Consider the following 71171-nt stretch of genomic DNA (forward strand, 5'->3'; position numbering starts at 1 on the left):
GGATTTAGGCTGAGCTTTTCTGGTACAATTAACCTGATGCAGTGACTAGCTGCCCCTCAGAGATGCTCACAAGGCTCTCAGCTTTGTCTTGTGGCACATATTTTCTAACCCATTCCCTCTCCTCCAATTGGCAATGCCCTGTCCACCACGGGAGCCAGGAATAAAAACATGACTGAGCCCATTTGATAGCTCAGTGCTGCTAACACAGGACAGCCTTCTGCCCAAGGTTTCCTCCAACTTCTTTCCCCTATTTTTGTGTACCTGAGGGTCACCTGGCAGCAAGCCAGTCTGGTTCAGTTCATTGGCCCTGGAAACAAACCAAACACGAGATATTGTGCTAAATCAGTTTTCTGCCCACTGGGTGTGCTCAGCTGGCTCGCCATGTGGTCACCCTCATTCCAAGAAAGGCGGAGAAAGAAGCATGGGACCACCATCCCTCTGTGGGGGTGTGCTGCTAATTCAAGATGTACAGTAAATTAAGCAGTATTGGGAAATAAGATCTTGTGTAGGAAGGTAAACCCCACACAAGCTTATTTTTGCATGGTATACACTTCATGCCAGCAAATGAAAGTCCAACAAATGACGATGCTGGTAACAGCGAAAGGTGGGACCATATGGCAGGGGCTCGCTGGCTCTTTGGCAGCAGCCATACCAAGCCCGCTCTTCCAGTGCCGAGCCATAACCAGACACAGGTCTTTGGAGAACAAGAACTTGCCTCATCCTGCTTGTTCAAACTGCTCTATATTGCATGTAATAACTTACAGTAGGTATTAATGTTTAAATACATCAATATTTGCTGGGTCACCGAGAGACTGAGCAAACACCAAGCTGTGGCCATGCTGAACCTCTCTCCTTCTCTCTGGCCTAATGAATGTTTAATTATGCTACAGCAAGTGAAATAGCTTTTGGCATGAAGGCCTGGGTTGGTCTCCCTCAGCTTCCCTAGAACACACCAGAGACTGGTGATCAGAGAAATGAGCTTGTTTTCTGGGGCAGAAGAGGGCACTCAGCCCTGCTGGGTGATGATCCCCATGCCATTGTACAACAGGCGGGTGCTTCCTTGCAGATGCTTCGTCACTTTTCTTCCAGCCCTGTCTTGGTGGAGCCAGGTCAGCTCTGCCCACAGGATGGTGCCCCTTAAATGGCATGGGTAGACAACGTTGAATCAACACACCATGGTGGGATGGGTATGGAGCTACCCAGAAAGAGCTGAGCCCTTTGTGGACATGTTCGGTGACAGAATCTTAGGTGGGAAGCAACCCTAGTCTTGAGTGCTGGTGGCTTTGGTTCATGAGAGGGACAGGCTGACATACAAGTGACTGATAAGGTTACAGTTCTGAGGCATGCACAGTGACTGTGCTGTCCCCAGCCAGCCCCAGCCCAACGAAATCAAACCAATTTAACTTGGCATGTGGGGCTGCGTATAGAAAGCTGCAGCAGCTCAGGGATATTTCAAGTATCTGCAGTGAGGACAGGAGAGACAACTGGGGTGCTAGTCTTGTTAGCCAGTCTGATATAAATTGCCTCTTCTCATGAAGTGAGGCTGTCAGGCACCAATGGGACGTGAGAGCCTCCAGAGTTAGACAGCTGCTCAGTGAGGAGAAACAGAGCATCACGATTTTGGATTTCAAACTTTAAATTTGAGAAAGATTTTAGAAATAGAATGCAGGTACCAAGTCATTTTTGTGGATCTAGTCTCTGGAGCATATGTTAGACCATTGGCCTGTTATTTTTCCAAACAGAGTTGATGACATTTTCATCCTGAAAATTACAGTTAAGGGACTCGTTATGAATTGACCATGGGGTTGTGTGTCAGTTAGTATCTAATAATTCCTAAGATGTAAGCCCTGATCTGTCATTGGTTTGTTCAATGACTCTGAAAGGAGTTTGTAAAAATAGTACCATGGAGCTCTGTATATATTGGAATTCAATATTTCAGTCTGGCAGCCTTGGACCTGAGAGCGAGGCTTTGTTCTTTTAGCCAGTACACAGTCATCAGCTGTAATGAAGTCGCTTTGGGGTCAGTGATAGGAAATGGGAACATATTCAATAATTCAGGTGATGACCTGGCACTCCTATGGTAGAGTACTGGCTTAGCATTACAAGGAGAAAGTGTTATTGAAATCAGTGGGATTATTTGCATGAATAAGAACAAATAAGAACTAGTGTTGCCATCCTGCTGGTGGAGTTTTCAACACATAAGTAATCAGAAGAGGGTACTATTAGTTTGTTTTCTTCCAGTCCTCACTCTGTAGTCTAAATATATCCTTTTCAAATTATCATGTTATACATGATACAACACAATGACAGTACATGAGACAAACTATGAAACTTAAGGTCAGGTTTGTGCTACTTTCTCTGAGCGCTGCTAGGTGGCAATATGTTCCCTGGAAAACCACGAGCTTCCAACCACCACCACCCTCCTCTGCTTAGGACAGCTAGGACAACGCCTGGACATTGCTTCAACAGAAGAGGACAAGGCTTTGGAGCAGGACATGCTGAAAGCTGCTTCACTCACACAGATTTCTGACTTGGGACTGAGGTTTTACAGAAATAAATACAGGACTGAATCCTGCTGGAAAAATCTCTCCTCTGCAAATGAGAGAAAAAAGTCTTTACACTGAAATAAGAGGCAAGCTCACCTCTTGTGATATTTCTGTGAATACTGGGAATGTCATAATAAGGAAAAATGAAACTGTCTGTTCTATGAAGATATTGCCATCTGAGACCAGAATATTTCATATTCTTACAGGATCTCTTAACAATAGAAAATTAGAAATATCTGTTCAGAGTGCAAAGATTTTGTTTTTCCAAATGTGTGATTAATTGAAATCCTTTGCATATTCAATCATAATATTTAATCAACTAGACCAACTTGATGCCATTTGTATTGACAGTTGCATTGAAAAACAGTTTTAATAAAGGTGGGGAAGTATTTCCAAGCATATTTTTCATCCAGGCTACAAATACTTAAAAGTGAGTCATCTTACATATGTATATTAACAAAGACATAGCAATAAAGAGCAGCAGGCATTTGCATATTGCTTTGAATACACAAAGCAGTTGTGTATTCAAAGTGATCTGCATTGAAACAAGCATTTATTTTCCTCAGTCTGGTTCCTGGTGAGCCAGCACGCATCCTTCCAGGAGGGGAAACCAATGGCCAGGGGCAGGACAGGGCAGGCAGGGCTGTATATAACAGTGTCATTTCATGCCAGCTCTAAGTTTACATCAAATCTTCAGGATGAATTACTTTCCATGCAGGGACAGCTTGCAGAGTGCTGGTGCCAGTGAGTGGTACCTGATGCTGGGGAGGCAGAGGCCAGGAGCCCTCCTTTCGGTAGCTGTTCACACCTAGAACAACACATAAACCAGACGTGTGTTAGCACAGAGAGTGGGCATTGCTCCTTACGATGGCAGCGCAGGGCCTGTGGCAATAAGCTGCATGGGTGTGGTGGGCAGGCCTGGCGTGGGCAGGGGCCGTGGCCAGAGGGGTTGGGGCATCCAAATAAATTGACTTACATTAAGCCTGGCTGCGGGCAGGGCTTTGGGGGCGGAAGCACGTGTTGCGGTGCAAGGTGTCATCCTAGATGGATGGGGACAGGGACATTAATTTCATGAATCACAGAATCATTAAGGTTGGAAAAGACCTTCAGGGTCATCTGGTCCAACCATCCCCCTACCACCAGTGTCACCCACTAAACCATGTCCCTAAGCACCACGTCCAACCTTTCCTTGAACACCCCCAGGGATGGTGACTCCAGTGACTCCACCACCTGTCAACCCGTTCCAATGCTCTTTCTGAAAGAAATGTCTCCTAATTTCCAATCAAAACCTACCCTGGTGCAACTTGAGGCCATTCCCTCTAATCCTATTGCTTGTTATCTGCAAGAAGAGGCCGACCCCCAGCTCCCCACACCTTCCTTTTGGGTAGTTGTAGAGAGCAATGAGGTCTCCCCCGAGCCTCCTCTTCTCCAGACTAAACAACCCCAGTTCCCTCAGCCGCTTCTCACAGGACTTGTGTTCCAGGCCCTGCACCAGCTTTGTTGCCCTTCTCTGGACACACTCCAGCACCTCGATGTCCTTCTGGTAGTGAGGGGCCCAAAGCTGATCACAGCACTCGAGGTGCGGCCTCACCAGAGCAGAGCACAGGGGGACCATCACCTCCTGCTCCTGTTGGCTACACTATTCCTGATACAGGCCAGGATGCCTTTGGCCTTCTTGGCCACCTGGGCACACTGCTGGCTCATGTTCATGATCATCAACCAGCACCCCCAGATCCTTTTCCTCTGCACAGCTTTCCAGCCACTCTGCCCCAAGCCTGTAGCACTGCATGGTTTTTATTGTGCAGGCACTTAGCCATGCTGAACCTCACCCCATGGGCCTCTGCCCGTCACACCGGCTTGGGCAGAAACTCGTTGTTTCCTAGCTGAAAACCCAGCAATGCAGACTAGTGGAGGAGACAAAACCGAACTGCCATGGCAGCAGCGGCCCCCGGCAGCGCGGCGGCGGTTCCCGGCGGGGCCGCTTTCCCCGCAGCACCGCCCGGCCGGGGGAAGGGGAGCGGCGGGGCCGGGCTGGGCCGGGCCGCGGGCAGGTCGGTGCCTGCCTACCCCGGCGGGCCGGGGCCGGGGCGAGCGGGGCCGCGGCGGGGCTTTGGGGCGCACGGGGAGTGCCGGGGCTCAGGGCGGCGGTGGGCGACACGGGGCCGGGTGCCCGTGCCGGGGCTGTCAGCGCGTGGCGGGGCGTCGCTGCCTCCAAATGGTGCTGGTGGGGCTGCGGGTCCTGACATCTGCCCAGCATCAGCCCGCAGACCTCGGGGCTTGCTCCGTGAGCAGCTGCCGCCCCCTTCGGCTGTCCGCGGCGCACGCTTGACCCCTTGGCTGCTGGTTTTAGAGGGAAAAGCAAATGTCCGTGCCAAAAACGCCCGCCTAGATCAGGTGAAGGGCTGCAGCGCGCTCCCGCATGGCGGGCGGCAGGAAGGCTCTGCTGGGGAAGGCGTTTCACCCCCTGGAGCCTGCCTTTCTCACCACGCAGGACGGCTGCTGTCTGAAATGTGTGTGCGTCCTGCCCCGGGGCTGCTGTCCTGGTAGTGCCCCGAGTCACTGCAGGGGGCTGGGGGTGACCCCGCTGCTGCGCCTCCTCCGGCCCTCAGGTGCGGTTTTGCTGGCTGTGGCGGTGGTGACCAGGGCGATGCCGAGGAACATGAGCTACCTGGTACGAAGAGCTACAAAACTTCTTGTGACTTTCACGGCCTATGGGGAAAGAGTCACAAGAGCTGACAGCCAGAATGCATTCACCGCTTTGCGTTTTATGGGTCAGGATTTGGTGACCGAAAGGCAAGCGGTGAGCTGGTTGTGGTCGTTCCCGATCCCGTGAGGTGGTGCATCTGTTCCCCATAAAGGTGTCCAAAATACACCTAACAGACAATGAGCTTTACATGAACTTAAAATGAGCTTTCTCTCACTGCTACACAAACAGACCTCTCTAGATCAATGCATTAGCAATGAGGTGTCTGTGTGCTTTGTGCAGAAGGTAACAGGTTCTTGCTCTCACCCTCTGCTGTGAAACTCAGTTCTTGTGCTTGCCATTGGACTAGAACCAAGTGTTATTAGGTACTGTCATGTGTATTTATGGAAGGACTTCTGTCCGCTGTTTTGCATCCTTGAAGGCTGTTATTTTTCACTGGATTTGAGTAACTTTCTTTGTTATTTGTTTACTAAATCTTAAAAATAATTGAAGCATGTTTAAAAGGGAATATAATTGGTTAGGAACAGAGAGAGACAATTTAAATCTAAAACTTAATATGCAGGACTAAGCAGAGAACAATTTGGAAACCACACACCATTCCCCAAATTGATCTGTTCAGAAAAAAAAAAAAAAAAAAAAAAGGAAAAAAGGAAAAAAGGAGAGGTAGAAGCTGAAAAGAGAAAAAACATAAAAGCAAGTGTAAAAGAAAAGAGGTGTAAGGGGTAAACCATATTAAAACTAAAATCACCAGCAATGTTTTTTGTAACTTGCAATGTTAAAAATCTTTTCCCAAAACTTATTTCATGGTATGTGATTTGAAGCATTTAAGTTAGTTTATTTGGATGTCTCACATCTTGTTCTCAGTTCTGGACAGGTAAACATCATTTCTAATGCTGACAAGTGGAAACTAGGAGGCCCAAACTGCTTGTTCTCTGAATGTATTGTAATGGCTAAAAAAAAGTCCTCTCTCATTCTAGGTACTTCTAAAGTCTGCTTTTAGAGGAATTGCAAAGCTCTTTAAGGACCTTCACACTGAACTGCAGGGATTATTGATCCTGCCTAATTTGTCTACGATGTAGGTACCAACAACAATGTACTAAAAATTTGAACAAGGTTTGGCACATTTGAGAGCAAGTTCTCAGGTGTCTTGAGAAAAGCATGAGCCTTAGGCAGCTGTTGTTGAACTTGGGAGTTCCTGCTTTGTCTAGAGATGCCATAGACGAGGTGTATTTTCCTTCTTGGGGCAGCAGAATTTCCCAAGCTTTGTTTCTGTGTCTGTATGTTATGTTTTGTTGGTAGGTTTTGTGCTTCTGATCCCTCGGCCTGCTTAAGATCTACTCACTGCTTTCTTCCAGCTGAAGTAAAGCCAGCCAGAGAGGTGTCTGCCCTCAGCTTGCCTCAGCTGGTAGTTGTTGGAATGGGAAGATCCTGCCAGGCAAGGTAAGTTTGCCTGGCATTGCATCACTGAAGGAAACAGGAGTGATGCATAAGCAGATGAGATAGGTAGATGGAGGGCCCTGTAACCTTCAGGTGAGGGGTGCTGACAAGCAGCTGGTATCAGCAGTCTGTTCAGCCAGTGCTGGAGTGATACCTCCTGCCTTCACCTTCCTTGTGTTGGAAGCCAGGGTGTGGGGACTCCTCTTCACTGTGAGGCCCATGCCCTTGTCTTGGTTTTTCATCCAAGCTGGCCCTCTTTGCAGTTTCTGAATTCCACCCCCACCTCCAACACCAGATTTTCTTCTTTTTCTTTTCCTCTGACACTCACCAGCCTGCTGTCCCGGGTTTCAGTCAGTTGGTGTTAATGATTATCGCTCACTTTCAACCTCCCTTTTTTGTACAGATGGACTATTTTCATGCTTTGGTTTTATTTCCCCTTCCCTCCGCTCTTTAGTCTGCTTTCACACTGTTGAGGCAGTTGTGCTGGTCCTCAGCACTGGCTCGCCACTTGCCTTCCATTCGGTAGTCAGTCACTGAGGGAACCCAGTGCAGCTCCCATCAGTCACCCTCGCTGTTCCCTAGCACAGATGGATGCCTTTGACAGTGACTGGTAACACGCACGCACGGTTAAGCCGTGAATCATCTCATGTTCATCATCAGTTTACATTTTCTTTCCCTTTCCCTACGCCCTGCCTTCACACTTCTGTGCTTGTCACTGAAATTACAGCTGCTGGAGGTCCTTGTCAGGTCAAGTTCTCCTGTGCTTCTTGACCTGTCAGCTGCCTTTAACACGTTTGGCAGTGTTGTGTATTTTTCTTTCTAATTGTTCCTTTGTTATGCGATTCAAATGTTTTCTTCTCCCTGATATTTTTTTAAGGACATTATAAATTTTATCCCCCCCACCTTTTTTTTCCTGCTACACTTTATCTCAGGATATCTTCATCCAAAACCAGAAACTCAGCTGATGTCTCTTTGCAGGTGATGCACAGGTCCGTGTCTTCACACCTGACACTTCCTGACCCAAAGGAAAGGGCATCCTTATTTCTCTGATATATCACGGCCAGTCATCGTAAGCTGCTTGGTGACAGCACATCCCTGCATCCTTTCTCCCCCCCTTTTTTTTCCCTGATTTGTGTAGTAATTCAGACACTATCTTGGAGTTTTCCCTGCTTGTGTATTTTAACTTGTAGATTGTTTCTGTGTAGCTGCTCTATAGTGCAGCTTTTCCTGTTTGAGCATGCAGCTCAAATGCTCGCCTGGGTTCCCAGCAGCCAGTTCTCTGGTTTATCTTTGTTTTGCCCATCCAGGAGGTTGCTGTGTGTATCCTTTAACCATTGCTCTGGCCAGCCATCTTTATGCTCTCTAGCAATTGCAGCTGGCAGTACTGACTAAGGTCGCTGTTTGATACAGCATGTTTTAAAAGAAAAATTGGGGTTGCAATAGAATAGTGGGTTTTGGCAAGGACAGATACGCTCGGTTGAGAGTTGGGGTTTATTACTTTCCCAAGGAGAAGGAATATCGATGCTGATATTTTTTCTATTTTATTTTTTATATTAATTTGAGAACTGAATTCTAACTAGGCAGTTACCAAAAGTGTTCAGATGGCCTCTGATACAGATACAAACAAAGAAAATGTATAACTCTCTACATATACATGTGTATATGGCACCTTCACATCGTGTATCATTCATTCGATACTGAGTTGTTGACTTCCAACATGTGTTTGTGTTAACCCATGATCTTCTAGCTCATGTGTAAGTGTATTAAGAAAAATCATTTGAGTACCATATGGGATTTAAACTGTTGCTATACGTAAGAGGTGCAAAACCTGTTTACTGATGTAACTAAAGACTGTGGGATGTACAACTCTTGATATCCATACTATCAGCTTATCTGTTCCTTGTTACCAGCGATACATTAAAGCTCTATCAGTTTTCAAAATTTGAAAGATGCAGATTGTCCATATTGCTCATTATTCCAGTGCTGTCAGAAATCTGGTCGTTATAAAAGCCATGCATAAACTGTGTGTGCTACCACCGTTAATGGATATAGCATGTTAGACTAAGGCTTGATTTCTGTGAATGTATTTAAATAGGCAATTATTTTGTTATTTTCGTACAACATCTCTTGGCTTGTCCTACAACACTGCGCTGGTTACTACAACAGCTTTCTCTTGCATTCCTTTCACTTGGAGTACAAAAACTCAATCTCGGTCATGCTGTGGGTTGCTCCGTACTTACTGAAATTTTGAGTGTTGTTTGTCAGAGATCAGCAAAAATTCCTTTAGTCTGAGAACACTGAAGCTTAAACCTCACGCTTTTCCTGAGTGGTTAGCTTTCTCTAACTGAGCTGTTAAAATAATCCTGTATTTATTAAAAAAGTGGTAGGTACTGACCGGCACTGTAAGAGATGGATTTTAAAAAGTAATTCAATGATAATACCTTGCATGAGTCATTAATCACGAGTCACGATCAGCAGGCAATGATGTCCAATTTGTTTTCTAATCCAGCACTTGCTGATGCTCTTTATTGCCATAGTGATAATATTAAAGAGCTGTTAATGCATATAACCACGCAGTTAAAAATGACAGACTCTTTTTTTGGTGGAACGAAATTTCCATATCTTAAAGCTGTTTTGCTCTGTACATTTTTTGACAAGTAAAACCTAGGTAGTGTAAAAATGATCAAACAAGTATAATTTGGCAAGGGGTTAGGTTAAGAAAATACTTTTCTTTCTTTCTTTCTTTTTTTTTTTTTTTTTCAAGCCAATCATTGTGGTCTCCTTAAGAATTAAGTCTCATCTGTCTTCTTATGGGGATTGGGGAGGCTTTGTATTCATTAAAAATTGGAAACTAATTGCTCTGTGTTGAATCAAGCACAGCATAAGCTGCGTTTTGCAGTAAGAGCCTGCACCTATCCATGCTTTTAGCGTTTGTTCTCTCTTGACCAAAAATTAGTAGCTGGGTGGGAGGTTTTATTGCATGAATTTATGTTGGGGAATAAAGATTTAGAGCAACAGCTTGCTTTCAGTGCTTTGTGCGGATTGCCGTAAGTCAAAGTTGAGTGAATTAAATAAATTTGTCACTTTATTCCCTTATGCTCTTTTATTTATTTAGTGTTCTGGCACATTGCTGTACTAGATGATATGAGAAAATGGAAGACTATTTCTCTTCTCAGAGCCTGAATATCAAAAGAAGAATTTGGCTAAGAATTTGCCTTTGGAAATATGTTTCCACTGTTTAAAAAAAAAAAAAAAAAAAAAAAAAAAAAAGAGAAGCAATTAAGCAATTTTAAAAGCTTTGAAGGATGATAGCTGAGATGTTGCAGATATTTGACTATGCATAGATCCAGAGCAGTAGGTTGATGTTATATATGAACTAATTGATCTTGTTTTCAATCAGATTTTAACTTTATTAAATTTTAATTTTAAAAGATAAATAATAATATTTTGTAATGACTTCCTTGTTATGTCCTGGTGTACACGGTTACTTTGTAGAGGGGAAATAGTGCAGGAATGAGCGATGGAAGTAGACTACCAATATTATGTAGCTCTGTCGAAAACAAGGGCAATGCTTAATTTATAATACTGCTCTACACTTTTCCTCCTTTGGATAGGTTCTGCATAGGTTCTGGTGCTCTGCGTCCAAGTGAGATCAGTTCCAAGTGGAACAAGAGATACTGGGATGACTGGGAAAACATATGGATGGCTTCCAGGGGCTAGACAACCTAACTAGTTTTAAGATGGAAGATGACAAATAGGTTAATAGAATTAGATGACAGGGAATTGACCTGAAAGTGGGAAAGGTCTTTGAGTTATTCAATATTTCTCCCAGGAAGGTATTATTGTAATGGTTGCTTACAGAAAAACAGCAAGTCCTCTTCCTGAAAACTGGAGGTTTCGGTAGGATTTCTTCTCCAACACAGATGTGTTTTTTTTTGTGCATGTTTTGTTTGTTTGTTTTGGAAGGGAAGAGGGTTGGAAGATTAGTACAGAGTGTATAGGTCTACTGGAATATGCAAGTATTTTACTACATTTCTTGAGCCTCTTTCATGTTCTGTACTCAAATACTTTGGGGTAATTTTTACAAGAAAAGATTTTAAAAGATGGTAAGTTCTGTCTTAACTGCTAAAATCACTGCATAAAACTCAAGCTGTTAACTTTGTGAGAGTAGCTTCAAACAAAGAATTTTGTGAATACTGGCTATAATGAGCAAATTTTTGTAGACTTCTGTGATGCCATCATCTTGATATTAATCTCTGCTGTCCTGCTTCTCTTTCTGTCAGAAAGAAAACTGAGCTGGATCTCAAAGCAAAATTTCCATTTTTTTCCCCAGAAATGGCAGTTTCTCTATGGAAAAAAATATTTCGAACTACAAAGGAAAGGATACTACAGCAGAGAAGGGTATCACTGTATAATGTTGTTCATGGCTATGAGGAAGAATTGATAAAGAAGAAACTTCAGCAGTTTGCTGGTGGATCCATCAACCTTTCCAAAGAAGATAATGGCATTGGAATACTTACCTTGAACAACCCACAGCTAATGAATGCCTTCACAGGTATTAATTAGTTAACGGAGATGAGATGCTGTTTTTTGTTTGTTTGTTTTTGATCCCCCCACCCCCCTTCAGTTAGCTCTTCTAGGCCTTTGCATAAACAAAGTGAAAAGCTGTGCCTTACCATTCCTTAACTAAAAGAAGAAATGTTTGATTTTTAACCAGAGGTGTAGTGAATGTCCTCTCTTCTTCACGGTACTTTTGCCCTAAACATCATAAATGCACTAAGTTCCTAATGACATAAAGAATGTCTCGCAGAACGTACCTCTCCTCTTTTTTTTTTTTTTTCCACTGAGGACCATTCTGCTACTGTGCTCTTTCTTATTTCTCCTTTCATTTTGCCTCTACTGCTCTGGAAACATACGGTATTTTCATGGGGATGGGGAGATATGATCTTTGTTTTGTAGATGGTGTAGAAAGGGCCAGTTCATTATGTTGTTTTTTACCTAAAATCTTCCCTCTAACTTAAGATTCTGCTTCTGGTATTTCCTAGTTTCCCAAACTGGCTTCCATTTCTTCTTCATTTGTCTTGTACCTTAGATACTGATGTTTATGAAAGATCTGATGAGTTGGGTATTCTCAGGTGTTGCAGATGAGGAATCTTCTTAATTATAAGCTTTTACACTGGACAATACTTATCAAAACCAAGTGCTATATTTTACTAGTCTTGTACAATGAGAAGCTTTTGATCTCCAAGGTAGGTGTATTTGCTGTCTCTCTTTAACTGTCTAGGAATATTCCAATTTATTCAATTCTCTTCAGACATATGTGGCACACATTCAGGGTATGCATGTGCCTGAACTTGAGCTGTTTGTAAGCCTGGAAGAATGTCTTTATCTCTTAATATTTTGAAATGGATACATTTGTCATCTTGCTGATTTCTTTTTTGCCTTTCTCTTTTCCTGCCCAGTTCTCACTGTTCCTTTGCTGTCAGCAAATAAGTTTGCAACACACTTGCAGAGCATAGAGCTGTTTACATGGAGAATGTCCACAAACGATTGTTAGCTGAAAGGAAGAAAACCTAACAGAACAACAGAATTTGTGGCAATTCACCCAGATGTCTCTGCAGTTGCTCTTTTGTTTCTTCTTAAAAGCTCGTGTAAAATCATCGCCTAACTTGAGAAGTTGTAGTTAAAAGACATTAGCATGGAGATTATCTTTCTGAATACCTCCCTGTCAGCATAGAAGTTATTATAAAATCATAATTACACTGTTGTTTGCTTTTTTTCTACAGGTTGTTTTTTCTTTTTTTTCTGACTTAAAATAGAGCTGTGCAAACTAGAGTTTGTGGGCTGGGTGCTTGTAGCTTTTTTGTTGTTTTATTTGGTAGAGTCATGAGAAGTGAGCAATAATAGCAGAAAGAGAATGGGCAGATAAAGCCCAGCCTGCTATGGGGATCAGATGCAATGTAAGTCAAGTTGCTGAAACTAAACCTAGAGCAGAGCAGGCTGAGGGGAGGCCTCATGGCGGCCTGCAGCTTCCTCGAGGGGAGCGGAGGGGCAGGCGCTGAGCTCTGCTCTCTGGGGACAGCGACAGGACCCGAGGGAACGGCATGGAGCTGGGACAGGGGAGGGTCAGGCTGGGGGTTAGGGAAAGGTTCTGCACCCAGAGGGTGGTCAGGCTCCCAGGCTCCCCAAGGAAGTGGTCACGGCCCCAGGCCTGCTGGAGTTCAAGCAGCACTTGGACAACGCTCTCAGACACATGGTCTGATTTTTGGGTGGTCCTGTGTGGAGCCAGGAGTTGGACTCAGTGACTGTTGTGGGACCCTTCCAACTCAGGATATTCTGTGATTTTATGATTCTGAACTTTGGCCTTACAACCGTGTTCCTTGTTTTCTGGGTGCTTGAAGGGAGGGTCTCAGAACTGATTTCCAGAAGTGCTGAGCAGTCACAACTGCTGTTTAGGCCACTGGTAGCTGTGCTTTGACTATACTGAGTGCTATACAACATTAATGTTCTGAAATCATATCAGACCTCTCAAACTGAACACTCAAAATTAGCAGGTATTTTCTCTCTGGCTTAGTTGGTGGTCTGTAATGTTATAAGACTGCTGTGAAAATAAATTATTAGTGAATGTCAATGACTTAAATGTTCTAGTAGCAAACAGAAGCTACAAAAGACTAAGAGGAAATGAATAGTTGTGTCTTTGTTGCAGACCCTGATTAGCATACAGCAAATGATCCATGGGACCAGACAGTTCTGTTTTATAGTAGTGTGTAGAGCCCTCTAGAGAGCAGTACTCCATTTTGCTAGGTAATAGCCACAGAAATTTGCTCTGGAAAATCTTTCAGTGGCAGTTTAGGAGATAACTGCACCTCTGCTAGAGTTTTCTTTGTTGTTGTAGCAAGGAGAGTAGAAGCAGAGTCATGTTGGCCCCTTGGCCAAAACAAGTGATGGTATGGTATCTTAATTTATACTGCTCTTCACTTCAGTTTAATGTCTGTAAACCATAGGTGCTGAGGAACTAGCAAGCACTTGATTTTTTTCCATTTGTTGTGTATTGAATAATACCCTTCAGGGGAAGTGTGGAAAGGAATAGGATGTACAGCCCTTAAATTGCTCCGGCAAGACCTGGTTAACTTCATTTGCCAGAGCCTGTAAAATACCCTACCTCAAAGAAATTCTGTTAATGTTGTGTCTCAGAGCTTCTTGCGAGTGGCAGATATGAATTTATATGTACATATATGCTTCCTTTAGAAAGCTGCAAAACATCATTAAACTGCTGAGAGAAATTCTATTTGCCAGGCATTTACTTTGCACAGCAGCTTTTTATCTCAAAGGAATTATGTTTGTTCAAAGCTTGAGCAACTCGTGGAACTGAAAGCAGAACAAAATTGTTGGCAAATTGCTAATGGGCAATGTGGAAGTTGTTATGCCTTTTTTCTCTTCTTAATTGGAATCTGATAGCCACCTGTTTGAAATGGTCTCTTTGGAAACAAATGCTAATAACGTCAGTTTAAGCCTGGTGGAACCAATTTCAGCAACCCAACCTCTTGCTGAACTAAAGTTGAACTTTATTTAAAAGAGAAGGAAGCCAGCCTGCAAGAACTAGAAGGTAATGATGATAAACTTATTTTCTAGAATTATATTCTGGATTCTAGAATATTTCTAAATATTCTATTATTATTTCTAAATAAGGTATTTAAGATGAAAGCAAATGAATTATTGCAAGTACATTTAGTGCTGTGAGGAGCATGAACTTACTGGTATCATATGCTGATGGACCAAGACTGGCAGAACAAGGATTTGCTTTACTGTTGCGTCCTCATCATTGCATCAGACATCCTGGGATGTGTCTGTTGGTGAAATAATAATTTGGTGATGTCAGTGTACACAGTAATGGAGCGAATCCTCTGCCAGGGAGAGGGGACAGGTGCTCACCTCCTTCTCTTGTCCCACCTGCTATTGCACGCAGCTGGCTCATACAGTTCCTTTTTGTAAGCTCAGTTTTTTGGTTACCTAGATTTCTGGTTCATAATACTCTGTGGAAAGACTCTTCCCTGCCTCACTGCTTTTGTTATTAAAAGCACCACGAACAATGGCTGTGCTATGTCTTGGCACTGGCAAAGTTTTGATGCCAGTCCAAATACCTTTTCTTTTAAGAAAACTTGAGAAATACACAAAAAGAAAAATCCATGGTGTTGGAGCACACCTATTTAAAGAACAGTGTTTTCAGGAAAGACATTGAATATGCTATCAGGCTGGGAAAGCATTGCAAGTGAAGATCTGTGGAAGCCTCATCTAGCCTAGTCCTGCTCAGTATTTTCATTCTTACCTTGGGTGATGAATAGAAAGTGAACTGCTGAAATTATCAGAAGACCCTGTATTGGAAGAACTTGCAAGAAGGTTATTTGGAGCAGGAGAATGGAATTCAAAGTAATCTTGCTTAAGTGCTGCAAAGAGCTCAAGATCAAAAAGGTGAAATTCAATGAAAACAGATGTAATGTGCAATACACAAAAAGCCTGAGCAAATTATAAAAGCGAATGGAAAGGAACTGGTAAAAGTGCAGTTCTGGAGTGTAGTATGTCATAAAAACCCAGAATCATTCTGGTATATAATATTTAATGTCCACTTACTTTTTGCTTCCCTCAGGAACATGGTCTCAGCTATTTCAGTGGCTGAGACCAAGACAGAGGTCCTTTACAAAGTGTTTGTTCTTGACCTGGTGCTGGGATGCATACTTCATAAGGAATTGCTATCACAGAATCACAGAATAGCCTAGGTTGGAAGAGACCTCCAAGACCACCGAGTCCAACCTCTGACGTAACGCTAACAAATCTTCTACTAAACCATATCCCTAAGCTCTACATCTAAATGTCTTTTAAAGACCTCCAGGGATGGTGACTCAACCACTTCCCTGGGCAGCCTATTCCAGTGACTAACAACCCTTTCAGGAAAGAAATTTTTCCTAATATCCAACCTAAATTTAAACCTAATATCCAACAAGTAGAAAGAAAAAAAATCTCAGGATGTTAGGATGGCTGCTAACAGGCAATTTTAGGACAGGAAATGATCAGAGTGTAAAGGTGTAGGGTCAAAAAAAAAATGAGAGACTTGGAAAAAAATGAAAAATTCCTTGAGATATTAACCTAAAGCTCATTTACATTTGAAGAAGGTAGGTCTGTCCATGTATGTCCTCATCTAAGGAGGGTGGAGCTGAAAGTATCATCAGCCTATAGGTATGCTGCATTTTTAAAATTGCTTTCTATAAATATTTTTCTCTTAAGAACATATGAGAGTCATTCAGACTGGAAAAGAGCTTTAAGTTAATGTGGGTATGCTCAGTTGGTGTGGAAGATAGGACAAGGAGTAATGGCTTTAAATTAAAGGAGGGTAGATTTAGGTTAAATATAAGGAAGAAATTCTTCACTCAGCGGGTGGTGAGGCACTGGCACAGGTTGCCCAGAGAAGCTTCAAGAAGTGTTTTGACAAGCTCTCAGATACATGGTCTGATTTATATATATATATATATATATTATATATATATTTTATATATATTTTTTGGGGGGGTGGCCCTCTGGGGACCCAGGAGTTGGATTTGATGATCCTTGTGAGTCCCTTCCAATTTGGATATTCTATAATGTGATGTAGATTGAAAACAAAGATCTGTAAATGGATGAGAAAATTTTTCTTTCTGAGGAATGAATACTTTCGGATGTCAGATATTAATTCACACCTCAGTGTTATGCAATAAAAGATGAAAAGAATCATGGGCATGGACTGTAGCAGTAATTGTTCAAATTCCATATATAGTTGATGAAGAAAGGTAGGTGTGGTCAAAGGTCTCTGCAAGTAAAGCCTGCCAGTGCAAGTTCAGGCAATTGCTTTGGGCAGTACATAAAATGAGTTTTCACTGAGCAAACTAGATTCTACTCTTAGCAACTCATGATGAAATGTCTGAAGTGTCCAAGCCTCTCAAATCCGCATTTAAAATGTGAGCTTTACATAGCTGTCTCACAGCACTGATAATTTTCTTCCTTTCATCCTTTTTTCTAGTTTCTTTAGAGCAGAAATAAAGTAACCCAAAAAAGTCTGTTGTGTAACTCTGGGGATTAGCACAGTTATAACCGTCTGTAGTATGAGAAAGCTCTTAAGTGAACATATGAGAATATATGAAGTAAAAAGACGGTAATATTCAATCCATACATTTGAAGCCTAGGATGTACTTTGTAAAGACAGCTAGACAGTTACAGGGAGGGAATCAAAGATGTTTCCGAGAAATTTCCTTTTTTATTGTTCTTTTAAAAAATAAAAAGTTATTTTACTTCCATTTTTAAATCTGTTTTCTTTTGGATGGACACTTCTAAATGTCATTGGCCTTCAACACTGTTTGCTCTGCAGCCTTTTTTTTTTGTATATATTTTCATTTGTATATGCAGAGTGAAATGGCAGTGACATGAAAGTGACTAGATGGACTGATCTGGACAGACACAAGAGGTTCATGTGTCCTGAATGTATGCAATTACAAACATGAATAAATCAGGTAGGACTTATGCTTGCGCTACTTGCACTTTTTTGTTTTGTTTTGGTGAGAGTAATGCAAGTCGCAGAATACTTATCAGAATTTCAGGAAGTGCATTTTTGGATTAAAAACATATGTCAGTGCTGGGTGGGGATTTAAGGTGATTCTTTCCCTTGTGTTTTTAAGCCTATCACATCTTAATGTTAACTTGATTTTGGTAGTGAAGAATGTAGTGTAAAACATGCTAATCATAGTCGTTTTGTTCTAAGTGTTGCTTCTCGTCTCTCGTAACAGGCACTATGATGCTAGAGCTCCAGGAGAAGGTAGCTGAACTGGAAAACTGGAAGGATGGCAAAGGCCTTATCGTCTGTGGTGCGGGAAATACTTTTTGTTCAGGATCTGATTTGAATGCTGTCAAAGCAATATCCAACAGCCAGGCAAGTAGTGATACAAAGTTTTGGGAGAAAAATGAGCTTTCTGGTATTCAGAGATCCCTATCAGACAGAGGTGTTTCACTGTGTTTCTGCTGCAATTTTACATGCAAAGCACAGGATGGAGCTTTTCATGGTTGAAAAAATTCTGGCAGCCACTTTAAGCTGTGGCTTAAGTGTTACTGTAATTGATTCATAACTCTGAATTCCTACATGACTTATTCTTTTTAGCCTTTTCTCTTAAATCTCATTTCAGTTTCTCAGAACAGTATATGGTGAATTTACACATAAAATAACCTGTGCTTCAGTAGTTTGACCTTTAAAAGCAACGACAAGTAATCATTTCTTATATATTTTCAAGTCAAAAACAAATTTAAGCAGCGTGGCTGCTATTACAAGGAGGTCTCAATTTTGTCAACACTGTCTGGACCTAAATAAAATGGAAGAACAAATACAACTCTTGTTCAGTTGAGCTTTGGCAATGATCTTGTAGTCCAGTTAGAGGAGTCATCTGTAATTTGGGGGCTGAAGAACTTTTAGTAATGACAGAAATCACTTTTATTTTATCCAACCAATTGGATTTGTCATAATCTGCGATACGGTCTGCCTTTCCTTCTGGTGCAGGAAAGGCAAAATAATGGCCAAGAATGCTGAAGGATTTTTGTGCCCCCAAGTGGCTCCTCCTTCTCTTCTTCTTCCTTCTCCTCTTCCTGTCATGTTCAGCTGTTCCTAACCCTGAAACAAACCCAGATCCCCTGCCCGTTCTTTTTTGGTGAGTGCTAATGTTAGGGTTACCAAATCATAGCAGGCAAATTAATAGTGGTATTGTTAAAGAAAAATGTTTTCTTTCTGTCCTTGTAAACCTGGTTCCCAAGAAAAAATAACTTTATTCTGGAGTGGAACTCAAAAAGCTGGCTATCTGAAAAGCAGGAGGGGTTCTTGAAAGGACAGCTAAGAGGAAGAAGGCACAGAGGAGGTTTTCGCTTTCCTTGTTCTCTGTCTAGAAGCCCTACAACAGAGGTTCCTAAGCAGTAAGCAGCAGAGGACTTCTGAGCAGATGGAAATGGTTTGTGAAGGCGGACTGAATCCTGGCCTCAGAAATAGTGTGGCCAGCAGGGCTAGGGAAGTGGTTATCCCCTGGTATGTGGCATTGATAAGACCACATCTCAAATGCTGTGTTCAGTGGTGAGCCCCTCAGTACAAGAGGATGTTGAGTTGCTTGAGTGTGCTCAGAGAAGAGCAACGAAGCTGGTGAAGGGACTAGAAAACAAGACCTACAAGGAGTGGCTGAGGGAACTGCAGTTGTTTGGTCTGGAGAAGAGAAAGCTTGAGGGGAAACCTCATCTCTCTCTAGAGCCACCTGAAAGGAGGTTGCATTGAGGGTGGTGTTAGTCTCTTTTCTCAGGTGACAAGTGATAGGACACAAGGAAAAGGTCTCAAGTTGCACCAGGGAAGGTTTAGGTTGGACATTAGGAAGAATTTCTTGACAGACAGGGTGATTAGGCATTGGAACAGGTTGCCCAGGGGAGTGATGCAATTCCCAGTCCATGGAGGTATTTAAGAGACAAGTGGACATGGAACCAAGGAACATGGTTTAGTGATGGGACTCAGTTGGTCTGGGTGATGGTTGAACTTGGTGATCTTGAAGATCTTTTCTAACCTAGATGGTTCTGTGATTCTATTTTTTCTATGACTGTAAGTTCTTGCGGCAAAAAGAGCCAGGGGTACAGTTTCCTTTTCTACTTTTATGAAGGTGACTTTCTTTTTCCTTGTGTCTCCCAGCTGCACCCCAAGGTATGAATCCTTTTTTGTCTTTGTATGTAGTGCATACTGTATTTTAACTGGCTTTCTTCTTACTAGTTTTCTTCTGACTCTGAGAACCATATTAGAGCTGAAAATCTGATTATTCCACTAGACTCCGGTGAACATCTCTCTTATTCAGATAAAAAATACTCTGACTAGTAGCCTTATTTTTCTTGTCAGGAAGACTGGAAGGGTATGTTGTCCAGGACTCAGGTAACTCCATCTCTTTTGCTCTTCATCTTTTTTATAAGCCCCCTTTAGGTACTGAAAAGCTGCAATAAGGTCACCCCAGAGCCTTTTCTTCTTTAGGCTGAGAGAGCTGGGGCTGTTCAGCCTTTCTTCATAGGAGAGGTGCTCCCGCCCTCTGATCAATTTTGTAGCCCTCTGGACCCATTCTGATAGATCAATATCCTTCTTGTGTTGGGGGACCTTGACCTGCACTCCAAGCAGGGCCTCACAAGGGCAGAGCAGAGGGGGATAATCGCCTCCCTCAGCCTGCTGGCCACTCCTCATGCCACTGTCATGGCAGAAATCTGTCCCTGAATACCATAATTCTGGTTGGCTATGGGCAGAGTAGATCTTGGGAATACATGAATAAATTAACAATAAATTGGCTGAAATTGGCCTATTCCAAGAGGTACTGAAGATTTCCTACATCTTTTCTTTCCCAGAGGTGTGAGTCAGAAACTTTTAATTAAGGCAGATTCTTTAACATGAAAACCCCTGTAAAACTGTTCATTAGAAATCAGTAAATACCAATACAGATATGTTGTTCTTCTTTTTCTTCCTGCCATTTTTTGGAAGACAAGCTGGAATTGTTACCTACTTTTATTATTATTATATTTTCACTATACCGAAGCATTATTTTTTCTTAATTTGGATTAAATGTCATGTATGCAGTTCATTTAACATACGTATACAACCATGGTCATACTGCATCATTTATCTGTTCCTGGTCAACACTAGATGCCTGGAGAAGAATGTAAGAACAGGGAACGCAGAGAGATAATCATTTTAATTCAGTGTATTTTATTAGTCTCCAGCAATTTATGATGTGAGACTATACAAGGTGTTACCTTCTATTTAGTAACCTTTTGCAGATTTTTCTGTTGTGAGATTATGTAGTTGTTCTTGACTTCGTGTAGTCCTTTAAAGATTGCAGTAATCTGCTGCAAAGTGTTCTGTTGTCTATGTTGTAGGAAGAGATATTTGTTCTGAACGTGGCAGCAACTGATTTTATTTAAAGCCTTTGTTCTTGTACTGGAAGAGAAGGGAAAAATTATTCCCTAGTTGCTACTAGTTTGCAAGCTGATGTTATTTCTCTCCTCTTTTTTGTTTTACAGTCTTTTTTCTTTTTCTTTTCTTTTTCTTGGTCTGAAATGCTTTTGATCCAAACGATTAAAATAAAAAATTGCTAAATTTCAACTTGTGTAAAGTTGTGTGGGTTTAGAACAGTATGGAGTTTGCAGCCATTCATGGTCCTCTACAAACATTTAAAGCTCATCTTTATGGGTATTTATCTGGGAGGAATGAGAACAGCAGATTCAGAGGAAAGGATGTAAAATTTCACATCACAGCAAGTTGGTATTGAAATTATTTTTATAGTGGCTTAATTATAACCGCAATTCTAATAAATGATTGAGGGTGTTTGTTTTTTAACTCAATTTATGCTAGGTTTTCTGTTTGTGCCTAGTGGGGTTGGACTGGAATATGGACAAGATTAACCAATTAACATTTTTGAATTTTTCATTCTTTATAGGATGGGATGAATATGTGCATGTTTATGCAAAACACCTTAACCAGACTCATGAGGTAATATATTTTCTTTACCCTTCTCTATGAAGTAATTATAATAATTAAAATATGTTTTGGCTAACTCTTTAATCGGATGTTTTAAATATTAAATTTTGAATCCCAGACCTTGTATTTGCATATGTTAATCATGTAAGTATTTGTGGATTTTAAATTAGGCCTTGACATTTTGCAACTATTATTAGACTTTCCAGAGATTGGAACATAAAAATACCTATAGGTTTCTATGTGGAGAGACGGGAGATAACTATAGTTAAGGAAACATAGGCCTTTAATGTTTCTGATGCTGTCTTCTGTAACTCAGTAGAAATTGCTTGCTCTTAAAAAACAAGCAGGGCCAGCTTATGCAGCCCACACAGGTAACATTTATTTAATATATTTATTTAATCTTCCCACTCCATAAGAGGAATGTATTCAGTTCTACCATCTGGTACTCTTATTTTTTTTTCCTTTCTTTTAGATTTAGCTTCCCTTAAGAAATCACATTTCTATTACATGCATGTATGGTAGGTTCATTTTTTTAACTGCTTGAGGCTTTAAGATAAATATTTCATGTTTTCAAATAGTATACATGAGAAAATGTTATGAGCTAACGTTATTCTGCAAAACTGCCCAGGAGATTGAAGACTTGTTCTTAGTAGTATTGGAAGGAATCCTCAGGATCAGAATTAGAATCCATTTGTATAATTTGGCCTTGGTATAATCAAAAGTGATGTGGCAAAGCAAAGAGGAAGAAGATGTATGAAGATAAAATCTCACCTCAGGTATCTTAACTTAAAGAATATAGCACTGTATTCCAGTTGTAGTTCAGGTGGAGCACTAAATTGCTCTCTGAGAAGATCTATCTTAGTTGGATCGATCTCCCTCAGAGGGAGCTGAGGCAAACTGTGATCATGAACGAGGTGCCTCAAACAGATGAGATAAGTGTGGATGTAGAGTGCTTGGACCCATGTCTTCTGGTTCCTCGCAGACCATAGGAATAATGAGGTTACCATTGCACAAATTATTGTGTTAAGAGTGCTGCAGCTGGCAAGTGGATTTGGACCATAAGAAATTTGTGGTGTTTCTCTTAAAGTAGAAGTAAAACTACATACCAGATTGTGATTGGGAGGCTGACTTCTGAATGTTGTTTTAATGCCTCTTTGAGGCATTTGAGTTAAATGCCTCTTTGTAGTAAGAGATGTATCAGCATGCAAGTCTGGGACTGACCAGTTATCTTCCTTTCTTAGGGTACTTGTCTTATCCTAAGTCAGTCACTGTTTATTAATATTGATTTCACAATGACAGTAGGAAAAGTGTTTCTCCCCACATACTCTTCCTTCCCTCTGCCCTTTGAATTACCTTGAACATGATTAAATGCAACACCATCAAAGGTAGCAGATTGTTGCTATCCTCAAAGGACAGTTTTGTCCTCTGAAAAAAGTTTTATTGATGTTTGAGATGATAGCACTGCTGTTTGAAGAAGTTTGCTGAAGTTGTGATGCTGAATCTAATTGTTTATCAATAACCAAGCTGTGCAGTTCTTAGGGTCCCTTTCCACTGCTCTCTGTATTGTCCTGGCTTAGAGTCTTGTGTTCTTGTCCTGTCCTTCCTTCTTGCAGGTAGTCTTCTCAGGTATAATCATAGCATGTATTTTTTTTTCATAATATAGTACATGATCTGCTTTACTGTGATTCCATTAGATATTTCTGTCTTGCTGTTGCATCATGGTTCCCATATTAATTATGAAAGAATGGATTTAGTGTAAGTGGAATTGGTATTGTGCTGCTAACCTGCAAAGATGTTATTGAAAAAAATCAATAGATTTGAATTCAAAGATTGAATGAGTTAGAGCAGAATGTTTTTCTGAGCTTTTAGTATACAGACAGTTTGCCTTTAATCATTTCTAACAATAAAAGAATGAATTTTGCTTGCAAAATTCTCTTGCATAGATTGCCATTGATCAGTGTTGCACTAATCCAAGGAAAAGCTATTGGAGGAGGAGCAGAGCTTACCACAGCATGTGATTTCAGGTAAGATTAACAATTTCAGTAGCCACCATGTTGCATCAGTGATTTATGATTGTACCTATGAAAAGTAGGAAGCTTTAGGTACCAGTTTAACATGGAGTCCCGTCACAGAATCAGAATCATTCAGGTTAGAAAAGACCTCTAATATCAGCAAGTCCAACCTTAAACCGAGTACTGCCAAGTCCACCATTAAACCATGTCACTAAGCACTACATCTAAATGAAGACCTCCAGGGATGCTGTCTCAACTGCTTCTCTGGGCAGTCTCTTACAATACTTCACAACTATTTTAGAGAGAAATCTTTCCTAATATCCAACCTAACCTCCCCTGGCACAACTTAAGGCTATTTCCTCTTGTCTTATCACTTGTTGGTTGGGAGAAGATACCAAAACCCACCCTGCTATAGCCTCCTTTAAGGTAATTGTAAAGTGTTATAAGGTCTACGCTGAGCCTTATTTTCTCCAGACTAAACAACCCCAGCTCCTTCAGGCACTCCTCTTAAGACTTGTTCTTTAGACCTTTCACCAGCTTTGTTGCCTTTCAAGGCATTTGGAATTGAGCCTTGGTCAGCAGACTTCTGGAAGCTCCAACTTTTTTTTTCCTGTGATAGTACAGATGTAAGATTACTTACTGCTGAGTTATACAGTTTGAAAAACTGCAAAACAAGAACAGTGATGAACTTTAGCAACTGTCTGTCACAGACAAAGTGGTTCCAATATCTTGTACCTGAGTGAGAGGCAGGAAGGCTGCAAAATTGTTTATCTCCTTATGTCTCTTTTTGTTGCAGTTGTAAGTAAAAAGAAATAAAACTGTCCATTTATCTTGTATTTAGTGTTGTGGATTTACTATTTGCAATGTAATTGTCGTACAGTTTTTGAAACAGGTTTGAGATGCAGAGGAAAGCAAATGAGGTTCTGTTCCTGCTTTTTCCACGCAGGTGCAGGGATTTGCCAGCATCAAACAATCAGCAAAAATAGAGGGCTTTAATTAAAGAGGCTGAATGCTGAACAGGAACTGGAAGAAACTAACATAATAAAATGTCACTTTATTTAAACAGTTGCTAATGTGCAGACAGCCTACAGATGTAGCAGGATAAGCACTGCACACAGCCTCTCAGAAAATGAGGAACTTTCAGTGAAGTTTTTATAGAAGAGAAGGAAATGTGCTCTTTAAGAGGGCCTTAGTGCCTGAAGTGACAAAGAAATTGGCCAAAACAAGCTGAAAGTACTTCCATGCAAAAGTAAATTAGAATATTACAGTGCTGTTCCAGGTATCAAAACCAGGCTTTGCAAAGAGGAGATGGCATCCACATTGTTTGAGCCCCTCAGAAGCAGTGAGTGGCTTTGAAACTTTTGCTTTGAAACTACATTCAGCTGGATCTTTCTTCATATCTGCACAGCATTTAGTGTATATATGAAGAAGCATTAAGCTCTGACTATGGCCACTGAGTAATGCTGTACTATAAGTACCTGGTAAGAAGTGCCATGTTTGATAGCCGTAGCTTTGACTGGGCAGTTTTACCTGGGAGACCTAGTAGATCTTACTGTATCTGTGAGTCCACTGACAGAAAGTGGATCCTGCTATCCCTAAGGAGGAGTTTAAGGCATGTGAGCATAATGAGATGGAAATCTTTTGCCTTTCTAAAACATATATTTTCTACTCTTACCCTAGCTATGTTGTTTGACATACTGTATAATTATAATCATTGTCAAGTAGCTCTTATTTGCATGAAGTGAGCAGCTGCAATTCCTCTGATGTGCTGCCATAATTTTCGCAATAACTACAGCTGTTGATCCGTCTTCCACTGCTTTCTAACACACCCATCCAGTGCAACTAAATAATAGCAATCCAGAAGAAGCAAATGGGACTTAATTAATAACAGAAACAAGATAGAGAAACATTCTCTGTGCTGTTGTTATTGCTCTTGAATTTGAGGCTTTTAACACTGGGCAACAAAATCCTAATTCTCTGAGGATTATGAACAGATAATTGTGGAACAGAAATTTTGTCCTGAATCACTAGATATCAAAAGAGGAACCTGAGAACAGAGACCAGTTTGAATAAACTTCCTTGAATAAACTGCTGTTCTCTTTTTTAATATTATTAATATTTTTATGAGAGTTAGTTGTAGCTGCTTTTGATATAATTTCAAATCCACTTCTATTTTTCACAGTTGTCATGTTAAACTAATAAAGGTCTGGGTCCTGGCCTGAAAAACTTCCTTCTTTTCATCCCTAGCTTAGTACTGCATTAACCATACTGATGCTGTTGAAGTGATTCACTTGAACTAAAATGGCTTATGTACCTTCTCAGAAATGCACGCTGGCAGCACGATGCACATCTATATTGGAATAGAGGTGTGGACAAATTCAATTTAAAAATTTCTGATGTGGTTTAATATGTTACTGATGTAGTACACTGTTCTTACAGTGGCAGTTGTTGTGGTTAATTGTCTCTTACGCTGCTTTCAGCCAGCTCATGTAAAATTGGATTAGGGAGGTCTTGCGTGAACTTTGGCACATTTATTGCTGACACAAGGGCAGTGATGAGAAGCAGAAGCATTTTAAGTCACTCCACTTCGGTTTGGAAGAGGATGTCTTCTCAAGACATCATCTTCAATCTTATCTTGCTTTATGGATTGTTGCAGTACATCTCTCCATAAGAAGGAAGGCCCTTATAAGATTGTAAACAAATGATTTAAAAAAAAAAAAAAGTAATTCTCCATACAAGTGCAAGGTAATTAAAATCCTTTCAGACTTTTTCTGATATGAAAGTTGGGAAGATAAGGCTTCTGACACTATAATTATTTATCTCAATTATATCTGTAAATCTGAGTAACATAAAACTGTATGTATGAAACTTGTTTTGGCAGCAAGACTTTTTGGTAGATTCAAGAAACCTTGACTGCTTTCAATGTGCCATTGCTGTGTATTTTCTCTGAGTCTTCAAAGATGGCTGTGGGATTCTGCCACCAACCGTCAGTGTAAATTGCAGTTCTGCATGACAATGCAGCCATTTCAGTGGAGTGCACAAATGTCTGTGTGTATTGGGTTCATGTGGGAAGGTTTTGGTAGCAGAGGGCTGCAAGGGTGGCCTCTGCAAGGGTGGCCTCCAGAAGCTGCCCCACGTTAGATAAGGGCCAGTTTCAGCCAGCTCCAAAGGGACCCACTGCTGGTCAGAGATGAGCCAGGGAGTGCCATTGCTGGGGCCTCTGTGAGAGCATGTTTAAGAAAGGGAAACACGGGCTGTACAGCAGCAGCTGGGAGAGAGAAGTGAGAAGCAGCCCTGCAGCCCCCCAGGTCAGTGCAGCAGGAGGGCAGGAGGTGCTCCAGGCAGGCAGCAGCAGTTCCCCTGCGGCCTGTGGAGAGGCCCCTGGTGGAGCAGGCTGTCCCCCTGCAGCCCATGGGTCCCACACGGAGCAGATCTCCACGCTGCAGCCCGTGGAGGAGCCCCCGGGGGGAGCAGGTGGATGTGGCCTGGAGCTGCTGCCCATGGGGGACCAATGCTAGAGCAGTTCTTGAAGAGCTGCTGCCTGTGGGCAGCCTCCACAGGCCCAGTTGGGGAAGGACGGCATCCCGTGGGAGGGACCCCGCAGGGAGCAGGGGCAGAGAGTGACCAAGAAGGAGCGGTGGAGACAAAGTGCTATAGACTGACCATAGTCCCCATTGCCTTATTCCCTTGTGCTGGTTGGGAAGAGGAGGTAGAAGAGGGCTGATGGGAGGGGGGGGCTTTCACCTGATTTAGTGAGGCAATTTTAGAAAGAAGTGAAATGAAATACCCATTCTGAGTTCTCTGTGTACAGAAACCTGAAGCGTACCCTGTATGCGCAATGCATGAGTTTAAGGAGAGCTGAGTTTACAGGGCTGGTTAAGGAATTTGGACAAGAATTATAGTGGTTTGCTGGGTAATGAAGTAAAAATTAGATATGGGGCAGAAAGAGTTAGATGAGGGATCTGTCTGTGCAATTAGCAGAACGCAATGATCTCTGAGCACATTAGCATCAGTGGGCTACCAGCCAATAGCCGGAACAACTGGCTTTGAATTCTGAACAGAGGCATCAATGTGAAACAGAAGACAAGCCTGAGAAATCTCACTGGGGCAATCTGTAGGTCGTTTAGACACCTCAACAGCTTTGAAAATCTGGCCTATCTCACTTGACAAATGAACTTCATTGTACCTGGTGCTTCTGAAAAATATAGTCTCTTCCCCAGCACCCCCCTTTTTCTTCTCTAATGCTACTGCAGTCAAAATAGTCAATTGTGAATCCAATTTAAAAGATGGTGTCTCCAGGCAGAGGGCAAGAGCACCAAGATAGAAAGCTACACACTTCTCATAATATTGACCTCAAAATGGGCTCATCAGTAGAAGCAGAAGTATTACTTTCATTTTTAGAAAATAAATCAATCAGCTATAATCTCTTCAGGTGGTACTGATGTTTCATAGTTTCATAGCTCAAGTTTTTAACAGGGGAAGCAGCTTATCCTAGTAGTACTGCACTGATATCAAATTGGCCTTGCTGCATTTGAATTGGATGTTTTCTGCATTTTTGTGAAACGTGTAGACGTGCTTCTTATTATTTTAAGGTGATAGATGTGTTCCACCAAACAGAGATACTTGTGCTGTTTGTGTTTGTGACGACTTGTTTATGTACTTTACAAACATACACTTAGTGCATTAAATGTAATCTGGACAAAATGACAGGAGCAGAAGAAAGTACAACTGCTACGTAGATGTAGGCCCACTATGACTGACTTCTTGGTTGTAGACAGTCATCCTTGTATTAGGCTACAGTTCATTTGTCGCTCCCTTTTTTTTTAAAAAAAAAAAGAAAAAAAAAGAAAGGTTTTAGAAGCTTTAGAAATGTTAATATTCTACAGTAAGCTTTTCCAAGAATTGGTTTCAGAATGTCCGAGCACAACACACTAGCTGCTTTGTAAATATTTTGCTTGTAAATAAAATTTTGTTTGAAAAAAAAGAGGACCTCAGTACATAGCAGCTCTTTTCTCTGTGCAGAGCATGATATGAATGTTACAGGATGGAATTCACATATTCATGAGTTCTTGCAAAGTCCAGGCCAACAAAGCACTTTCCATCAGAAACCATAACGTCGCTGCACATTGTCGGGAACAGGATCAGTTGCTAGGTCTAAGAATGGGTTCTGGCAATTTCAGGTGCTTGCTGTATACCACAAATCACTCGTTTAACTGTATTAACTTCCCCTCTAATGTATATATCTGTATATATAAATATATATAAGAGAGGGAGCATATATGTGTGTGTATCTCCACATAAAACCTCCTTCAAATCAGTTGATAATTTTAGAATTTCATTGCAGTCATGCTTCACTTCCCATTTTAAAGCCCTGGGAGCTTTGTTAGTACAATTTTCTGGTGAATTTTCAGAGAGATGGATTATGGTTCTAAAAGTTCCATGTCGCCTGCCTCTAAGGAGGCTGTGTGACCTGGCACACTTGACATCTGGTTAAGCAATCACTGCACTGCTAGAAATGGACTTGAGAACCTATATTTTTGGAATTATGTTTATGGGCTAGTATTGCTTTTTCTTTATTACCAGTTTTTATTGGCTTTTGAAGTTCATGTGTTTACGGTCTTCCACACAAAGGATTTTTTTGCATATAGTCTGCAGTTCAAATTTACCATTGTTTGGTTTTACTGGAAGTGTAAATAACAGCAACAAAACGTGAATTTGAGTTGAAGTTTTCTTTTTAAGGCTGTTTTTTTTTGTTTGTTTTGTTTTGTTTTGGTAGGGAGTTACTTCATCCCCTTTTTCCCCCATTGGGAAAACAAATCATATTGTGGAAGACTGAGTGTTTTGTCATCAGCATGTATCTACTTTTTTGACTGCTTCTACCATGCAACCTTATGTCCTTTCTCTTCAATAACCCTGTATGCAGCTGATTCTCTGCTGTGCAGTAATAATAGAGATAGCCCAGATAATGGAAAATCTAGATAAGGCAGATTTTAGGGAACGCAGAGCTGGATCCATGCTGACTCCTGCTGAGACACCAGGCTGTCGTTCCACTGTAGGGAAGCGTTCGAGGTTCATGGAGAATTAGTTTAGGAAGAGTAGAAATGCACAGAAATCAGCCGTTATAATTGCATCTGTGAAGTGACTCAGCCCAGGTTTAGATAAACTGCCTCCAGGTATTTGGGTTTGACACTCCATTGCTGATCTTCACTAACAATTTTTATTTTATTTTATTTTTATTATCAGGTAGCTCCAGAAGTTGGTTAATGTAAAGTCCGAGAAGGACTTATATTCAAGTCTGCTGATTCTGAGGTGGGGTTATGTTGAGCTGTGATTTCATGGGAAGGGCAAACTGGCTGAACAGCTCACCGTAATGTTGGAAGAGGATGTTCTTGTTGCTGTTCCCAGCTCACTGCTTACTGGTTTGCAAAGCATCAGTGAAAATGCCGGTATGAGTCAATTATCAAACCTAAAAGCAACAGAAGGGCTAGACGTTTTTTGTTCCTCTAGTGAGTTAAAGTGATTTTCAGCAGGCTAGTAATGGCTAGAACCAACACATAGCCACTGGAATAGGCTGCCCAGGGAAGTGGTTGAGTCACCATCCCTGGAGGTCTTTAAAAGACGTTTAGATGTAGAGCTTAGGGATATGGTTTAGTGGAGGACTTGTTAGCGTTAGGTCAGAGGTTAGACTTGGTGATCTTGGAGGTCTCTTCCAACCTAGACTATTCTGTGATTCTGTGATTCTGTGATAGCAATTCAGGAATTCAGTTTCTAGGAGAGGATAACAAAGAACAGGATGGGATGGGAATACAATCTTCTAGGAAGTAGTTAGTAAGAAATGAGTTGCTGCTGTTGTAACTCAGCCGCCGCAGTAAGAATAAATAGAATTGTAAGTTCTTACATCAAATAAATTCCTATTTTACTTAAGCTATTGTATGTTTAAGAATTTCTGGTGTGTCCATGGTCTGTTCTAGGTGTTATCCTCCAGTTTTGTTTTATATGTTGATGCATTCATAAACAAAAAGCAAATACATGGACTGAGGAAAAAACAGTAATTTCAGATAGTGCCGATTTGTCTGTGTTTGAGAGAGAGAAAAATCAGAAATAAAAAGATACCAGGGGAAATTATTCTTCTGGTGCCAAGAGAAGTGGTCACACGCTTAGGCACATTTGTGGAGGTTTTCCAACAGCTTGCTGAAAACGTGCCTGTGCCTTGTCTGGCTAGTCTTGAACGTACCAGCAGGTAGTGAGCTGAAACTGTCTGTGGTTCCCCATCAGTACAGGTAATGTGCTATACTGAAAAGTTGAAAAGGTGAAGAAGCTAGTTACTGTTTGTAATGCAGAATTTTTTTTTTTTTTTTTAAAAAAAAGACAGGTGAGTTATGAAATATATAATCATATCTGGAAAACTTGAAACAGCCACTGTGATTGGAAAAAAAATGGCATGGGTTCATTAACCTGGTATCCTGACAAAGTGACAACATGTCATAATTTCATCACCAATGATTTCAAATGATCTTTCTGCTGTAGTCAGAAATTGTTGTGTAGGATGTGCAAATTCAGCACCAGTAACACTGCACGCAGAGATGGTTGAGTTTCGATGTGTGTTTTGTTACCCTTGTTCTTGCAAAGGTTTGTTAGTGTGATGCTATGATAGTTTTTAAATCCTTTCATGCCGTGGGTTGCAGAAATGTGATATCTCAAACACATCGCAAAGTAATAGAGCAGGTTGGATCTTGCAACCCGTAGGACTGATGTTAAGAAATGTTGTTACTTTGCAGTCAGCTGAGCTCAGTGGAGCAAAGTGATCTCTGCCTATTTGACATTTCAGATGCCAATCTCTGAGCCAGGTTTTTGGAAAACTCCCCCTCCCCTTTCTGTGTCAGCAGTGGAGACGAGCAAAGAATATGGCTGAAATGCTCCTGCTTTAAGAGGCTCTTGTGTTTGGTCCAGGAGAATTTTGCTCTGCTTTCTTGGTCTTGATAAACATATATGGCAGAAATAAGGTTTTGGGAAACAGGTTATTAGCACAGGTACATATGCTGCAAGAAAAGCATGTTGCCCGCGAATGGTCATTTTTCATCGAAAAATCTGGAAAATATCTCCATTTCTAGTGGAAATTTTTGCTCAAGTCCAAAAGGCATATGTGTTGTTGAAAACGTTTATTTGAACAAAATCCAAATGAATCCAGTTCCTTTTTTGGAAGGGAAGACTCATGTAACATTTCAGATTTTCAGCATGAGTAATTTTTGTGTGAGCCTTATTTTGGCTTTCACTTGCTTGTGTGTTTAGACTTCAGCAGCCTGTAAAGCATAGCTGACACCTGCTTCATGGGTAAGACCAAAGTGCTCGGTCAGGTTGGAAGCTGCTCTGAAAATAATGGTGTGGTAGCGGAGGTTGCGGCGTGGCTGTGGCTGGGACCACTGGCACCTGGGGAGCAGAAATAAAGTCATAGCTGGGAGATGGAAGTGTTAGTGAGAAGGGTGTCGGGACTTGGCAAGGAAGTGCTCCTCCATGGGTTCCTGCACTACAGCTGCAGGGAGGAAAGCAGACCAGGCACCATGGAGCACCAGGGCCAGATAGGCCAAATCATTTTTACTTCTTGCTTTATTTATTTATTTATATATATATATATAAAAAAAAGGATGGGGGAAAACAAACAAACAAACAAAAAAAGGATCATCTTACTTCCCTGAAGAGTGCTTGTGGAGTTTTAATCAGTCATGCTTTTTTGGGCACCCACTTCTTGCCCCGTGATCTGTCATCTAATTCAATTTTTCATTCTTGCTACAGAAAAAAAATCTTGCTATAATTTCCAATATGCAGCTTCATTTATCCCTTTAAGAAGAAATGTAACTTTTTATAGCACACTTTTCTCTTTCTCTGTTCTGTGACGCTGCAGGCAAGGAAGTGTTGGCCTGAAATGAAGAATTAGGTTTAAAAAAACCCTAATCCAGAACTGCTGGGCAAAGAACCTTCATCCTTAGCTGACTTTTGGGAGATCCTGGTACAGAAAGAGATTTGAAGAGCCATCAGCATGGATTGCAGCCAGTGTTACAATGAGCATCACCTCAGGAGACTCTTAGGGGCCATCCCTACCTTTTCTTGGTTGAGGCTGCCCTGTTCCCCTTGCGAAGTTTTAGCAACAACTTCTTTCCCTGCGTTTTTTTTCCTTCCATAGCAGTATTTCTGGCCCTGTTTTAGCAGTTCTCCTCTGATCAGGGAAGTGCTTGAGAAATAAACCTCCTTCAGTGCTCTGGTCGTTCTTACACAGCCACGTTCTCGCCCACTTTTAGTCTTGCTCTTGCCAGATCAGGCAAAGCATGTTCTGCTGCTTTAACGCGCACATTTTTGCTGCTGATAGGGCAGTTTCATACTTTTTCTGAGTGCAGGCATTGCTACTGAGGAGGTGCTGGTTTTTCAGATTTCTGTAACCTGCTTGTTAGAATTTAAATCCTGGTATCCAGTGGATCTTTTTCTAGTAACAATATTATTTTGTGCTTCTTCCCTGGAGTGACTTTGTTTGAAATTAGAAATCTTGCAGTCTCTTTGAGTTGAGTCCATGCCTTCTGGGAGCTCACCTTCCTTTGAATGCCTCAAAGTTTGGGCAGTAGAGAGACGACATTCCTCCTAAAATGCCTTAAGTCTGTTTACCAGTCTTTGCTTCGATTTCTCTGTATTTCATCTCTGCCTGATTTTTTTTGTTAGCTCCAACTCTTCTTTCATTACTATGCCTCACTTTTTTTTGATCCACAACTCCACTTTTCAGGATCTTAACCAAATGTTTTGTGGTTTAAGTGAAAATATGACTCCTTTGTTCTTTTTTTCCATGTTTTGATTCTGGGTTGATGTTAGAAGACATGATAGAGTGACGGTTATAAATGGTTATTTTTAGGTCTCCCCTCAAACTTGCATCTCATTGTGTATGCCCATCTGCTCCCCTCTGGGAAGTGGACTTGGATTTCCCAGCCAACCCAGAACAATGTTAGCCCTTCCTCAAGAAAATACATCTGTCATTAGGAGTCTCTTTCTCAGACCAGGTTTTGACCCTAATTCTTGGGGTTCTACATTTTCCAGGATTATCTGACTGGAGGGCAGCAACAAAAGGTAAAGGCAATAGATACTAGGGAGAAGTGAGCTATTTTCTCCTAGGCTACTTTAAGTAAACCTTGGGGGAGAGGGGGAGGGCATAATGAATGCACTGAGAGTGTTACAAAATAATTCAGTGACTATAAATAAAATTCCATATAATCTGCAACGCGGTTTGAAAAGAGCTGAGAGAAAAGTGAGCTCTTGTGTTGGTAAGATTTCATAAGCTGGCATTGAGCCTACTCCTTTGACACTGAGTTTTAGAAGGTGCCTAGAACACTCTGTACTTGGGAGGCTAGGTGGGAATTTTTAAATTTTGGTTCTTGGGTATCATTTTAATTTACTTAAATCTCAAGTAGAGAAGGTAGGTTTTTTATTTATTTATTTTTGTGTGCCTTTTTTTTAATCACCGAGGATTTGAGAGGCCTGACTTTCTAATGGGCTTATTAAAATAATGGCTGGACCTGCTTCTTTCCATTGCAATCTTGTCATAAAGAGTACAGATTTAAGTTTATAAGTAGAAGAGATGACTAATGTGCACGGTCTTCTCTTACCCTGGTGAAATTTAGGATTGCAGAGCAGCTTTGTGCGATTGTATCTAAGCTATGTGCAAGGGGCATAGTTTCCCCAAACTCTCTTAAACCATTTTCTCTTTATTTTTATGTTCTGCAGTGGTTACCATTTAGGTATCCATCAAGTGGATATTCGTGACTAAAGGATTTTCAGAAAGTGAGGATTTGTCAGTGTGTTTTTATGATGCCAGTCTGCACGGACTGTCATGGTCAATTCCTTCGTTTTGTTGATTTTACAGTATTTTCACTTTGGGAGTCTCACTTCATGTTGCCGCAGCTCTGAAGCAGCAATTGCTGTGATGCCTCATTGTCTTAATCTTTCTCTGTGCTGGTCAGACACACGAGAGGCTCCTCTCTGTGAGACAGAAGGTAGGGGAGAGGAGCAGCGTGATTAATACTGCAAGCTGTGCTGGGAAAGCACCGAGCTCTTATGGCTGGCAGATATGCATTGCATTGTTCCAGTTTGATAATCTGCTAAATATAATTATCAAGGAGTCATTGATTAAGCATATACTCGTGGCTTTTTGAGCCTTTTAAAGCCTATCCAATTGAGATTGAAAGACAGGTGAAATTATGACTAACTCAGGATGAAACCACTTGTTTGTATTTTCGTAGAATTACGATGTGTTTTTTTGGTGATAGATAATGTAGTAAAATAGCTGAATTTCAGAAAAATCTTTAGCTGTTTTATCTAGATAATCACTTTACAGAGTACTCGGGTAGTTATTGGATGGTGTGGTGATAAAAGAGACACTGTACTGCATAGGCAGAGATGGAATAATTAGTCCCAACTTGCTTTCTGGAGGAGACTGTCTCATTCTTGAGGGCCTAATTCTAACAGCATCTGTCACCAACACTGAAGTAAGGATAGGAAACTGCTCATCAGCAGCTTTGCTGACTACCTAAATTATTTTAGTGTAGTACTGCATATTTCTTCTGCAGAATGTGCTCCACACAGTACCTTGCTGCTTCAAGATGTGTTTTTGATTGAAAAAAGGACTGGTTAATTCGTTTGTTGCCTTAAGGTGAGTTTCTGTAAGAGACACGAAAGGCTTATGCCTTCCGAACAAGGATAAAACTAGTTTTGTTTGTTTTTTAATTAAAAATAAAACCCCATACACCCTGCAATTAAATACTGATGAAAATATTCCTAGCCTTCCTGATAAGACTTCTGGTCCTAAGAATATTTTGAGAGACTAAATATTTATACAAGACAAGTTGTCACTTACAGAGCACGATGTAATATAATGAAGTATCAATATTTAGGTTTCCAGGTTAGGTCTCCATTGGCTTGAACCAATTAAATTTGGACGGTGCTCTTATTTCAGGCTTTCCGTGGCTTTGTGAAGATGTCAAGGCAGTGGTTCATATTCAGGGCTTGTTTTCAGGGCTGTATTCAGCAACTGCTTTTGCTGTTACAAGATGCTGGAGAAGCTAGAGATGAGTTTTACAGCAAGTTACCACAGAGCATATAAAAGTCCTCGAGAACTTGAATTTGAGCTATTTTAGCACTGAGAAAGCTATGCAGTTCCTTACATGCAGAGACACCTGTGTGTGCATGGTGGGGAGGGCAGGGTTCAAATGGGAAGGCACATGGTATCCGGCGTATCTTTGATGTAAGATGTGGAATGCAGATGTCAGAGGAGGATCGAGCTCTCGATACGTGTTAGGACTTGCAGGGCTGTCTCCCATGCCAAAGAAGAAGGGGAGAAGGCATTACAGGAGCAACTCACGGTAGGGTGCAGTGGCGGCAGTGCTTGATGCTGGTGCGGTGGTCCTTGCCCAGGCTTCAGGCCAGCTGCTCCTGAATGCCAAAGCAACTGCTCCTCAGCAGCTCTACCCCAGCCAAAGAGCTGAAGCTCCAGGCTGGGCTGGATGTGTGCAGCAAAGGGCAGGATTCTTCAGAGACCACCAGGACTTGGTTTTTGGGGCAGGGCAGGTGTCCCCAGCATGTGCTGCAAGCACTGATCGTAGATTTGCGTGGTCCTTTTGTAGCCATAGGAAGAGCTTCATCCTGCTGTTGGCTGAAGGCCCTTTTACACACTTGCATCTCCCCAGGCACAGATCGACCTCGGTTTTCATGTGCCATTACGGACGGTATGGGAGATCCCAGCTACTTGGGTCCTATAGCTTGTCCTGAGCTCTAGAGACTTATGGCAGTGCTCCTGCCTCCCATGAAAGACAAACGGTGGCTTCTTTCTTTTAAGGAAATGCTCTCGCATTCCTGCTGCCCACTTTTACCTCATCTGAACAGTTAATGTTTTTCATTTGTCCGCTTTAGAGCTGTTTTCTTTGCAAAGCCAGAGATGTAGTATGCTGCCTAGAAGATATTATTTTATTTATGTGGTGTGCTGGACCGAGCTGAAATAAAGGGCTTCTGTTCACAAATCAGGGCTTTTGTTGTGCAGATAAAGGAACTGGTAGTTTATTTCTTACTCTGATGCTATAAATTCAACAGACACAAATCTCTTTAGCTTTGTTTTCGCTTACGGTTACAAATAACACCGTAGCTGAGTAAAACCGCCCTATCTATTGCTTGTGTTCAGCAGCACTTTGTGTTTAAGAGTAGCACTCTTTTTTTATTTGTTCTTTTTTGGTGGGTTTTGCATGCATCAGCAAGTGGAGAGGGGAAGTTGTGTAACCCTCTCTGCTCCCTGAATCACCCCAGTCACTTGCTGCAAGGACCCACCTCCAGTACGGGGATCTCCCGTGCCACTTGGGGTGACGAAGAAGCATTAGGAAGGTAGAGTGAGAGGATGGGGTGCAAAGTGCAGGCGAAGTGATTGGGCAGGGATTGTATTTTGAGTGTTGAGAAGCTGCTGTAGGACAGGGAAGATGTGGACAATAGACATGGGATTTCTTGCTCGGTGTGGATTTGAGTCCTGCTGGGTGTCCTGGTAGTGCTCGCCAAGCAAAAATCCTAAACTCGTTACACGTGAGCTTTTGTCACTTGCAAGCAAGGTCATCAAAGTTTCATGCCCACCTGGAAAACGACTTCCATTTGCGTGATTAACACCAGCCACAGATAATGTAAGGTATGACCTCTGCCAAAGTCTGTAACTTTCACTCCCCAGCAGTGTTCATTTTAAAAGCTGTTTTAGCCACCTGTCAGCATGGTACGGCTGTTGCTTAATTTAACAAGAGTTAATTAAGCTGATGGCATATTGACGAGTGTATTAGGAACTTGTAGAAAAGTTTGTGACTGAATTGTACATCAACTTGGTTCTTCTGTTTGCTGGTTAAAAGAAATGTTTGGCCCATGATTACCTTCTTTCTGCTACCATTTTCTTGGTAATTTTATTCTTTCTTTAATGTCTCTCTTTTGCTGTGCTTAAAATACACGTGTGTGTGGTTTGGATGCTTGGTTGAAAGCCTTTGATACCAACGTTGTGTGCTTCTGGTTTCTCTGAGTGATGACAGTCAGCCAAAGTACCTGTGTGGCTGTCCATGGCTGTTGCTTTTCATGAGTCTGGGTGCCTAGCATCTATCTGCCTTTTGCAAAAATGTCCAGTTCTACTTAATGCCTAATTCTATTAAATGCTATTATGTTGTCTATATCTCTTGCTCTACAGCATGCTGAACTTATGGATGCCTTTTAATTGCATCCTAAGGCCTTTGACGCTGCTTCTTTTTTGTGTTGGTTACAGATTTACCAAAATTTATAGAGGTATCACATAAAGTTGCCAAAATACATAGAAGAAGATAGTAGGTTTAATGAGAGGAGTTACACGACCCAAAGGGATAAGCTTTGCCCATTACTTGTGTTGGCTGTTGGTTTGAGAGCAAGCGGTGGGAGGCTGCAGGAGGCCAACCTATGCGTGAGAGAGATGAAAGTCATCTCCTGCAGCTCGGGCTGCCTGCGCCAGTGTAACCATAGCTGAGAGCCAGGTGCTACAGCACTGTGTGATACTGGCTGCGTCCCTCCCTGATGTGTCCGAGTCATGCCAGGTCATGGGAGGAGACTGGAAGTAAGGAGCTGTCCTTACGTGACACCTGGAGCCAAACAGGGATGGGAACAAAATCCAGGTTGTTGACAACATGCCTAATATTGTAGGCATCCCTCTTTCCAGAAGCGTAGTGGTAAGAGCTTTTAAAACATGTAAAATAGAAGAGGGCATTTGCCATTAGTGCCCTTGCCGTGTCAGAATTTAATTCAGACCCAAGAAGTCTAAGAAGCAAGGGCCAGCACAGACCTTAACATCGTCTTTGTTCTGCCCGAGGGACTGATTATACCTGTTGGAACAGGTCAGTAACACGAGTGCTATAAAAAGCAGATTCAGAAAACTGAGAAAGCACATTTCTCTTTGCATTATATTTTCAGCCTTCAGTGTATGTGCCCCAGCTTCAAGTAGCTGGAAGGTACTTCAGCACCGGGAAGCGCTGCCACTTGCTCGCAAGGAGTGCTGCCTGTTTCAGCTTGGGGTTTGTTAGGTTGTGTCCTTAATGGCAAGCGAGGGTTTTTTTTTTCAGATGCGTTGTCAGTGAAGTGATGTGACAGTCAGCTGTTCGTGGGCGCAAGGAAATGTCAGAGCGAAGGAATCCTCCATCAAAGGTGAAGGGTTTGTAACATTTACTGAATCTGAGAACATTTTAAAATATACAGCAGGAACATTTGCTGTAGCTCTTGTTTGCTTCAGATGACTAACCCAGAATTGGATGCTTCCCATGGTAGCTGTGCTTTCCTCCTAGGGGTGTTGCAGTGTTTGTAACGTGGAATTACAATGCTCTCACAGAAGGTTTCTGCTGCACTTCGGTGCTTATGTTACCTTAAGCTTTCTTCTCCGTTTTAAGACGTGAGGATTTCACTGCCCTTCGCATTTCTGAAGGCTGTTTCTCAGCTTGTAAGGTCTTCAGTGACACTGCGTGTGGATTAGGTTTGATAAAACCTTCTTTCAGCAGCGTCATGCAACAGAGTGATGTTTTTCTTAGGACAGGGAGGGCACGTATCCAGGAGCCCTGTGGTACGACCTTCCCTGGGTTTATAGGAGACCCAGATCTTAATTCTCTTGACCTGGAAGACAGGTACAGGCACACTGCATCAAATCAGAGGCTCGTTTTGTATTCATCTACTCTCCTGTCTCAGGCAAGGCCAGTACTAGATGAATAAGCTACGAGCAGCTCAAGAATAGAATGGTGCTTCTCTCTTCAGCTTTTTGATGTCTACGTCTTTGTGTTCAGCAGTGTTTGATGTTCTTTTCTTACATAAATCTATCTAGTAGTAGATCAGATTCGTCATGTCTCAGAAGATAGACTCAACTCCTTTCACAGGATAAAAAAGGGGAAATATTTATGCAGAGCTGCAGCTGGTGATGTCCTGAGGCTGGTCCCAGGCTAGCTGAGCAGCAGCATTGAAGGCCTCCTGGAATGAGCTCAGGTCTCCTTTGCTTCCCTGGGCTTAGGGACTGCAAGTGAGCGGTGTAACTGATGGAGAGCGTGATGGGTGGTTTCTGGAAGTGGAGTAGCTTAGGAGAGGATTCGTAGCTGAAAAGCCTTTAAAAAAAAAAAAACCACAGATAACTTTCTGGAGTTTGAAGACAGCCAGAGATTATCTTTGCATCTTCTATTGTCCACGACTTATTCTCTGAGGAGCTTGTTGAAAGGTGCATTTTAGGGAGAGGAGAATTCCCATGAGATCCTGGAAGCTGCAGCCTGACCAGGCTCTTTACAGATTTCACTGTCAACCGTTTATTTTCCTTTCTGCATGTTTGGTTCCATTTTCACTGAAGTTAGTGACGACTGAGCAGGGTAACATATCCTTTCCCACACAGTAAATTCTTTCAGCCTTTTTCTTGTTGGTACTGAGGGATTGGCTGTATTTCTAATGTACAACTTGGCTTCACATGTGCACTTCCAGCTACGTTGAGAGAACTTCCCGGATGAATCCCTGCACTTTCCAGAGGATGTCCACTGAAATGGCCGTCCTTAAGGCCTGAACACAAGTGCCAGGGACAACCTGGGAAATCAATTTGTTGTATTCAACAAATACAACGCTGTCTCACCGATCTGTTGTGGCTGTGTTACGGGACTGCCTACAAATTGTCTAGCATCATGTGACTAGATGCATGTAGCCACTCTTGTTTTAATGCTTTAAGTTGCTCAGCACAGCTAGAATTAAACCCTGAATAATATTTTCATTTGTGTTTTCCCAGTGGGACGTTGGGTGTCAGCAAATTGCGAAGTAAGCTGAGCCAATAAAGGAATTTCGGGATACTTGCAAAACCTTCCTTTTGAAAAGGAGAGACCTGAACTCCCTGGGATTTGCTGCATTTGGGAAGCGCTTGCTCACCTTAGCTAAAAACCTTTCCTCCCCTGCAATGCTCTGTTCTCTTCCTTTTGTCACATAACCTTCCTCCACTACCTTTACAAAATGGCTTTCATGCAATCTGGCATGTCAGCTGTTGCCTTTGTGCATTGTGTTGGGACTGGGATCAAGTGTAAGCTCTTCAGCCCTGGCTGGCGCTTTATATTACATCGTGAATGCTGATAGTACTCTGGTTAAGAAAAAAGCAACCAAAAAACCTTACAATTAACAGTAACTGAGCCGATCGGGGAACTGTGAGCCCCCAGTAGTAGCTGCATTTTTAAAGGTTTTCTTTTTCTTCCCTTTTTAAAGCTGTTCACCTTGGTATTTTTATTACAGAAAACGGCGTTGTTAGGAAACAGACTTGAGTGCAGATCTCAGTATTACATGATTTATCTTCAGAAAGCCAATTAGTGCTTGGGTGGAAGCTCATCTACTTCCCAAGTGTAATTTCCATCCCTTGTCTTGGAGGCGGCGGCATCTAACCACGCCACAGAACATGTTAAGAAAGAGCAAGTACTGGTCTGCCTCTGTGCATCTGCTCTGTGTGTTTCTATTTTGAGAGGCTTTTTCCACTAACCTAACGTGCCAATGTGAACACGGGGAGAGAGTACAGCCCGCTGCGGCAGAGCAGAGCTCCTCCAGGGAGATGGCTTAATCAACCCTAAGGTGAGTTCTTAAACAGGGGAGATGACAGACTGCAGAAATGAAGCAAAGATGTGAAATCTTTGAAAACGGGAAAGTGACTGTCTTCTGGAGAGGAGCAATTCTGCTACACACTGTAAGGCACAGATAGGAAGCAATTCTGTTACACGCTGGGAGTCATAAATAGAAGATCCATCCTGACTTCCCGTACTGCAGCGAGTAGTTAGAAAATCAAGCTCAGGCAGACCCTCTAAAATAGAGCAGCAACAACAACAAAACTATAATCAAGCACCACGGTGCTGACAGAACTCCCCAGTGCGTATCAGTACTAAGAAGAGCGTGATCCTCAAGAAATAAGCTTTGTGCATTAGTTTAGCCAAAACTCTGTTGCTTTATGCGTGAACTAAAGGGGCAGTGCTAGTACTGTAAGTGTAACACACCCTCTGTCATTGCAATTCTGCTTTCAAATGCTTTTTAGACCTGACTGTAGGGATCGGTGTGGGCACTAAGCAGCTTTACTTGTGGCAGTCTACAGGTCTCATTTTGAGAAGGGCCAAGAGCTGCAGCTTAAGTCACTGGTTGATGTAAAAATCAAGGTATTACAGCTCTGGCTCTAATTGTCATGCTGTCAGGTTGCATTTAAAGGTTGGACATGGTGCTTAGGGACATGGTTCAGAGGGTGACATTGGTGGCAGGGGGATGGTTGGACCAGGTGATCTTGGAGGTCTTTTCCAACCCTAATTATTTTATGATTCTGTGATTATCCTTTGGAAGCAGCGGGGATGAGGAAATGGAGAAGTGAACGCCGGAGAGCTGAAAGCTAAAGTCAGTGCACAGACTGACCTCTGAATGTGTTGTGTTTTTTTTTCATTGACAGGTTGATGACGCCTGGCAGCGAAATTCGATTTGTCCATAAGCACATGGGTCTGGTTCCCGGCTGGGGGGGAGCTGCCAGGCTGGTGCGAATCGTTGGCAGCGGGGCTGCCCTCCGCCTGCTGAGCGGGGCCCTCAGGGTGGACCCCGAAAGAGCGCTGCGCCTCGGGCTTTCGGAGGAAACCTTGCTGTCCTCAGAGGAAGGCGGATCGCTGCAAGAAGCTCGAGCCTGGCTGAGTCAGCACACAGAGGGTCCAGCTAGCGTGATCCGGGCTGTGAAACAGGTGGTCACTGCAGGAAGAGAGCTGCCGCTGGAAGATGCCTTAAGGACAGAGAAGGACGTTTTTGGAACTGTGTGGGGTGGGCCTGCCAATTTGCAGGCACTGGTTAGAAGGCCAAAACATAAATGATGGTCAATGCACGAGGAATGTTCTTGATATTTTTTTGCAAAGCTTTCCCTGAAACAGGTGTTAAAACTGAATCATTTAATGCCAGTTTAAATGAACAAGTTCTTAACATTCCTGTCATTCGTGTCTGGCAGACGTTTTTGGTGTGCAACTGCAGAGAAATTGCCAGAAAATTTACTGTTCTAATCACCCACTGAATGGAGATTAGTGAAATTAGTATGTAAAGGTAAATACCGTGCTGAGAATAGAACTATAATTCTTTTGGAATGAGGCTGAAGATTATTTTCTTTGGAGTTAATTTTGTTTTTCTAACTGGTATGGAAATGAATTGCATGAGAGATGAGAGCTTTATTTATTTACAGAACAGGTGCACCTAAAGCTGTAAAACCTGAGTTCCCAAACGTGTGGCCAGTGTCTTAAAGCAACTTTGTAGGGCTGGTAACCGGTGAGATGGTATTTTTACTTTTTTCATCTTTGGTCAGTTCTGGTTGTAATTGGTGAGAAGGTGGTATGGCATTTTTCATGGTGGTTATTATATAGAAGCAGCTCTAACTCACTGAAGAGCTTGTAGCCCTTGTTCACTGACATGGATCCAAATCTTGAAATGCATCTAGGTGTCTACTGACTGCTTTGGGAACCAACGATCTTGCATACGCATCTGCACATTCCCACAGCCTGGATCTGATACTGAGCACGTGCAAAGCTGCTGACCTGATTCTTCACTTAAAATATAGTTGAAATCTTAGAAAGCAGTGATGCGTAATGCTCCCAGATGGTATTTTTTTGACTGGGTGGTCTCAGTACTTCAGCGTTCTGGAAGGACTTGTCTTCCTTTTAAAGTACTTTTACTCATAGGGCATATTTGGGCTGTGAAAGACCAGACAACATGGAACCCGGTATCCATGCCAGTGACTGTGTGAATAACCAGGTAACTCAGTGGGGAAAGTTTTCGCTTTAGAAATTAGAAACTGAGACCGAGTCCCTGCTTTGGGAGATGATTCTTGGTTTAAAATTAAATATCTTTGGCAGCAAAAACGTACAGACATATCCATGACTGAGGGTTTCCTGGATTGTTGATTGGAAGGCACTTGTCTCTAAATCAAGCAGGGTCGATACCTGAGCCTGGGACCCGTGTACCCCCCAAGGGAGCATGTTCAGGAGGAAACTCTGGGATGTTTTGCATTGACGTGCATTCTTGCTGTGACCAGGCATAACTAACAGGTATGTGGTACAAGCTCCCTTAGGAAAATGAGGTGATTCCTTGCAGGGAAATCCATGTTATGGTATCTACAGTGTGGCAGAATTACTGAGTTTGAGACGGTGAGGATCTTGGGGCAGATAACGATGGGAATTAGGCTTGGATTGCCTGCTAAGATTCTAAAGCTTTTGAGCAGATGCTATGCTCCGCTGGGTATTTTATTATATGGCTTTCATAGTGGGGAACGTGTATAGCCTGAAGCAACGCTAAAGAAAGGGAAGTGTTCTGAGCTGGCTCCTCAGAGATAAGCACTTTACCCTGTCCTGTTGATCCTTCCTTTCTGCCATTGCACCTGAAACTGTTGAAAGATTTCAAACCTCTCTTCCCCAGCAGTAACATTTAATGTTTACTTCCAAGTTAGAGAGAGGAATGGGAATGGGGTAGTGGTCTGTTCTGTGCTCCACCCTTTTGTTCTATCCAACAGCTCACTGACAGTCCAGTGCTGCTGGATTCTCCCCTGGATTTCAAGCCCATGACTTAGGAGGTAAGGATGTTTTAATATAGTAAGGCAAAACGTAACTATCGCTTTGTTATTAGTCAAAAAAAAAAAAAAAAAAAAAAAAAAAAGACTTTCAATGGCAGCTAGTTAGGTCCTTTATAGCAACAAGAATAAATTTGCCATTACTAACACTGTGATTATGTTTTTTAAAATGGGTGTGAATACTACTTAGAACCTGAACAAGACCCTTGAATATTTTATTTTTCAGGTGTCAGGCTGTAAGGTCCAATAGCATATTCTGCAAACTGCATGATATGAATTTGGAAGGGAAGAAACTGTAGCAGAAAAGCAGCCTGTTTTACTTGCACGTTCTGAACTAGACCAGTGCTGAGACTTAAGTGTAACATAGTATCTCTATCTACTGGGGACCTTTTCCCAGTTCAGTTTGGAGAGCATGAGTTTACTTCTCATTTCAGCAAATGCATTTCTCCAGCTATCCTCTCTGATTTGTATCAAAGCCAATGCTTGCTCCTAATAACAGCACAGATAATTAACTGGTGCTAGAAATGGCTAAGACGCTTTCAGAAAAGGTTACAGAAACTCATTTTGTCCTCTGATCTGTTGGAATCACAAATATACCAAACACTGCTATAGGAGATTCTCAAGGTAATTATAGGTGTTTGTTTTGATCAAGGATTTTTGTGCTCAGCCTAATACTGTATTCTATATTTTTTTCTGTTTTAAAAGCAAGTGTAGCCCTTATTATGAAAACCAGTCTAACTAAATTACCATGAGTGATATCACAAGGGCTCCAGGCTGAGATGAAATGGAATCCCATTTTAGCAATTGCAAACCTAAATGCTCAATTTCATAGATCACTTTATTATAATCTTACAGTGACAAATACCTGTAATGCCAGCTAATAAGCATTTATATATATATATATATATTACAATTTATTAAAGACTACAAGCTTCACTTTTTTGTTCCCCTTAAGAAATGACCTAAAACCAAACAAGCGCTAAATGCACAGAATGAATTAGAAACCCATGTTCAAAATTGATCCTCCCAGTCTCCTAATTAAACGGAGCGCTAGCTCTTCTATTTCCTAGGGGCTAGTTTGCCAGCTCCCTCCTCAGCAAACGAGGTTTCACATTACATTGTGAGACGCCTGTCTTGTTCCTTGCCTCTGTGTATTGGGACACCCCGAGTACTTAATGGGGGTGTAGATTCTGAGCCAAGTGTTCAATCGCCTGATATGGTCACACTGGGGATCACTTTTAGCAATACTGATACTTTCCCATATTTGCCGCAGAAATATACATACCAAACGGGCAACCAAGGTGTTCCTCCTGAACGCGTGGTTTGCTGTGTGTTTTTTACTGTGCTGGAGGAGTCCTGTATCTGTAGCTATCTGTTCTGGAACTGAAGAGATGCAGCACAGACTTTACAGTATTTTAATATCCTCTTTCCATTCAGTCTTTCTATAGATATCCTCTACAAGTTGAAAAATCGTGTAATGCATAGAGTCACAGAAAAACATACAATGCAGTGTGGCTAAAATAGAGAACAGGTTTCCTACTGATGGTAATGATTTAAATATGAGGTGGGAATTCCTGGTTACTGTGTCTTCCTAGGTTGATCTGGGGTGTGTATTTGCCACTCTGATGATTAGCTGTTAAGCACTTATCAGCCTTACTTTAACTAATTTCGGTAATTCACAGCTGCAGTCAGCCAGCAGGAACCAAAGGCAGCATCATGGGTGTTTGGCCTGAATGGAGGCCTGCCTCTACTTTGGTCAAGAACCCCCATGGATAACCGCTAATAAAATTCATTGTAGGTTATTTGTGCTGAAAGTCCTCAAATTGAGCATATATAGTAAGGCTTGTATTTTGCATGTAACAGTGCATTAACCTCGTGTTAAGTGAAATGCATGCGATTACCAGAAGCATTCTTACTGTGTGTTTTTACAGCACAGAGTTAGATTTTGATTAGAGCCATTGTATGCTAACGAGAAAGAAAAAAGGTGACAACTAACAAATGGAAGACAGTCCAAGTTCTTTCCTTCCAAAGTCCACATTACTGGCTTATTTCCTTATGGAACTATTAAACGGTAAGAAAGTACTACTCCTTATTCCATCTAAGCCTCCTGTGCCATCTCCTTTGTTCGCTGGACCCACTGTCTCACGTTGCAGGCAAAAAATAAACCCCAGAAACTGGAAGACTTGCACAGCCTTGTACATGAATGGGCATTTCAGCCATTGTTATAGTAAGGAAAACATCTTAGAAGCTTAAGTCTACCATTTTTAGCACCTTTTGTTTCAAGATTTGAAATAATTGCATTTCAGCTATTGCCCCTTTCTATTCAGGGATATATGCACTAAGAATTGGGATTTAATTAGCTTTATTTTAAAGATTAAGCCAACAGATGACCAACCAGCATTTTTCAGAATAACAAATAAGTGCCATAGAAAAAAAAAATGTACTTTTCAAGTTTGTAGTAACTTGGAGATGTAGTATCCAGGAGATGTATTTCTAATACAAGCCCAGAATTATCTTTTCTGTGCTGCTGCCAGTTTTCCTATGAACAGATAAATAGCAATGTATTCCTTAACATGTGTTCTTTACCTTAAGGTCAGGTTTGATTATTTATGCTCTTTTATTTCAATGTTTCTGCTTTTAATAAGCCTGCGATACTTTTGTCTACCGTAACAGTGAAGTGAGTTGATCAGCTCTTCAGATGAGGAGCATTAAGCCTGTGTAAACATTAAGCCTGTAACTCGGGATTTTTCTTTAGAAAGGCACACTCCTACAGTGTTGTTTGAGATACAGTCAGTCAGGGATGTTAAGAACTTAGATACCACTCAAAACCAATCCTCCCTTTCAGCAAACACAGAGCTGTTTTATGATGGTTTTCTTTAAAGTTCCTCCAGTGAAGTTCAATTAAACTGGAGACGTATCTCAGATTGTTACTGGTAAAATGTAGTTTTATTAAATTATAAATTCCGTAACAAAAACGAGACAGATCAAGAAAGACCTCAAAAACAGAACTACAAGGACTAGATGGCAAAGCCAGTGAAAATGCCATGAAGTGTATAGGTAAGAATTTGCAACAAAAGTTAACAGCATTTTTACATTTCCATTGAAGGAAGGTAAATGATTGCTCTTTGTCTAGTAAAAACACATTTTAACTTCAAACTCACATCTATTTTCTCACATTAAATTAAGCATCCTGCTCACACCCAACATCTCGCCTGCTCCCACAGTGCTTTAGTGTTCTTTTCATACATCAATCCATGCAGAAAGTAGTAAGACACTTGATGCAACAGTCAGATAATGAAAACAATTCAAGTTGTACAGTAGATATACATTGGCCAAAAAGGGACCGCGTATCTTCAAGGGGAAGATGCTACAAAATAAACACGAGACATTTTCAAGAAAACTGGGTATTGCTAAGCAGCTTTCAAACCATTAAGAGGACGACCCAGTTTCTTACAGTTAGTCTTCCAGCTGAGACATGTTAAGAGACTTAAGTTAGGTCAGATCTGGTTCTCCCCTTCACCCCACCCTCCCACCAAACACACTGCTAGGTTTGAGTGCAATGCCAATGTGGACAGAAAATTTACAAGTATAGGACTGAGTTTTCAAATCGCATGGCTCCAGATTTACACTTCAGTGACTGTGCACTGTCCATCTGGCCTTCTAGACCTTACGCTCACGTTTACCACCCCTCCCCCTGCCACTGGTCTATCCGCTCCTGACTGGTTTGCGTTTGCATTCAAGTGTCTCTGCTGGGCAGAGGATGGCTGTTGCTGGAGGTGGGCAGACACATCCTCGCTATCGCTGCTAGCATCCGATTCGGTCTCCTCCACAGAGGCGTCAGGGGCCGGCACCCTACCGGAAGATGATGATTCGTGGTCTTCCTCTCCCTCTCCCCTATGGCTCCTTTCGGCCATACTGTCTCCATTTATTTGCAAGTGGGCGAAAGAGTTTTCTAGAGAAGCGCTTGCATCAGGCGATGGCGTTGAAGGACTCATCAGCTGACCATCGAGTGACGGCAGGGGCCTAGCAGAAACGGGCACCAGGGGCTGTACGGCTGCAGCCCCTGGGGTCGGTGTGCTGTCTGCACCATCAGCGGAGCTCTCTCTCGCCAGATTGACAGTGTTAGCGTCACAGTCCAACCTAAGCCCAGCCACTCCCTTCTTTGGAATATCTATAATGTCCCGTTTTATTTTCCTGCGGCGTCCGTGCTCGTTTCTCCTATACTGAACCATATTTTCAAGATCTGCTACATATAAAAACCCAGCAATCAGCATTTCAGTGCTCTTTTTACCTTTGGAAAAGGCATCTTCCAGCTCTCTGCTGGTACGTTCATCATACTGCCACCAACCATTTCTACCTTCATAGTACCAAGCATATTCTCCATTGCCTCTGCTTGCTGCTTTGAGTTCTTCTGGTGACAATAAGGTTGGCTTGTCGAGAAAATCCTCTGGAATCTCCTGCCGGCAGAGCGCACATCGTTTCCCAAGCCAAGAAGCTCCCTTCACACACAGATAGCAGAAGACATGTTTACAAGGCAGACTTACTGGATGGACACACGTTTGCAGACAGATAGCACATTCAGGGACTGTCAGGGAAGGTGCTGCATTAGCACATGACTCATTTGTCTTCCTATTTGTGGGAAGCATGTTGATCGAATGATCTATTTCACCACAGCCAGCCATCCTGCAGAAGATCAAAGAGATGTAAATCAGTTTACTGTGTCAACCTAAACTGGCACCTTACCTCACCATCCACAGAATTAGACACTTGCCTTAGGTTAAGATGAGGTATCATTTATGAAGCTCAGCTTCTAACATAACTGTTGGGTTAACATTCTGTTTTCCGAGTCAACAAACTAAGGTGAATTTTGGTAGAATTTCTTTTCCCAATCACTGATTTTTAATCTTTTGTTTCATTTTTAACACAATACCATGCCAAACTTTGGAATTTCCTCTGTCCTTTTTCTGAAGCAGTGTTTATCAGCTAGCTTCATGCAGCCTAAAGGTACTACAAAGCATGCAGCCAGCCTGTTATTTTGGAGTTTCCTCAGAAAATCTGAAGAGGCTATGATTCTTTTCTCAAGAGGTGACCTACACACAAAACAATCCATCTGTACAGTACTGGTGATCATCAGCTTGACTAGGGGATTACCAGAACAGTACTTCAGGCTAGGTTTCCATAGTACAAAATATGCCCAGCAGCAGAACCAGGCTGGAGTATTCCCACTCGCTGTTTCTTAGTCACCACAGCGTACCAGCCCGCAGACAGGGCTCATAACAACCACAGGGCTACAGGAAGAACTGGATTTCAAGACTGAGGTGGCTTTTTCAAAAGCTATCCCAGATTTCTCTTTCCTAGAAAACAGGTTAACTTGCTGATCTAGCTGAGGGTACCTCAAAAGGAATTGTTCCAGCCAAGCAGAAGGGGCAGCATATCTATTGCAGGAGATGAAATAAGCAGCCATGATTTGTTTGTGAAGTCATTGTCTGTGTGTTCTATGGCCATGTCTTACCTCTGCTGTTAAACAGAATTTTTGTAAGCAACTATAATGTTACTCTGGCATTTCATAGGATTTCAATAAGTAAAATATTCCAGCCTGGACATACAAATGCCTGCTAGACTACATTTTACCTATGGAAATCTTTCACAGTCTTTCATGGTTATTTTCCTTTATGATCTCATTTATTCTCATCAAAACAGAACAGCAGATACCAAACGAGGGAGAAGAGTGGGCTTTGGGGGATGGGGGATTTCATTTGAAATCTCGAAGGAATTTGGCAGCAATGGGCTGATGCTCAGCAAAATAGCCTTTCAGTAAAACTAGTCCTCTTTGTACAAACAACAGAAAATAGTTCATCCAAAGTCACCACAGAAGAGTGGGACAGAAGGGACCATTAGAGGTCACAGGAGCCCAGATTCCAGCTCCGCACGGCACTACCACCAGTATCAGGTCTGATCAGTCATGGCTTTGTCTAGCTGACTTTTTTGAAACCTGCAAGGATGGTGGTACCACAACCTCCCTGGACAGCTTGTTCCAGTTATTAGACGTATTTCTAGTAAAACGCATTACCTCAAGAGAAAATCCCTCGTGTTACAGTAAAAGCCTCCACTTATGTCCATCTTATGAACACATGCTGGGATTAGGAAAAAAAAAAAAGGTTTATGCTTCTGTGTCTAAATTTATCTTTACAATAATGCATCTCTATATGCTACCCATTCCCTTTTGTTACTGTAATTTCCTCTCGGAAGAGCAATGCCTTTCTTTAATCTAATTTTTTAATCAAGTTTTTAAGCTCTACCATTCATATATTTTTTTCTGAAGTGGCATATAACTGCGTCCACCTTTGTATCTGAATTTCTTTCTCTGAGATTAAGAACAAATATGCATACTAGCTCTTCAGTCAGTGTGCAGATACAGACAGCATTACCACCTGGTAATTGTCTTTATTGTGCACATCTACATGAGAGACACATTCTAAAAGTGGTGTGAACTAGTTGCTCTCTCGCAACTTCACACTTTCCAGGTTATATTTGGAAGCAGAACTTTACACCAAAACTAGGTTTTTATGACGAGAAACTTATTAGAAAAAGGAGAGACGAAAAGCTATTCAGATTTCAGAATACCCATGAACACAATCAGTATCTCAACAGAAGAGCTGAAAGAAAATCCATGTATTCATTAATTTGTGCCAACCATGGCTGAGGAATAAAGATCTGAATTTTCAAGTGTTCCCATAATGACATACTACTGTGCAAAAAGGCACAGCAGCTGAGATTTTTATTTCCATGCTACAGTTTTACAAAAAGGTTCTTTTCCCTAAATACATTGTATAAGGTTATCCTCTTCAAAGAAAAGATAAAAACAACATGAAGATAAGTAGCTTCTATATAATCTGTGTATCATAAGTAAGAATTTGGAGACTGCTGGGATTAACAATGAAACCCATTTTGACAAATCAAATTCTGGTATTGTTACTATTATGAGTAAACATATTATGCTGTATCATGAGTAAACAAAAAGCAATGTGAGAGTTCTCATTAACATTTGAGCTGTGCTCAATAGGTCACCTATTAATTTGAAGGCTCTTTGATTCCTTACTAGACTGGGCTAATAGTGCAGCATATGAAGGGACAGGAGGAATAAATGCCTTATTTTGAAAAAGTCTTAAGTGTTTTTTTTATGAATTAGAGGAAAACATTTGTAAAATTAATACAGCTAGATGAACACTCTCATCTCTAACCAAGCACTATCCTGCAACATAAGACTTTTAATAAAAGACAAGCACAACTGCAGTTGCATGTGCTCAGAATGCAGGACAATTATCCATTTAAAGATTTAGATCAACTGAACTGAGGCTCTCACTTTCTATTACTAAAAGAACATATTAATTAATCCTTTATTGTTTACCTTTTTAAGTATCAGATCTAGTTCATAGAGTTTGTCTATAAATCAGTACTAGGGCATATATATGTAGATTTTTATTGAACATGTAAGCCCTTTGGAAAAGAGGAAAAACATCTAGAGCTGCTGTTCTGCTAAGTTACAGCTGTGGGTGCACATTCATTCCAGCTTCACGGCGTTAATAACTAAATAAATCTGAGTGCACAGTATTTTCCCTGAAATTAACAGTAGTATTTTATAACAAGATTTAATCAAAAAAGGCTTCATATTAAAATGGTTATCAAATACTGAGCTCTGTTTTTTGGAGAGCTGGGTTACTTTATTAATTTTGGCTAACAGGGAAAATTACATTATCGAATAAATTAAAATCAGTGACAAGTTCGAAAAATAAAATAATTTGAAGTATTTGGATCATCAGTTCAGATATAAGAAAAGGAACAACAAGCATCTGAATGCTACATTTTAACATAAATACAGCCTAAAGCCAACTGTGAAGGAGCTGGTCTACAATCTTGGCAGATCTCACTTCTATTATCTCTCTCTTTTTTTAATTAATATTAAAACCTACATTTCATTTGGTAAGCTGAGGACGCATAGCCTAGGGTGCCTTCATCAACACACAAAGTATGGAATAGGTAATGTATAAAAACTATATGAAAATTCCCCAGGCCTTCTGGGATCCTGTACAAAGAGAAAGTAAATTCCCATAACCCTACACCAAAACAGTAATTTTTCAGACTCCAGGTCAAATTCTAGCTACAACTAAGCAGTTTGTCAACGAGCTGGCATGTGCAAGTCCATTAACAAAACAACAGCAGCTTACTTTCTCAGAGTAATTTCTACTGAAGCATGCCACGAGACTAAGATGTCCTCTCTTCAGATGTCTCCAGCTAGGATGGCAGGTCCTCTTTCCCAAGGCTGGCTCATTCCTGGTCTGTCCTGCCCAACGGTACGCTGCAGCGTTTCAGCTTCTCTGCACACTAATGGAAAGCAAATAGTATCACCATTACAACAGCATTGTACACAGGTATGAGCAAGCAAAACACAATGCCATGGTCCTGTTAGAGAAAAGAAATAACCATCCTTTAATTTACCTGATGCAGACAGACACCATCAGACCTTGCCATTTTTGCAATTACCATTTTTGGCCTACAGTTTGATGTCGATTATTTTGATGTCTAACTTATGCAAATTATCTTTTTCTAAAGTATTATAAAAGGCAATTACCTTATTATATCTGAAGTTAATGCCTCATTTCCATAAAGTAACCATGTATACAAAATGAGAAACAAGACTAAAGTGAGGAAGTATGTTATGTTTGTGCATATTTAACCTCTAGTAAATGACTTCCTGTTTTCGGAGAGTTTAACAAGTAACAACAGCTTCCTAAACCTGTATATAAAAAGAGCCATATCATATTATTCCAAAGGCCTATCCAGCTCTTTATCTTGTCTGTAAACAGGGGCTGTTATCAGATGTTTGAGGAGAAAACAGTGCAGGCAAACAGGTGATTTCCCTAGGTCCTGTCCACATTTCAAGCAGTCTGCAGCTTAGGGCCCTCTTTATAAAGTGCCAAGCACTTCCGAGGTTCAATCCTGAAACAAATACATGCGATCTCTGAAAAAGAGGATGAGGGTGCAGTTCAGGCTCCGCGACTCTGAGGTAACGTGCCCCTCTTCAGGCTACCAGTTAATGTCAGCCAAAATACATCTTGCAGTATGTCACCGACCAGAATTTGAACCAATTCATTTCACAAATACAAAACAGTCACTGGAAACTAGTGTCTTAACAATTACCTAAATAACTCTACAGCAGGCAGGTAGGAATCTGCAAACTTGGTGACAGCAGGGAGACCACCAAGATTTCACTGTCCTGTTCTCAAGCTCTAAACAGGAAGGTCTTGACCTGAAAGAGCCAGCCTTAGTTACAGAAAGTATTTGGGCAATCGTACGTAGAAAGACTGATGAGCCATACAGCTGTATCTTCCTCTCTTCTGGGCTGTAGCTTTCAAGATGTTTCTTAGGCATTTTGAATTACAATTTTCAGTTGCTGCAAAATCTTACATATACGAATGCTTTGAAGCAGACCCAAGAATGTCACGTATTTGATTTCAATTTGCTCAAGGAAAGAATCGTTTCGGTGTAAACACGGTGCAGATCAGATTTCTGTACAGACTAGAGCAAAGTCAAGGAGTGGTTAAGTCTCCGAAAGAACATGGAGCATTTAGTATTACAGTGTTCTGTGCTATGGCCCATCAAACGATTGAACATTTATCACGAATAATGTTGGATTGAAACGTTCAGATGACTCCAGTGTAAGATAAATTACTCAAATGTGTCATTTTCCTTATAGCTGAGCTCCACATAGCATTCAGTCCAGCTATTTTTAGCAAGCGTTCAAAAGGAAAAATGCAAAAATTAACATGCCTACCTACTTGTCCTAGCACCCCTTCAAAAGGGAGACGGTTCTCCCCTCATCAATCCAACAACTTCCCCTTTCTTCACACATTAATCTGAAGTGGAGAGCTGCAATCCCACTGAAATTTTGGCTCTACTAATCCGCTCAGACAAAATACCATGTTTGCTATGATCAAAGAGATGGTTGCAACAAGCTGTGGGTGTGGTGCCCAGCCCTTCAGCTCGGGCCCTGGCTTTCTATTCCTTCTGCAGGTGTTATCTGCTACCTCCTACAATCCCCTGTCAGAGGTGGAGCATTCTAAGACCAAATGTTATGTGGAGATGAAGAAGGACGCTGGGTCAGCTCTGACAGATTTCATTACAAAAAAAATGCACACACATATACGATGCATGTAATTATACCTGGAAGAATCCAATTAGGGCATAATTATGGGATTATGGTAAGGCAACTTTCTAAATGCTGCACAGCTCTTAAAAAGAACTAGTTCACAAACTGACTTCAGGTAACCTCTCCTCTTCATTACGTTGTTACTTATTTAATAAGCCAGCCATGAAAATTTTACAAAACGGGATAAAAGACGCTTGTGGTTACACACACACCCTTTCCCGGACTCTGCTCCTTTGAAGTTAAGTGGCTAAGAGCTGTGTTCTCTACTTAGCAATTAATTTCCTACGTTAGACAAGCACCTCGTACAGGGAGTTAGGCTAACTGTGGCAACCTGCGAGTCCCTTCCCCTTGCGCACTGACTAAACCCACGCGTCCCATCACACGCCGATTTTGAAACATGCATTCAACATGCGACGGATGAAGGACAATTCCCCTGCCCAGGAGCAAGGGCTTCGACCTGGCATCAGCAGCTGGGCAACAGCTCCTCCCACGCCGAGGCTCAGGCGGTGTCTGACTGCTCTTTGTTCCCCTGAAGTCTCCAAGGACGCTTGCTGGGAGAAGTTGTGCCAGCCTCTTCCACGCAGCTTTATGACTCCGAAGTGGCTGAGCTCCTACCTGAGCTACCATCCAACAGTGACCCGAGGTCTTCCCTCACAAAAACGTTGAGCTTTTACTAAACCAAGATAGAATAAAACCTTTTTCGTCAGTTAACTGCTGCCCACCAGATTCCCAGTAACCTATCAGAGCCCAAACTACTTTTTTTTCCCCCATTTTTCTTTTGCTTTGGAGACCAAAGCAAAAACAGCAACAATAATTAAAAAAAAAATCCCAGAAAGGCACAGCTCCTGAATGTAAATGTGGTGTTACCTACAGCCGTATTTAAATCCTGCCTCAGATGATAAATTCTGCAGCACTCCACAGATTACTTCAAAATAGTTACCACAAGCTAATCCTTTGTGTCCCCATCGGCTGAAAAATCAAGGGGTGCAGCACTACAAAATAAAAACAGCAAATGCTTTTATGTAGTTAAGTACTTGACTGTCTACATCAAGCTCCCTATCTCATACCTCGAGTCCTGGGGGAGGCAGGGTGGAGGAAGGTGGAAGCAGGGGACAGAACTCTGTCCTTCCCTACAGGCCACTATGAACCAAATGCAGGGGACAGAAAGAAGGGAAGTGTTTTTTTTGTTTTGCTGGTTTGTTTTTGGTATGGTTTTTGGGGGCCCCCCCCCCCCCTTTTTTTTTTTTAAATAAGGGGAGGGAAAAAAACTCACTCTCCCAGCTGAAGGCCTGTTACTGTCAATATCTGAGCCTTTCAGATGTTTTTTAAACCATCACCAGGCAATGCACAGCGCAGCAGATAAATAACCTCACTGTCTCCCGTTCCCAGTGACTTCTCCGTACCTCTTTCTTAAAATTAGAGTATCTTTGGGAATTAGTGGTGTGGTGGATGAGGCTTCAACTTCCCTGTCATTCCTTATGCAGTACTATTACATGTTAATTAAAAAATAAAACAACACCTTGTATAGATTTAGAACAAAACCACAGAAAAACAGTCAAGTGCAGAACATTCAACCATTCTGGTATTGAACTGCTGCATATTTATTCAAAATGAGTTTCTTGTCCTGCGCTACAATTGGACCAGTGAATTTGAAGCATATATTTCATTTTGTTTAAGAAAGCAAAACATTAGCTTCTTACTCAAAACAATAGTGTCAAAGCAGTGCTTTGTAGGAAAACAAAGCAAGAATAGGTTCATCTGAAGTTATCAATGCTTTGGAAACACAAGCTAAGTACAGGAACATCTCTAAACAGAGAGAGTTGATGGACATGCACAGAAAAAGGTGGGGGGGGGGACGGGGGGGGGGGGAGCAGCGGAATCAATTCCAATAAAGGTTTTTCTTCCACCATTTCCAAGAGCCCACTATTCAAACTCCTTCGAAATCCTGCAGTTCCACCTCTCTCGGCAAATGACAGCGGCATTACATCGCGACTGATGCAGCGGGTTTTGAAGGAAACAAAAAGAACTTTTTCTTTTCTCTCATTACAGATTCCGCACTGTAGCGATTTAAACAATTGCCACTTTGATTCCCTCGGAAAGCAACCGCAGCATTACCCACACACTGCTGCCAAGCAGTTCTCGCACACATTCGATATTTAAGATTTACTCAAAGCAACCCAATCGATGCCAGGGTTTTATCCCGGGCGCGCAGTGCTGTTACAGCAGGTCGTTTTCGGAGGCACTCTAAGGCCTATTTTAAGCAATCCCCTGTATCACGGGAGGCCGTATTTCTCGCATCACAAGCCTGACAAAAGCACAACTTTTATAGCTCCCTTCCCTACTGTTCCTTGGGATCAGGCGGTGTACAGCTCGCGGCACAGCAGCACAAACTGCACTGAACTGCTGCCTGCGGTCACAGCACAGCGGTACCGGGACGAACACCACCACCTCCGGTGCGCTTCCCCTGGGGCTGTGCACGTCCCCCCTCCAGCACCAAGCCCCCCGAGCACCCCTCCGGCAGCACCCAGCCCCAAACCCCCCCATTTCCAGCGGCGGCGACAAGCACCGCCCGCTCCCGGCCCCGCCGCAACGCGAGGGGCCGCGCAGGGCCCGCACCGCCACCGCCACCGCCGCCGCCTCCCCGGGCGCCGCCGCCGCCTCCCTCCCCACCGCGCTGCGGCGGCCCGGGCACGGAAGGGGGGGCCGGCGGCACCCCGCGGCCTGCCCTTTTGTTCCGGGCCTGGCAGCCCGGCTCCGCCGCGGGGGGAGCGGGGGGGGGGGGAGCGCGGCCGTTGTCGGCGGTTGGGGACCGTTGGGGACCGTTGGAGCCCTTCTCCCCCCCTCCCGGTGCCGCCGCCGGGGACTCACCCGCAGGGTCGGGTCGGGCCGGGCCCGGCGCGCGCCGCTCCGCCACCTGCCGCCGCCGCGGGACGCGCCGACGTCACGCGCGGGGGGGGGGAGGGGGCGGGAGCGGGGGGGCGCTGCCGCGCCACCGTGACGACACCGGGAGGGAGGGGCCGGGAGGGGAGGGGCGCGCGCTCCGGTGGCGTCACGGGGGGAGGGCGCGGCCACGGCCGCTCCTCGACCGAGGAGGTGTCATGGCGGCGGAGCCTGCCTGTGCCCGGGCGCACAGTCACAGAGTCGTTAGGGCTGGAAAAGCCCTCACAGCGCTCCAACCGCCCCGTCCCCCCGTCCCCCCAATGTCACTCACAAAACCACGTCCCCACGCACCACGTCCCTAAGCACCACGTCCCTAGGCACCACGTCCTCAAGTCACAGCCCCAGCTCTGCCCCGAGGAGGGCTGGATGTTTCTCTGGCCTCCTGCCTCTGGGACGGGACCCGGGTGCAGCTGGGGGCTGTGCTGTCCCAAAACTAGAGCTGCTGCCCTGGAGGTAGCGTACGGAAAGGAGAGGTGTGTTTTCTGCCGGCAGCAGAAACAATTGAATGGTACACCGTGTTCTTGTCAACAGCAGATGAATAAACCATGGTGTGAAACAATAATCCAGGCATCAGCTCAGATGGAATCACTGAATCATTAAGGTTGGAAAAGACCTTCGAGACCATCTGGTCCAACCATCACCCTACCACCAATGTCACCCGCTAAACCATGTCCCTATGCACCAGGCACAACCTTTCCTTAGCTATGAAGATGGCAAAGGGCCTAGAGGGGAAGACGTACACGAAGCGGCTGAGGTCACTGGGCCTGTTCAGCCTGGAAAAGAGGAGGCAGAGGGGAGACCTCAGCATGGCCTACAGCTTGCTCATGAGGGGCAGTGGAGGGGCAGGCACCAACCTATTCTCTTTAGTGACCAGCAATAGGACCCGAGGGAATGGTGTCAAGCTGCGACAGGGGAGGTTCAGGCTGGATATCAGGAAGAGGTTCTTCACCGAGGGGGTTGTCGCACACTGGAAGAGGCTCCCCAGGGACGTAGTCACAGCACCAAGCCTCTCAGAGTTTAAGAAGCGTTTGGACTGTGCACTTAGTCACATGGTCTGATTTTTTGGGTAGACCTGTATGGAGCCAAGAGTTGGACTTGATGATCCTTGTGGGTCCCTTCCAACTCGGGTTATTCTATGATTTTATGATTTCCTTGAACACCCCCAGGGACGGTGACTTGACCGCTTCCCTGGGCAACCCGTTCCAATGCCTGACCACTATTTCCAAGAAGAAATGTCTCCTAATTGTTTTAATTGTTGAAGAGTAGTGCTCATTGTTCAATTCTTTGTTGTAATTGTTGAAGAGTAGGGGCATGATGTTTCCCTTTTTCTGCTCACCAGTGACATTGCCCAACTGCCAGGACTTTTCACCTATGATGGAGAGAGGCTTGGCAGCTACATCAGCCAGTTCCTTCAGGACCCTGGGATTCATGTCATCAGGTCCCATAGACTTGTACCTGTTTAGATTCATCAGGTGGTCTCAAACCTGCTCTTCACTTACAGTGGGTGGGACTTTGGTTCCCCAGCCTCCATCCACTGGTTCAGGGAAATAAAAGACTTGGGAAGCATGTCTACCAGTGCAGATGGAGGCAAAGTTGTTGAGTATCTCAGCCTTCCCCATGTCTGTCATTGCCAATTAATCAGATATAGAAACTTGCTCCTAATATAAGAAATTAGCCACCTATAGTTGCTTACACACTACTATTTTCACCCCTCAGTCTATTTTCACAAATGTTAAAGGTGGTCCTAAGGAACTCCTCCTGTCACCCCAGTGCAGCAGCCTGAAGGAAGCTGGGTCCTCTCTCATGCTCTTCCTCGAGGCTCTGTGCAGAAGGGATGCCACGTGTTGCACAAAGGATGGGGGATGGGAAAGAAGCACTCACACAACCCCTGAGAATCAGCAACAGAGTTCTTTATTGCCGGGACATCTTGCAGGTAAGCCTGCAGGATGTCCATGGCGTTTGGTGGCTCCAAGCTAATGCTTGGGATGGAGTCTGCACAACGAGTAGGGAGCTCGCTGGGCACTCCTGTGACACTGTTGGTGGGCTCGGATGGCAGAGAGCAAAGACATGCCTGGGTAGCCGCAGGTCTGATCTGGCCGAGGTGGATCCAATTCCATGGGTTCCTCCACATCTGCTGGTGGATCCATCTCCATGGACCCCACGGTGTTTGGCAGAAGGATAAGCCACTCCTTGCCTGAGACAACCCAAACGGGATGCCTTCCGTCGGGAATGTTTTCAGGCCAGGATGCTGAACCAGGGGCTCATCCAGTTCCACCCCTAGGCCCTATGCCACTGTCCGGCTGATTCCTATTTGTGGGTTTGACACTGCCATCTGGTTTATGGCCACGGCTGGGTCCCACATTGTGTTCTGAACTATGGGCAGGCCTCTGCTCCACCCAGCTGTCTGCCTGACGCTCCTGCCTTCGTCCCATGCCACCGTTGTGCCTATGGTTAGGTCCAGGCCCCCTGTTGCTGTATGGCTGAGGGGGTGGCCTGTTCCCTGCGTTGTTGCGGTGCCACTGGTACCGCCTGTAAGTGTCTGTGGGCTGCGCGCCAGAGGTACCTCGGGCACTGGTGTCAGTTGTGCCGCAGGCGCAATCCCTCTGCTCATGACACTTCTTCTCGTTAAGGTGCATTCCTTCTTGGTGCTTCCTTGGACTGCATCATTGTCCTCACAGCGAGAAGGGCTGCCGCTCGCCTTACTGCTCCTGGGCTTCTTCCTGCCACACAAGCTAGCAGTCAGAGCACCTAGAAGCTCAGCGAGTGGTGGGCCAGCTGCAGGGCTCCTGTTTTATAGGGCTCGCAGCAAGGGCGGGGCAGTGGTGGCCACTGTGACCTCAGCAAGCCTCTGTGATGGAGTGGCCCACGCGTGGCCAAAGGCGGCTGTGTTGGGAGTAGCCTGGAAGATGCCCTCATGTGGAAGGAGGAGGAGGGTTGGGGGGGCTGAGGGCCCCTTTTCTGAGGCTGCCCCCCCCTGGGCCATTTGGTTTGCTAGAGAGAAAGGCTGCCCCTTGGCCACAGGGACTGCCCTCTACCTCCCATCCTGTGCCCTGGGTTTATTTCTAACACTGTTTTTAGGTAACTTCATTCTATTCTTTACGGAAAAGAACAGAAGTGAGGTGCAGCAGTAGGACCCGAGGGAGTGGTGTCAAGCTGCGACAGGGGAGGTTCAGGCTGGATGTCAGGAAGAGATTCTTCACTGAGAGGTGTGCTGTCACACACTGGAACAGGCTCCCCAGGTACATAGTCACAGCACCAAGCCTGTCAGAATTCAAGAAGCATTTGGACTGTGCACTTGTCATATAGTCTGAATTTTTGGGTAGACCTGTGTGGATCCAGGAGCTGGAGTTGATGATCCTTATGAGTTCCTTCCAACCCGGGTTATTCTATGATTCTATGATTCATTCCTATCACTAGTTACCTGTGAGAAGAGGCCAACCCTCAGCTCCCCACACCTTTCTTTCAGATAGTTAATATACTAGGAAGAGAGGCCGAATGCATCAGAGTACTCATTCCACATAAATACAAAACTAAATCTTTCAGCGTAACTAAATGAGCAAATTGTCTCATCAAAAGCTTGCTAGGCCTAGAAGTATTGTGAGTTTTACTTTTTCATGTTTTAACACACAGAAATCACAGGTATCAGAGAACATAAGATATCACAAATCTAATGCTAAATTCTAAATTTAATCAGTAATTATAAAACAAATACATTTGGTTAAGCTGCTGAGTTTTTTACAGAAGCCTAGAATGGCCTGCCCGTAATTCATACTGTTTTTAGGAAATGTGACATGATTGCATCTTAGGACAAACATCCATGTGGCAACCTGGCATTTATGTCCTGGTAACTGGGGACGCTGAGAAGGCGGAGATAGTGAATGCCTTCTTTGCTTTGGTCTTTGCTTCAAAGACTCCCCCTCGGGACTCCTGGACCCTAGAGGGAGGAGAAAGAGTGTGGAAAATGGAGAGCTCCCCTCTGGCTGAGGAGGGTATGGTTCAGGAGCTTCTGAGTGGGATCAATGCACACAAATCCATGGGCCTCAACAGGATGCATCCATGTGTGCTGAGGGAGTTAGCGGAAGTGGTCGCCAAACCGCTCTCTATCATCTTTGAAAGTTCTTGGAAAACAGGAGAGGTGCCTGAAGACTGGAGGATAGCCAATGTCACTCCGGTCTTCAAAAAGGCTAGAAGGAGGATCCAGGAAACTACAGGTCATTCAGTCTCACCTCTGTCCATGGAAAGGTGTTGGAACAGCTTGTTCTGGATGCCATCTCCAAGCAATTGGAAGAGAAGAATATGGAGAGAATTGGAAGTGAGAAGAATTGGAAGAGAAGGTGGGTGGAGAACTGGCTGACTGGCCGAGCTCAGAGGGTGGTGATCAGCGGAGCAGAGTCTGGCTGGAGGCCTGTGACTGGCGGTGTTCCCCAGGAGTCAGTGCTGGGTCCGGTCTTGTTCAACATCTTCATCGATGACCTTGATGAGGGAATAGTGTCCACCCTCAGCAAGTACGCCGATGACACAAAGCTGGGAGGAGTGGCTGACACACCAGAAGGCTGTGCTGCCATTCAGCAAGACCTGGACCGGCTGGAGAGATGGGCAGGAAGAAACCAGATGCGGTTTAACAAGAGCAAGTATAGAGTCCTGCACCTGGGAAGGAACAACCGGACGTATCAGTACAGGCTGGGGGACGACCTGCTGGAGAGGAGCTCTGCGGAGAAGGACCTGGGGGTCCTGGTGGACGACAGGTTGACCATGAGCCAGCAGTGTGCCCTGGTGGCCAAGAGGGCCAATGGGATCCTGGCGTGCATTAAAAGGAGTGTAGCCAGCAGGTCAAGGGAGGTGATCCTCCCCCTCTACTCTGCCCTGGTCAGGCCTCACCTGGAGTACTGTGTCCAGTTCTGGGCTCCCCGGTACAAAAAAGACAGGGATCTCCTGGAAAGAGTGCACCAAAGGGCCACAAAGATGATACGGGGCCTGGAGCATCTTTCCTATGAAGACAGGCTGAGAGACCTGGGTCTGTTCAGCCTGGAGAAAAGAAGACTGAGAGGGTATCTCATCATTGCATATAAATACCTGAGGTGTGGGAGACAGAGGGATTTGGCCATCCTCTTTTCAGTGGTTTGCGGGGATAGGACAAAGGGTAATGGCCGCAAGATAGAGCACAGGAAGTTTCACACCAACATGAGAAAGAACTTAACGGTGAGGGTGACAGAGCACTGGAACAGACTAACCAGGGAGGTTGTGGAGTCTCCTTCTCTGGAGATAATCAAGGCCCGTCTGGATGCCTACCTGGGCAACCTGCTAAGGAACCTGCTTTGGCAGGGGGGTTGGACCCGATGATCTCTTGAGGTCCCTTCCAACTCCTACAATTCTGTGATTCTGCTAACCTATCCTGCTATTTAGAAAGGTCTTTTTGGTGCTGGGCCAAAGAACAGATTATAAAAAAGGCAAAATCCCTTACTGGCAGTGAGTTTGTTCATCAGCAGTAGGCTTAATCCTGTACCAAACTGGACCTTGATCCTGTGGAAGTTATTGAGGCCAAATTCATGTTGGTTTCAGTTGGAAACTGACCTGAATAAGGAAAGCAGGTCAGGGTTCTCGGGGGATATAGGGACTTAAAGCACATCTACTGTCATTGCATACAGCTTCATAAGAGAAGCAGCACCTTGGAAAACTGTATTTAGGAAAAAAATCCATCTGTGTTTCGGAGGTTTGTGACAGTTTACTGTAGCTTCAGATTGACTGAGAAAATATACTAGTGAATGCACAATTTTATTTTCCACTCCATGAATGGCAGTTAAAGGCAATAGCAGATTGTGCCAAAGCTGGCAACCAAAGACTTTTAAATGTGTTACAGCTCACTGGACGAAAGGAATAAGGAACGCAAAAGTATCTAGTTGAACAGATTGGAATAAGGGGATGAGAAACGATCTGCTTAAGATCTAGTAAGATTATACCTTCTAAAATGTTACCCACGCTATTATCAGTTCTTATTACCAGCTCTTATTTCAGTCAAAATGTAGATGGTATCTTTTTCTGTGCTAGTGCCTTTAGCATGGACAAATCCCATCTATTCCAATGATGGTTTCCTTAATGCATATTAGTTCATACCTGTTTCTTATAACACAAGAAAACACCTCCGTTCTATCTTTCTACATCTGCTTCCTTCACAGTTCTGTTCTCCCTTATGTATCTCTTTGTTGTTACCATTGTTTACAGTGTCATCAATCTGGAATTGATGTCTGATGCTCGCCACTAAATTATTAATGAATACAGGGGCTTGAAAAGTAGATTCACCAGATTAGTCTTCAAAAGACACCACTTTCTCTGGTAAGTGTCTACACCGCCATTAATATTTTACTGATGCTTTGACAGTGGAAAACTATTAATCCATATTTCAGTGATTATAAAGAATATGCTTCTGGTTCTTCAAGTGTACATGATACTATATAAACCTTTGCAGACATGCCAATGTCTTACATATACCAAGAGCTCGACCCTTGCTGCACTTGGCACAGTTAGAGAGAGATGGGGGAAAACATTTTCTTCCTGCTGTGGTTTTGAGTCAGTTTATATCAAAGCAGATTTGGGAGCTAGTGTGCAGAACCTCGGAGTTGCTGTAAGTTACGCTAGCAGTAAAGGAGTGGATGATGTATGGTATCATGTCCCCCTGTCCACACCCCTGCACCTTCAGCAAACCCTCTGTACAGAACAGAAGCTGTGAAGACTCCACCGTGCCACTCAAGTGACAGTGTACCCTGGGCTCTTTGCTAGCAGCCAGAGGATGGGCTGAGGGTTGAATTCAGCAATTAAAAACAAATGCTGATTGCGTTCTGAGGACACTTGTTCTATGAAGCCCTGTTGCTTATCACTCGCCGCACTCCTTTTGTCTAAACTGTTGTAGAGCTTGGGATCCCCATGCTACACAAGCATTTTCGTTCAAGTGGTATATTTCTGCCATCATTGAGGATTCACTAAGACATGGAAAATCTCCAGAGTTCTTTTTAAAACTTACAGATTTCATTTTTACAGCCTGCGACACAAGCCTGTTCCTTGTGCTAAACTGATCGCTGGTCACTATTTGTAGATTCAGAACTCAGTGCAAAGGCCTGAACTGGTGTATGAAAATCCAGCTACTGTGCCTTGTATAATTTCTGTGTTTTGCTTACATTATGTAGGTATGTAGTGATGCTTGGCAAATACACTGCTATTTCGCACTTTTGGAAGGATTGCGCTGGTTAGTCATGGGAGCATTCCCATTTTGCTTCAAAAAAATAGGAAGTTGCATGACGCTGAGGAGGAGAAATGGGAGAAGAGAAGCTGAGCATGATTTTCATTTCTCAGTTCTCCTTACTTGTGACTCTCAGTGGATCTGTACCCATTCTGTCTGCAGACTCCTAGGGAGAGATCTGGATTGTTTTGCTTTCATTTAATAGCAATAACAAATTCTACACAGCATACAAAACAAATTTGTTTTATTGTCTCATTTGGCAGGCAAGGTAGAATTTTCTTCCACCAATAAGTAAACGTTGACTTTTTCCATTACCCCATCTGTCAGAATCCGATCACAGTGTATGTTGCTGTTGAATTGAAATTGTCCATATGGTGATGCAGGCAAGCAGAAAAAAAACAAACAAAACCCACAATAAAACAGCTACTGCCCTATAATACAGTGTATTTAAATCCTTTAGTTTTCCAGGCAGAGCGTTTCCAGGATTAAAACCTTCTTGTCCCAGTAGTGAATCTTGTGTCCTAGTCTCAAGACCACTGAAATCTCTTTCTCTTTGGCTTCCTTCCCATCGACAGAGAATATTAATCTAGTATTTAAAAAACATGATCTTCAAAATAATAAAGTTTTTTTAAAAAAGCAAAGTTAGACTTTGAGTTTCTTTTAAATTTGGCCCCTGAGTTTTACACCTTTAAAATGTATTTCTGTAGCTATAAAACAGACTGTATTTTTACTTTAGTTGAAGCTGAGATTCTCATATAGTCAGACATCTTTGGAAGTTACATCTTCTTGAAAACTAGCTGGTGTCACAAGATTCTTGATAGAAAAACTATTGGAGATAGCACTATCATGACTACATTTTATTTTAATTGAAGAAAAGCCAAATATCAAAAATATGTCGTTGTCATCTTCCATTCAAAGAATAATGAATTAGAAATTGCAGTTTCCTTTTGTATCACTAGATGGTATATGGTAACTGTAGGGAAGCTGAGCTCTTCAAAACAATGTTGATTGAATATAGGTACTGCTGCTTTCTCTCCTGATCCAGCTAATGCACTGAGCAGACTCCTGGCTTGCAGAGAAAACACGTGCAAAAGTATTCCTGACAACTAAAACTAGCAGTTACACCTAAACCCTGGCCCTAGTGCAGCCAGTGGCAAAACTGAGTGGTTCTGTGCAGATGTTTTCTGGGAAACTGCATGCTAGATAGGTCGTTACCTTAGGGTTACCTTTTGAAAAGAGGAACTCTGTATTGAAATGCTTTAAAACATCCATGCTTTTTTGGAAAGTTAGCAAAGTCTTTGAACTGCATGTATCGACCCCTCTGAGCTACCTGCTGGTGAGCTCTCAATAGCTGTTAAAGTCCTTAAAAAGACAGAGTAAGTGGAAATACAGGCTTGTAATTTTAGTTATGCCTGTATGAATTATCGTATGATTGCCACACAAACAGCTAGTTTCACACTAAAAGATACATTATTCTTTTTACAGGCAATATTTGTGAATGCTACAATAACACAATCAAAACAGCATCTCCTATAAAAATTGTAAAAGAAAAAAAAAAAAGAATAAAATGGGTAGAATGTGAAAACAGATGAAGTCAGAAAATAATAGAACAAATAAGCAAAGAACAGCCAAAGCAAACTCTTTTTTTTTTTTTTTTTTTTTCCAGAAATTGTAAGAGGTTGAATGCAAATTTTAGCATCTTGAGAAAAATTCAGCTTCTGAACCCTTTAAAAGGCTGACATGATTCAAGAAAGCTTCCTTGCCTGAGCTCATGTTAGGCACTGATAACACTGCAACCTTAGGACATAAAAGTGCTCCAGCAAATAAGATGGCAGCTAACAAACACCCCAGCATTTTGATTTATAAGTAAAATAGTTTTCCTATTATTTTATAAAAGAACCAAGAGCATTTTATGATGTTCTATTTTGGAGAACAGTTCAATAGCTTAAATGGAACCATTTCCAATTACAATAATGATATTTCAGCCTGAAAGTTTTTGATTAAAAATTAAAATGTCTCTGGATGAATCTGTCCTCTAGGCTTTACATGTGTGAAAAGGGCTCCATGGGCAAGATCTAGGAACACTATTCTGCAGTTATATCTTGCTTCTCTCGTTCCACATAGGAGAGTCAACATTTTCTCAGTGCTTTTTAGGAAAAAAAATATATATATAGAAAAGCCTAGTTTTCAGAGGCTACATTGTTGTGTGGTCATTTTTTTTGTTTTGTTTTGCTTTTATTTTTGTTCTTGTTGTTTTTTGGTTTGGGGGTTGATATATTTTATTTTATTTTTGCATTCTCTTTCTCTCTCCCATACTTAGGCTCTGTGACTTATTGGGTGAGACCCTTTCATTGTGAAGGGCAGTATCATCTGAACCTCTCATATCAGTTTCTCACAATGTCACTAGTTTCCACAGCAGCATTAAGCATTTCGGGGAAGGACTTGCTGTGCCGAGGCTAAAAACACTCAGCTGTGGGAGGAAAGAGAAGCAGAAAACAGGTTTCAGGAGGGGAGGGAGAGCAGAGAGGGGCCTTGCTGTGTTGTGGTTAATCCCCTAGCACTGTACCAAGAAGGTGAAAAAGGAGATTTTTAACTTAAAACCAGCAACAAAATATGTGTTCTACAGACATACATAGAGCTATGGTACAGAAAAGTGAGAGAAAGAAGTTATGCCATTCAAAAGAAGCGTTCTTCTTGGCTACAACAGCTAGCTATCTAGTGTGACAGCATCTCTTTGTTTCTTGAGGAAAGAATCGCAACAGAATGCAAAGACTATAACTGGGGTAAATGTTCTTCTTTGAAGTCTAGTCTCTTTTTGTACACTCAGATCTCGCAGCGAGAGGTATATGATGGCTGATATTACAGAAAATGCTGGATTAGGTCAGACTTGTAATGCATTTCTCAGATATGCAATTGATAGTGTTCTGCTGTGCAGAAATGCTTCTTAATGCTATTTGAATCTTTAAATGTCAATAATGTGGTCTAAGTAAATGTCTGTAAGAAGAAGTGTCTTTTTCTATGGCTTCACCATCTTTTCTCCATAAAGGAGGGAAAGAAGACAGAGTTGTTATGACAAAATCTGAGAAGGAAATGAATCTCAATTAGTACTTAAAATAATCCCACCACCTTAGATGTTATAATTGCAATTTTAGTGACTGTCACCTCTGTGAGCTATGCAAGGTGGGACTGTTAACACCAGGGTGATGTTGGAGACAGAAGGTATGCAGTATCACCTGCTTTCACATGTATTTTATGAAGTGTTCTCAGAAAGTAGGATAGCAAAGAAAAGTGCATTTCTTGGTGGCATGAAGTCTGAACTGACAGGAATTCATTGAGGACTTGAAGCATGCATTGATTGGCAGTGTTGGATTGCCTGTTATAATTTAATATTTAATTAACAAATCAGTGAGGGGAAATAGCATCCATAAGCACCGATAATGGGATGTTCAGCATAGCCTGCAAAGTAACCATTTGAATATTAAGAAAGAATAAAGTTAAAGGCTCATCACACAGCTCCAACCCAGTACTTCCACAGTACTTCCACTTCCTTATATTTATGCTTGCAAATACTTTCATTAGATCCAGCAAGATAGACTGGCCAGGTGAATAGCCACATATTTCTCTGCTTGCTGCCTTGCAATCTCCTTACCCTGTTCCGAGCCACATGTGAAAGTTTTGTGCCTTCCCCTTCCTATAAGAGGGAACAAGAAAGGGTTTGAAAACAAGAGAGTGCTTTTAACCATGTGTAGATCTTCCCAGGGGGAGGAGAAGGACAAGTCTACATCCTGGCTGAATTCTCCAACAAACTGGTTTTAAAACAGCATGAGCAGGCTCCCCTGCTAGCACCATTTATCAGGAAGGGATACTCCAGTAGAAGATAAATGACTTGCAATCTCAAGTGAAGGGAGGCATTTTCTGCAGCCCAGAGTGCAATACCCTTTCATGCTTTTTGCTTAGTGCCTTAAAGTCAGCCACTTCCTGCTCATCACGTTAGTCCTTGTAGTGCTAACTGCTCTGGTGGAGTGTGAGTCAGCTCTGTGGATTTCGTGGGGTGACAAAAATCAGCTGCAGCATCACCGTGTTCCCTCACTGAACCCAAAGGAGGAGGGTAGAAAGAAGAAAGTAGAATGCAGGGAATAAAAGTTCTCAGAAGTATTACAGTGCCCTTGGGACTACAGCTTTCCAATATCTGCTCTGGCATCAGCTTTACCAAATCAGTAGCCAATTTAGCTTTCTGTGAGGTGGCTTAAAATACCTACCTGTCTCACAGGGGCCTTGTGAAGGTTCATTAGCTAAAAAACTTTGCAGATGGAAAGTGCAAAATGGGTGCATTCTGCTGATGCCATGATCCTCTCCAGGCTTTAAAGCATCATCAAGAGACCCTCTGAGGAAAGCAGTTGTTTCTCAACCGTGGATACTTACCATTTATAGTCCACTGTGTTTGCTTGAGTTTGTAACTGCTTGGATTTTGTTTGCTGCATTTTTCAGTTCAGCTTGGTTGCTAGAATCGCAAGATGAAATACATTTGTTTAGTTTGTGGTGATGCTCCTCTGGAGACTGTTACAGCTGAGACTTAGCCTGTGTGTACATCAGTTCATAATTATCGGTCTCATGAGAAGTAAAGTGAGATGAAGCATTCTATGGCAGGACTTCTTGAATTAGATTTCTTGGTGCATCTGGAATATTAGCTTGGAAATTGTTTGTGGTTTTAGGTCTGTTTTAATAATTCTGAAAAGCTTCTGATGTATTAATGCATCATTCATATGCAAGAATGTGTATTCTTTCAGATGGCTCAGGTAAACAGATCAGGCATTTTGTTATTACATTCAAAGTTCTCACATGAGCCGCATATTAAAAAACTCTAATTACGTGGAATATTGAAAGCTGGGGGAAGAGCAACGACATAAGGTGTTCTTGTTTCTTGACTTACAGCAGTGCTGTGAGGGGGTCGTGTCACAAACAGACGAGGAGCCTCAGTTCACCACTCCTGGCTTTGAATAGGATGTTACTCCAGGCTCAGTTCTGGCTCTTGTTCTTCTGCATAACACTTTCCCCCAGAATTAGTTTCACCGATCTCAGCTAATTCCTTCAGATGTGGGATAATCAATTCTGCCACTGCTCTCATCCCTCTCCAACGAAGTTGTGATAGAGTTCTTGAAATTCGTGTACAGGCTTCAGATTTTCCATTATCTTTGAAACAAGCTCTGAAAAATCTCATTCTGCGCGTCTCGGTTTTGTGTCACCATTTGGCACTGCTGACTTAGCTGTGCGTTGGATAATGCCACAGGGACGTTCACAGCTAGCATAGCTGAGTGCAGTTCCGGGGAGTTTAGCAGACTTTCAGATGGTTAGATCAGCAATGAATAATGTGTAGCCTTTAAACCACAGAGCAAGTGAACAGCAAGGCAACTCGGTTGCATCCATTCCCAGTATGAATTCCTAGATTTATACCAGGACTAAATTTATGATATCCATTTACCTGAGCGCTCAAAGCTGTCCTCATAATTCATGTCGAGCAGCGTGCTGCAACTATGCTGTTCCTCTGAGCGTGAATTAAATTCATTGCTGTTATAAGAACGTGTAACTCCCTGGGCTACAGTGAAGTGACACTGGGTTACACAAACTGAGTCCTATGACTTCATCCAAGGCTCAGCTAGAGGTAAAACAACTGGATACTGAAACAAAGTTGAATACGTCTGCAATGTCATAAAGAGTGAGCAGTAAGGCTAGAAGAGGTGATCGGATACGGATGAGTGAGTTAATTTAATTCTGATTAATAGTACAGACCCTGAAAGTCTAGGGATTTCAAAGATTAAGTAGTACATTTTTAAGGAGACATAGTGCTTTGGTTTGATAAAATATGATTTACACTTTTACATGCATTTCCATAGCATGAAAACTATCCATATGTGTTTAAGGGATATATGCAGTTGTATACAGCCTCATGTATAGAGCCATGGATTCTTCCTGCTCTGTTCTGCCCAGCAAAGGAGACATTCTGTGAAGGTTCAGATAAATTAGCACTGGTGGGTTTGGTTCAGCTTGATTTGATGTTGAGTAATTGCATTGACAGGGCAATTCTTTGCATTGCCAAGCTTATTATCGCTCATTACTCCCATATCAGTTGCTAGTTTGCTGCAAAATGACAGCAGGAGGTATAAATTGCAAAGCTCTGCAGAGGAATACTTTGGACACAGGGTATCTGTAGAGATGTGGTGGGCAGGTTGGGATTACTGAGAGTGGAAGCTGGATATTGCTGCCAAAAAGTTTGGCAGAGGTTTGGTTACTTCTTGTATAGTTTCACCTGATATCATCAGGCTTCATCCTTCGGCACAGTGTCAAAAGTCTTCAGGGCTGTTGCTACCAGGGCTGATAGCTGCCGTGCTGTTCAAGGCTGCAAAGGTATCTTTGCCTTGATGGCAGATGCTGAAGAATCGCATCGCAGGAAATTACCCTTGTGATCTGTTTCATGTATAAGGAGATACACACACAAATTCCTGCAGTGTGATGGCAGCAGGGGGCTGTACAACATCTACAAGGAGCACCAAAGTTGTCATCTTTCCACTGTCCGTCTGTGGGTAGAGTGGTGGAATAACACCATAATAGAATAATTGCCATAATATTATTTGACACTGTCAATCTTGCTGATAACTGAATGTGTTTAAATTAGGAAATGCCATTTCTTGAGATGCAATGAAAGACAGCATTGTTAACCACCAGTAGCCATAGCTTAACAGGTAATTGCTGCTATGTATGAGCCGTGCTTGTTTGATTAAATTGGTTTACCCAATAACTGAAGGCTTATTGTGATATAATTGTAATTGCAATATACTGTGTTATTTCTGAACAACAGAAGAATAAAGGCTAAAGGGTATCCAGTGGAAGAAACCATCTCCTGCATGCAAATAAACTATCCAGTCACT

At 42.6% G+C, this 71171-nt stretch overlaps 2 protein-coding genes across 5 annotated transcripts; one reads left to right on the forward strand and one right to left on the reverse strand.

The window, feature by feature from the left end:
* The first annotated feature begins 4524 nt into the window (after positions 1-4524).
* Positions 4525-46299, forward strand: ECHDC1 (ethylmalonyl-CoA decarboxylase 1). 2 transcript variants are annotated; one of them, XM_035320968.1, is made up of 6 exons: positions 4525-4597; positions 11021-11242; positions 17496-17638; positions 21195-21247; positions 23179-23259; positions 41729-42134. In XM_035320968.1, the coding sequence occupies exons 2-6, from the start codon at positions 11023-11025 to the stop codon at positions 42132-42134; spliced, it is 903 nt and encodes a 300-aa protein (XP_035176859.1). In that variant the 5' UTR covers positions 4525-4597; positions 11021-11022. The 2 variants fall into 2 exon arrangements, with proteins under 2 accessions (XP_035176859.1, XP_035176860.1); XM_035320969.1 differs by lacking the exon at positions 4525-4597 and having other exon boundaries at positions 11023-11242; positions 41729-46299.
* A 492-nt stretch (positions 46300-46791) lies between these two features.
* On the reverse strand, positions 46792-57087 carry RNF146 (ring finger protein 146). 3 transcript variants are annotated; one of them, XM_035320965.1, is made up of 4 exons: positions 56946-57087; positions 52096-52252; positions 49941-50004; positions 46792-48553 (listed from the first exon to the last, which is right to left on the reverse strand). In XM_035320965.1, the coding sequence occupies exons 3-4, from the start codon at positions 49988-49990 to the stop codon at positions 47494-47496; spliced, it is 1110 nt and encodes a 369-aa protein (XP_035176856.1). In that variant the 5' UTR covers positions 49991-50004; positions 52096-52252; positions 56946-57087; the 3' UTR covers positions 46792-47493. The 3 variants fall into 3 exon arrangements, with proteins under 3 accessions (XP_035176856.1, XP_035176857.1, XP_035176858.1); XM_035320966.1 differs by lacking the exon at positions 56946-57087 and adding an exon at positions 54535-54738; XM_035320967.1 differs by lacking the exon at positions 49941-50004.
* Between the last annotated feature and the right edge of the window lie 14084 nt (positions 57088-71171).

This window comes from Oxyura jamaicensis, chromosome 3, assembly GCF_011077185.1.
Source record: "Oxyura jamaicensis isolate SHBP4307 breed ruddy duck chromosome 3, BPBGC_Ojam_1.0, whole genome shotgun sequence".
Lineage (NCBI taxonomy): Eukaryota > Metazoa > Chordata > Aves > Anseriformes > Anatidae > Oxyura > Oxyura jamaicensis.

Coding starts and splice junctions, on each gene's coding strand:
- RNF146 (XM_035320965.1), bottom strand. CDS start 49,990: ATGGACATAAGTGGAGGCTTTTACTGTAACACGAGGGATTTTCTCTTG. Junction 48,554..49,940: donor ACGAGGGATTTTCTCTTGAG/GTAATGCGTTTT, acceptor GATCTTCTGCAG/GATGGCTGGCTGTGGTGAAA.
- ECHDC1 (XM_035320968.1), top strand. CDS start 11,023: ATGGCAGTTTCTCTATGGAAAAAAATATTTCGAACTACAAAGGAAAGG. Junction 21,248..23,178: donor ACCTTAACCAGACTCATGAG/GTAATATATTTT, acceptor TCTCTTGCATAG/ATTGCCATTGATCAGTGTTG. Junction 23,260..41,728: donor ACCACAGCATGTGATTTCAG/GTAAGATTAACA, acceptor TTTCATTGACAG/GTTGATGACGCCTGGCAGCG.